This window comes from Dermacentor silvarum, chromosome 5 (assembly GCF_013339745.2).
Source record: "Dermacentor silvarum isolate Dsil-2018 chromosome 5, BIME_Dsil_1.4, whole genome shotgun sequence".
NCBI classification, from domain to species: Eukaryota; Metazoa; Arthropoda; class Arachnida; order Ixodida; family Ixodidae; genus Dermacentor; species Dermacentor silvarum.
In genome coordinates this window covers 573086-636852 of record NC_051158.1, presented here as the reverse complement: position 1 = coordinate 636852, position 63767 = coordinate 573086, and the positions used below count along the sequence as shown (strand labels likewise).

Below are 63767 nucleotides of genomic sequence, written 5' to 3'. Positions count from 1 at the left end.
GCATAGTAGCCAAACAAAAGCGCCCCAGGAAAAAAATCCAGCCAGCGGAATAAAACCAAACTGGACCTACATATACAGAGAGACCTACAGTATGTGCCACTAGAGTGCAATTAGCGGATTAGGTTTTACTGTGCTGCAAATGACGTTTTAAAAATCACCCGATGCATTTTAAATGGGTCTACAAAAGTGCCCCAGGAAAAAAATCCAGCCGGCGGAATTAAACTACACTCGACATATAGCTGGAGAACGTTGTCGGGATTGAGTGCCTAAAGTGCAAATCGCGAAAAACGAGCCATTGCTCAGCAATCAATTTTTAAAAAATGCTGCCCATAGAGTTACGCCGACCGCATCGCCCCAGGGTCGGCTTCACCGCAGTAGTCGATGTCCCAGATTGCTGGACTTGGTCGTCCCCGAACGCTCCATCATCAGAGTGCTAGGTGCGTGGCTGCAATCCAACCGTCGCGCCACACATACCCTCACACTCTTGCGCAACACAACGCTACAAGTGGCCCGCATGATTGCCCGTGTCACCACCCTCCGCCATGGAATGCGGGAAGAAGATACTCTCAAGCTCGTTCGAAGTCTGATAGTGAGTCGAATCGTCTACGGCCTCCCCTACCATCACCTAAATCAGCAAGAACGCGACCAAATTGACGCCATGATGCGTCGGGCCTATCGGGTGGCCTTAAAGCTCCCCCCTGGTGCCCCAACAAGCAAACTCCTTGCCATGGGGGTACATAACACCTTCACGGAGCTATGTGAAGCACAAATGGCCACTCAGCTCCAACGTTTAACGCTCACACCCACAGGCCGCACCCTCCTGCAGCTCCTCGGACACACTGGTACCCTTCGGGAGGCAGCCCGACTCCACCTAGTCCCAGATCATGTCCGCTCAACACTCACCGTTGCGCCTATCCCCCGCAACATGGACCCCCTACTGCACCAGGGTCGACGGGAAGCACGAGTTGAGGCCTTAACTCTCAGGTACCGTGAGAACAACACCACTTGCTACACCGACGCAGCACTGTATCACACCACCCGCACTCGAGCAGTAGCGGTCGTCCTCGACCACCAGCACAGGGAGCTAGCCAGTGCCTCCCTCCACTGCCAGAACATCACGGAGGCTGAAGAAGTTGCCATCGCACTTGCCATCGCTCAGGGCAATAAGCTAGGACGGTCGTTTCACGTTCACACGGACTCCCAGGCCGCCTGCCGCATTTACCTGAAAGGACGCATTTCTCAACCTGCGCTCAATATCCTCCTAAGGGCACATGACGCTGGCGAACAGCTGCACATTCGAACACCTCCGATCAGGCATAAGATCATATGGACACCTGGGCACGCGGGGCTGGAGGGAAACCAGGCGGCGGACAGGGTCGCTCGAGGGTATACAAGCCGAGCACCCGATCACCCTGCCCCTGAGGCACCCGTTCCAGTACCATGTGACTATTCGTCCATTCTAAATTATTATAAGGGTACCCGAAGAAAATACTCTCCCCCCCATCGCTCACTCACCAAAGAGGAGGCTACCAGCTGGAGACTTATCCAGGCAGGTACCTACCCCAACCTCCACCTCCTCAGCAAAATCCACCCCACGGCATACCCTTCACGCTGCCCGTGGTGTTCCGAAAAAGCCACTCTATTCCACATTACATGGGCGTGTCGTGCAATTACTGCCTTACCCCCATCCAACACCCGAGCGCGGAGCGGTGGGAGTCGCTGTTGGCCAGCGAGGCCTTGGACGATCAGCTTAGCCTGATTCGACAGGGCACGCAGGGCGGCGACGGCGAGCGGAGCCCTGAACTGAGGGCCCCCCCACCAGCGAGACCAAGAGCCTCCGATCTTCGAAGACTCACCGCGATACTTACCATCGCTCAATAAAAGTTTCTATCCATCCATCCATCCGCCCTATCTGCTGACGTAGCGCGAGTTGAAAGGGAAAAGAACTAAGGCCTTCATATTTTTCTAGATATTTTTCTAGAGGGTGTTGGTTATACTCTCTCAGCAGTCATGTGATGGCGTCGGCAAACGCGGTGCACATTCCGGCATGTGTAAACGGCTGCGTAAGACGCTGTGGCCTCTCCCCCTTACTAGAGAGTACTGCACGTTTCTAACGCGTTTGTGCTAGCGTCCCTTTAAGCGGGAGATGGTGAAATTATAATGAAGGGCGCTGGTTATAAAATAGGAATGACGTCACATATGGCGCGTGACATTGGTGGAAGTCATTCGTTCGATTTAGTGCGGCGAGACTGGGCGAATTACACGGAAGATTCACGGTTTACCGATGATTCCCTCCGGAGCTTCGCCTACTCATCATCATTCACCCCGTGGATATGCGGTGTTTTTTTTTTGGCGCCGCAGGTGAGCGCCGTGGGACTAAATACAGTCATAATGCGTTACAGAGGTTCTCGCTTTCACTCTACACCACAATGTATCAGTTTGTGTCACCAGCGCTTATAATCAGTGGAAAAAGCGTTGTCGACCATGCGTTTCGAGTAACGCGTTTGAATGGCTGAGCACTGTACGCGCTGTTGCCTACAGACCGCACATATACAGACTTTCCGCCTGAAAAACGCGATGCCGCGATGAACAACGATTGAATTTAATGGCCTAACCAGTTTCAGTCATGTTTCAGTAACTGTTGGTGCACCCAAAAACGCAACATGTTTGATCAGACTTGGTTTCAAGGCAGCGCCTGCTGCGCGCGGCCCGGCCGCCACATGCCATACATTCGCGGCGCAGCCGCATGAAGGCGCCACCGGTCCAAATTCATCCCGCGCCCGGTGCCTATACCAAATTACAGAATGAAACAAGAAACGCTACCTATATATTCAACGAATAAGCGCGTTCAAACGCCTCAGTGCTTTGTGAAAGTGAATAACTTTACAAAAGCGCTCGACTATTCGCTGATGTTAAAAATCATCATCGATGGTTTTTGCACAACTGTGTCAATGCTACATTGTGCATCTGCACTTCGAATACGAAGCGAAAGAAATGATCGGAAAGGCAATCTCAAAAGGTGTCTAATTACTCTGGAAAGCCGCGGTACTCACCGTTTCAAAGTTATCCAGGTTCATGTTATGGAAGGTGGGAATTAGGCACCTAGTACCCGCCTTTATTATTTTGCAGACAAATATTTCATCCTCGGTGCTGACAATAGATGCATTCATGCCCACGGAAATAGTAAAGGTAACCGCTCCGATGTAGTCCTTGTAGCGGACAAAGTCTTTCATGTCAGCCGGAACTATGCCATTTATTGTGACACCAACGGCGATGCTGCACGGAACAGAAATACATTCAATTAGGTGTTAGAGATCTACAGTCCGGAGTGTGAAAAAAAATTACTCCATCTCCCGCTAAAGGGAACCATGTATGGATGCGAAGCAGCGGGGAGATGGTTAGCTTGAGCGGGAGATGGTTTTGCGGTAGCGGCCCGAGCGCTCATCGCGGTGCTGCACAGGAGAGAGAATGAGGCGCGCGCGCTCCGTCATTTTCATACCGCGGAACTGCCGTGGCGCCCCCAGCCAACACCCTCTAGAAAAATATGAAGGCCTTAGTTCTTTTCCCTTTCCACTCGCGCTACGTCAGCAGATGGGGCGGACGCATGAGGCGGCGAGCGCGTTTTGCGGTTTTGCCCGTCGCCGCGACACGACGCATCCGCGCGTCCGGATCGCGCTGGTGCGCGTTGATCGCGCGTCTCTAGAAACTCATTCCCCGGCGCGTATGTACAGTCGTACATCTCTTCGCTGTTCAGTCGGACGTGTTTTCCTCGCTGTGAAAAGAATCCCGCCGCGATGCCGTGCAAATGCTGTGTACCTCGATGCCGCGGAAACTACACGGGGGACACGAAGGTGCACGTCTTCAAGTTCCCGAGAGATCAAGCTCTAAGGGACGCTTGGATTCGCGCTGTGCCACGGGAAAACCTCACGGTCACCGAACATTCCAGGGTAAGTTTTTTTATTTAGGTGTTAGTTAATTGAAAGAATATAAACGTACATGTGTAAGTGGCTCATGAGCCGCATGTTTGTGTGACCTGTAGCCATCGGTTTGCTGATTGGAGCGTATTTTTTTTTCTAGGTATGTGAACTTCATTTCATGGACGAGGACATTATTCGAGACGTGACGCATACAGATCAAGCAACTGGCCGCGTAATGACAGTGCCGCTATCTCATGTGCGCCTTCGCCCAGACGCTGTACCGTCGAAGTTCCCGAATCATTCGAGCTACTTGTCCAGAAAGACCGAGAGGGGGAAGATCCTGACTCCAAGCGCGCGGGAATAGAGAATGCAGCCCTTCAGAAAGCCATCGCTGAATCCAACGAGGCATTTATCAGAGCACGCGAGGAGGATAAAGTCAACAGTGTGAGCGAACTTGCCAACCACTTAAGGAGCCAAGGGATGAAGTTCTGGTATGTTATCGAAAGAAATGAAAAGCTTCTTCTCATTCACATTGTCAACGATGAAGCACCGTGGTTGAAATACTCTGTTTGCGTGAAAGGAGATTTGAGCGTGACACTACACGTTATGAAAACGGCCGTAAAAAAGCTCGGTGCAAATCTCTGCGTTCCCGAAATCGCTAACAGTAAAAGGGGTATGGTGGAACTCCTGGAAGGCATCCAGAAGTGGGACTGTGACCTGATGTCCAACTCAGTCGCCGAAATTTGCGAGGCTGTTTGTTTACTGCTTGATCAGCTTTGCACGTCCCAAGCAGAAGATGACGCCAACTGTATTCAATTTCTGAAAGAGCAAGTCACCTTGCACCTATCGAAAAAACAGCGCAGGCGCTACTCTGCTGATTTCATGATGTTTTGCTGTATTGTTTTCACTATATCGCCCCATGCATACGCGTTCATACGTAGCCATGGAAGCATCACCTTGCTGCATCCTATGACGATAAGATCAGTGTGCTCGTCTTATGGTATGAGTCCTCAACAAGAGCATCAGAGTGAAACATTCCTCAGCTACATGACAACAAGAATTTCTGACCTGAAAGATGACCAGCGCTTTGTCACAGTTATGGTTGATGAAATACATATAAAACCTTACTTTGACTACAAAGGAGGCAATATTACCGGCGCTGCAATTAATAGAAATGAAGCTGCTAACTGTGCGCTCGTTTTCATGGTGCGCAGCGTGACGTGTAAATTCAAAGAAGTTGCGCACATCGTGCCGGTGCACCGAGTAGAGGCGGAGTTCCTGCAAAAGACGCTTAAAGACGTGATTTGTGGGCTGGAAAAGATTGGGTACCGGGTTATGTGCGTCGTCAGCGACAACAACTCTGTGAACAGAAAAGCGATGTCACTTTTCGAATCACCTCCGTGTAACAGAATTGTGTACCAACATCCATCAGACCCTTCAAGGCCGCTGTTCTTCGTTATAGACCCAGTGCACATTCTAAAATGCATACGAAATAACTGGATCAATCAGAAGAATGACCAAATTTGTTTCTACTTCCCGGAGATCCAAGGAGACACACCAGAATCAGAGCGAATGCAAACAGCGTCATGTGCAACAATCAGGGACCTTCACAGCAAAGAGTGTGACCAGCTGTTGAAATATGGCTATGGGCTGTCAAGAAAAGCCCTCTACCCTTCGAGTCTTGAAAGGCAGGACGTAAAGCTTGCTTTACAAATCTTCAATGACTATTTACCAGAGGCGTTACGTGCTCTTGGAGCAAAGCACAACCTATTCTCTTTCGAGGCCACGGCTACATTCGTCGAGATCATACTCAAGTGGTGGAAAATTGTAAACGTCAAAACTCCATGGAAGGGAGAAAGGCTTAGAGATCACTTCCAACAACCAGTGCTTTCCATTGATAACGATCCAAAAATTGACTTCTTGCACATGTTTCTGAAGTGGCTGGATGAGTGGAAGAACAAAGGTTTTGACAACGGTACTCTGACAAAGGAGACTCACGCTGCTCTCGAACACACCACCTATGCGCTTGTTGAGCTCGCTAGGCACAGCTTCGAAGAGCTTGGAATGTCATATGTCCTTTTTGGGAAGATTCAGACAGACTGCCTTGAAGATCGGTTTGGAAAGTATAGGCAGCTGGCAGGTGCGCAATATCACATCTCCATCAGGCAGATATATGAAGTCGAAAACAAGCTGCGCCTGCAGAGCACCTTGCCTACAGTTTCCCCTGACCAGCACTGGGAATGTGTCCGAAAGCAAGTCGAGGCATTGCTTCCCAGCAGCAACGTTGTTGTTACCAGCCAGGCTCTTACGAAGATGCAGGACGTCGTCCCAGTCCTCGTCTACGTTGCAGGTTATGCAGTATACGGGACCCTTAAAAAGTTGAAGTGCGAGCAATGCAGGGACTCGTTGACCGTGGACAAGAAGATCACAGTCTCTGCCACAAACGAACATTATGGTCTTGTGAAGCAGCTGGACCGAGGAGGTTTAGTTTATCCATCAATGTTTGCACTTAACGCAGTTGCTCATAGCTACGTTGTAGTAGATGCAGCTCGCTACAGAGCCAGCACTGCTTATGATGCCTGAACAACGCCAGGTGGTAACGAAAATGACGCTACAATTGCTGGCTAGTGAAGAGCAGTCCGACTTCGATACGTGTGAGAATGGCCACACAGTTGAATTAGTGCTTAAACACATCCTGCGGTGCAGCACCAACATTCTGCTAAAGAACTTTTGTAGGAAGCTGAACGACAAACTTCTCGACGCTGCCGATAAATCAAAAAAAGGAAAGCCACAACTCTCGAGGCCAAATAACTGCATGCATTGCTTCTAATATAAAGCCAGCACAAAAAGAAACTGGGCTTCGTAAATAAATGTTTTGCTGCTACAGTTTTCTGGCGTTCTATTCTTTTTTAAATACATGCATGCTTGTTCTTGCAGAAAAAAAATGTTTCCGCGCAATGCACCTGCGAGACAACCTCTCTTGAGGCATATCCTATGGGAGTGCAGCTACTCCCCGGGATATAATTTATTCACGGATGAACAAGCATGGGAGACCGCGCTTCATAGCGAAGACCCGGCGGCACAGGCCAACATTGTCCGTCTGGCAGCTGAAGCGGCAAGCCGCTTCGTCTACTAACCCCTGCCCCTTGGGGTGACATCGGGCTCCCTGGACGCCTACGAGCGGTACCGGAGCTCCGGTGTCACCCCTTACGAACAATAAAAGTTTACTCACTCACTCACTCTTGAACAGCGTTCCATATCTTTTTTTATTGCGATCAATTATATGGACACTTCAACCGGATTTCTGCCGTCGGCGTCGCCGTCGCCGTCGCCGTGAGGTTCCGTATAGATAAAATCTTCGCCGCGCGCCGTATGCCCCAGCGGAAGCGTGCGGGGACGCGCGCTATCACGGAGAGCGAACGCACTCAATCTCCCACGCGCAAGCAAGGAAGCGGAAAGCCAGCGCCGGAGGGAGCAGGGGGGGGGGGGGGGCACTTCTCTGCCAACAACCGCGCTCGTCGCTAGTCCGCACAGTCTCTTATCTCTCTCACGCGCAAGCAAGGAAGCGGAAAGCCAGCGCCGGAGGAGCAGGAGCGGGGGGGGGGGGGGGGGGGGAACTTCTCTGCCAACAACCGCGCTCGTCGCTCGTCCGCACAGTCTCTTATCTCTCCCACGCGCAAGCAAGGAAGCGGTAAGCCAGCGCCGGAGGGAGCGGGGGGGGGGGGGGGGCACTTCTACGCTGCCAACAACCGCGATCGTCTCTCGCTCGCACCGTCTCTTATCTCCACACGGCTCTGACCTTTATGCACTCAGTTTCCGTTGAAGCGATAGACCGCACGTACGTTCGCCGCTGCGGCGTATCCGCTTGCTGCCAGAGTTTTGACGGTCGTTGTCTGCAGTCATTCAGTGTGATCTATTCATGTTTGTTTGTGCGCGCTCACACCACGCTTGTTCATTCAGTTAGTAATAGTCGGGCCACATTTTCCAACGCACGCTACACATGCAATGCTGCCCGGATCGGCAGTGCAGCGCTACAGATGTGTCCCTTCGCACGCGCTGCCCACGGGAAGCGCTTCTCATCAACACCACCATTTCACACGCGCCTTCTCGTGGTCATCGAGTCTCTCGTCATGTCGGTCTACTTACGCCGCAACACACCTGCTTACTTAATCAGCTCATGTTTACTACAATTCATATTGCTACCAAAGCCGCTCACCTTACTTTGTATGACATTGCTGTGTTGCTATCGCATTCATTGCTTCGCCCTTAGGGCGAAACTGTGACATTTTTTTTTCAATCCGCCCCATCGTGTGACGTCACGCGAAGAGAGCTAAGGCCTTCATATTTTTCTAGAGGGTGTTGCCCCAGCAGAGTATGCAGCTGTCGTACCACCTGTCGTGCGCGCCGCTCCAGATTCCTAGAGGAGAGAACGGGTGGAGCGTAGGAGAGGAGAGAGAGGGGGAGGGGACGCGCATGCGTTGTGGGGATGTGGGACGCGGGCGCCGCTCTGTACAGGATTCCTAGAGGAGAGAAAGGGGGGCAGCGTAGCAGAGGAGAGAGAGAGGGAGGGGACGCGCATGCGTTGTGGAGGTGTGGGACGCGGGCGCTGCTCCGTAGAGGATTCCTAGAGGAAAGGGGGGAGCGTAGGAGAGGAGAGAAAGAGGGAGGGGATGCGCATGCGCTGTGCGGGCGTGGCACGCGGGCGCCGCTCGGTAGATGATTCCTAGAGAGAAAGGGGGAGCGTAGGAGAGGAGAGAGAGAGGGAGGGGACGCGCATGCGCTGTGGGGGTGTGGCACGCGGGCGCCGCTGCGTAGAGGATTCCTGGTGGAGAGAAAGGGGGAGCGTAGGAGAGGAGAGAGAGAGGGCGAGGACGCGCAGGCGTTGTGGGGGTGTGGCAAGCGGGCGCCGCTCCGTAGAGGATTCCTAGAGGAGAGAAAGGGGGGAGCGTTGGAGAGGAGAGAGAGAGGGAGGGGACGCGCATGCGTTGTGGGGGTGTGGGAAGCGGGAGGCATTAAAAAAATTTTCGGTGGATAAGCGGACGCTCATGTGGTTTGCTTCCCGACAGAACACAAAAGGGTGTTTGGCAGACACCTAGAAAGTAAGAAAGCGGCATGAGGCATTTTCAGTGTGCACATACTAGTTTGCCCATAGTGAATACAGTTTCTGCAGATGCAAGCTGATCTTACAAATCATTGCCTGCATGGTCTGCTATCATTCATTCATATTCATTCATTCATCATTCATTCATTCAAATAACTTTATTGAGTGCCCTGCTATTTGGTGGGGTGGGCCTTGACCCCGCCAAGGGTTGTTGGCCCTTGGCGGCTTCCTCGGCTCGCTGTATGGCCCAGAGTTGGTGCTGCAGGTCCTAGCTGAGCAACGCAGACTCCCAGCGCGCGCGGAGGCTGTCGCTGTTTGAGGCTGCATCACTGTTATCGTGTGTTATACCCGCACATTCCCATAGGATATGCTCTAGGGTGGCTGTAGAGTCGCAATGTCTGCACTTGTCAGTCGTGTATAAGTCTGGGTGTATTATGTGCATGATAGCTGGACTCGGATAGGATCTGGTTTGTAACTGCCGCCATTCGACAGACTGTTTTTTGTTTAATTTTGGGTGAGGCGATGGGAATCTGCGCCTCTGCAGTCTATGGTGTTGTGTAATTTCATGAAATTTGGTCATTCGATCTTCTCACTCCCACTCGACCCAACCGAGGCTCGGTCCGTAAGCTCTCGAGCCATGCGGTGCACCACCTCATTGCTACCGTCTGGTAGTGTGTGAGCGGGTGTCCAGATGAGATGGACACTTCTGTCGTAGTTGTTACCTAATTTTAGCAGTCCTAGTGCCTCTGGGGAGATTCGACCATTGGCGAAGTTTCGTATTGCCATCTCGGAATCACTGATGATTATATCTGCTTGTGTTTGTGCTATGGCTAACGCGATAGCTATTTCCTCTGCGGTTTCGACCATTGGTCTGCTCATTGCAGAAAATCATTTCAAAGGCTTCATTTTAGCAGTATAATGAAAACCAGTGCATGAAAAATGCCGCATAAGAGAAGGGCACTGCGTACTACTGGACGCGACAGGTGTTTGCGGCGTTTTTTTAACGCCAAAACCATCTGGTAGAGCATCCGGCATGGTAGCGACGAGCCGAGAGCCGATTGATTGCGTCTCTTGGTTGCAGGTAGGATGAACTTCGCCATGTCGAGGTTTAAACTTGATTGTAGCTAGGCCTATACTCGTGTACGTCATCTGTGCTAGTACTGGAAAGGCTGCGGTAGCACTGAAAAGGTGCGCCGCGCCATCACACCTACCGCCGCACTATCGCTGCCGCCACAGCTGGTATGACGTCATGCTCCCCTGCGGCGTCGCGCTACCGCCGCGCACCTTTCCCACGCAATAATATGCAACTGCAATGCGAAGTGCAGACGCTACTGCAGTGCCCTTCTCAAGAGAAGTGGCACGATACGACGCTGATGATTTATTGGCATCCCCTTTGAAACGCGGCCGTGACATATATTCAACAGCGAAGCTGTTTAAGTCAGTCGTAATTTGTGGTTCGTATCAAGAAACTATCATCAGCAGCAATGAAGAAAGAAATAAAACAAAATAAACATTGGTACCAAGGCGGGATTCGAACCCGGGTACTCAGGGTCCCGATGGCGAGCGTCGTAACCACTAGGTGATACAGGTACTTTTTTTTCTTTATTTCCGGACATTCGGCAAACACAATAATACAAACTACTACATCAGCTGACAATATTCACTTTCCCGCCGCTGATGTTTAACTTGCGGTTGACATTACAAAACTTTCATTTTGACAAGAGCGCATCCATCAAGTTCATCGTCATAACCTAATTTCTTAAACACCTCACGAAGAAGTTTACTGACATTTTCAGTAAAGTAAGAGTTTACTGTTCTCGAATTAATGTCACAATTCCTTACAGCCATGCGGTTTCTCCAGAGGCTGTGAAGGCCGTAGGAGAAATAACGTGTCCTAAGGTATACTGTCTTGCCCTGTAGTTAAGTAAGGAATCCCATGGGTTGTTAACGGTAATTCTTTTTTAATAGTTCTTTGCATAATGTCCCAGAAGAAGACCGCACTCCAACAATCTAGGAACACATGTTTTATAGATTCTGGTTTCTTGCAAAGTAAACAGTTAGTACCCCATGGTAAATACTCCCCCTTTTTTTCTAGCCATGTTTTTACAGGCAGGGTATTAGTATGTAGTTTAAAAAAGAACGTTTTCACTTCCCCTGGAACCATCATTCGTTTCACACGTTTTAGTACATCTTTCCCTTGGCCTTCATGGTACAATAATCGATACAATGGTTCTGGGAACATAATGTCTATTAAATCAGCGCTTATCCGCTTACATGTTACAGTAGCCAAATATTCAGTAGAAACGTTGTGGTTTAAAAACCTAAATGCCAAGACCACTTCACGTAGAATTTACTCGTTGCGTAAGAGAAGTGCGTTTATTAGCTTACGCTGACGATGTCGTTGTTTTCTGCACTGATAAGGAGAGTGTTAGAACTTCTATGAAAATCCATCCCGTTCTGCTAAACGGTCGGCAAGGAGGCTCAATCGGCTGTAGTAAACCCGCTGGCCTTGTCAGTGGTGTCTTGCGCCGCTATCAGTCACGGCATGTCTTGACGTAGGGGGCGACGTCTGCGTTCAGGCGCGGCCAATAGTACTTCTCTTGTACTCTTGCGAGCGTACGGGAAAACCGAAGGTGCCAGCCTGTCTGATCGCCGAATAGTGGGTGCAAGGCTTCTGGCCGGAGTGGTGTTGGCACAACCACAAGGTAGTTTGCGCGGACTGGCGAGAAGTTTATTTTTTACGAGGACGTCGTTTGCACAAGCAAAACGAAGACATTCCATGCCGAAATGCCCTAAGGACAATGTTGGTCTTGTCTTCTAAGAGCTCCACAGAGCGTCGTAGCTCCACGTCCGCTCGTTGCTGTTCGGCGAAGTCATCTGCAGTTATTGTTCCTAAGAAGGCGTCATCGTACAGTTCGCCCTGCGGGGGCGGGTCAATAGGGGCGCGCGACAGGCAGTCGGCGTCAGAATGCTTGCTCCCGGACCTATACACCACGGTGATGTCGAATTCCTGGGGTCTGAGACTCCATCGTGCTAGGCGAGCAGAAGGATATTTTAACTTTGCCAGCCAACACAAGTCGTGGTGGTCGCTCACCACTTTGAAGTGCCTGCCGTATATGAAAGGCCGAAATGTCGCTGTAGGCCAAATGATCGCAAGGCACTCTTTCTCCGTCCTAGAATAATTCGCTTCCGCTTTTGATAGTGAGCGGCTAGCTTAAGCTATTACGCTTTTAACTGCATCATACCTTTGAATTAGCACAACACCAAGGTCTACGCTACTTGCGTCAGTATGCACTTTCGTCTCGGTGTCTTCGTCGAAGTGTGAAAGCACCGCCGGTGACTGCAGCTATCGTTTTAGCTCTCAAGTGCGTCATCTTGCCGTGTTACCCATTTAATGTCGACGTCAGCTTTTGTAAGATGAGTTAATGGTTCTGCAATGTTTGAAAAGTCTCTTACAAAGCGCTTGAAATAGGCACACAGGCCAAGGAATCTGGGCACAACCTTTTTGTCGACGGGTCCCGGGAACTTAGTGATGGCAGCTGTCTTCTGTGGGTTGGGACGGACTCCAGACTTGCTGCTGAAGTGACCTAGGAACAGGAGTTCCTCGTAATCGAAACGGCACTTTTCCGGATTCAAGGTGAGTCCAGATGACTAGATCGCCTCTAGTACTGTCAGAAGCCGCCACAGGCGATCTTCGAAATTGTTGGGAAAATCTACACCGTCATCCAAGTAGACGAGACAAGTATGCCATTTCAGTCATGCCAGTAGCACTGACAACTGGGCGAGTTGGTACGGATGCATGGTTTTAGAAGGGCGCAACAAGGAAGACGACAGACGAAAGAACACACGTACACGTAATAAACCTTAGTTGTGAGTCGGCGCTTGTGTACGTGTGTTCTTTCGTCTGTCGTCTTCCTTGTTGCGCCCTTCTAAAACCAGTCATGCCAGGACTGTGTCCATCAGCCGCTGGAACATTGCAGACGCACAGCAAAGTCCGAATGGCATCACCTTGAACTCTAATGTCACACAGCTGTGTGTCTGGCATGATAAATGCGGTCTTCTTTCGACCCACTTCGTCGACTTCAATTTGCCTATAACCAGTCTTGAGATTCATCTACGAAAAGTACTTAGCATTGCAGAGTCTGTCTAATGCGTCGTCTGTCCGTGGGAGGGGGTATACGTCCTTCATTATTTTGTTAGAGCTGCGATAATGGACGCCAGAAGCGCCGAGTTCAATCCTTCTTCACTTAGACCACAGGAGAGGCCTACGGGCTTTTCGACGGCTGGATGATGTCGTCACGCAGCATTTCGTCGACTTGCTGCCTTATGGCTTCTCGTTCTAGCGTCGATACTCGATAAGGGCTCTGGTGGAGTGGTCGAATGGATTCTTAGATTATTACGCGATGCTTCGCGACTGGCGTTCGCCGAATCCCCGATGACGTCGAAAAGCAGTCTTTGTGTCGTTGGAGAAGACTTTTGAGCTGTTGTTTCTTGGATTTACGTCGAAGACTGGTTCAGGAACTACGGTTGTCGAGGTAGATGCGGCAGAATTCAAGATGACAAACGCATCGCTGGTTTGCAGAATTTCCTCAAGGTATGCGATCGTCTTGCCCTTGTTAACGTGCTTGAACTCCTGGCTAAAGTTGATCAGCACCACTTTCGCCTTTCCTCCGTGCAGTCTAACGATCCCTCTTGCGACGCAAATTTCGTGGTCAAGCAGTAGACGTTGATCGCCCTCAATGGCGCCTTTTATGTCTGCGGGTGATTTGGTGCCGACAGAAATGACAATGCTGGAGCGAGGCGGGATGCTCACTTGACCTTAAAGTACATTAAAGACATGGTGACTATGAGAGCTCTTCGGCGGTATCGCGTGATCTTGGCACATCGTTATTGACTTCGACTTCAGGTAGACGATTGCGCCGTGTTGGTTCAGTAAGTCCATTCCGAGGATGACGTCTCGCGAACACTATTGGAGGATAACGAAGGTGGCAGCGTAGTTCCAATCAGGAACGGTGATTCTTGCCATGCAGATTCCAGTCGGCGTTATTAGATGTCCTCCAGCGGTCCGAATTTGAGGGCCTTCTCACGCAGTATTTACTTTCTTCAACTGGGCGTCGATGGGTCCACTCATGACGGAGCAGTCGGCTCCTGTGTCCACTAAGGCGGTGACAGCGTAGCAGTCGAGAAGCACGGCAAGGTCGGTGGTTCTTTGTCTTGCATTGCAGTTAGGTCGTGGTGTCGGATCACGGCTGCGTCGTGTTGACCTGCGGCTGAAACGTCGTGTCGTCAGGTTTTCTTTTATCGGCGTATTCCTTGCTTCCAGGCTTCGTCGGGATGACGGCGTCTCGTTGACATGTCATCGAGGTAGTGTTTTCCGCGTCTTTGTCGGCGGCGGAGTATCTTCGTCAGTTCGACGAACAGCATCCGCACCTCCATCGGCTGCAGCTTTCAGTTTTCCGGATATGGGCTTGCAGACCAGCAACAGTCTTGGCCAGTGTATGATCGGCGTTGCGGGGGCAGGTAGCGGTCTGGTGAGAGCAAATGGGATGGTTGTCGAGGGCTCCACTGAGTGGCAGTGATATCACGAGGTTGTCACCGTATGTTTTCAGAATGTAAAGAAAACATTACAATTTGCATATAGTACAGTAATATTTGCCATTATCTGCAGTGCAGCATACAATTATAGAAGCGAAGATGATGATGATGACAAGAAAACGGCAGCACGGCTTTCACGTTTTGAGGCAACAACAATAACATCAATGACCCCCATTGTCTTTATTATGTGCTTGTCCTTTAATTTTCAAAACGCAGTGTATCTTTCAGACGTAACGCAATACAGGACACCCTCTGTTAGAAGACTGGTGTCTGGGACTCCGCGAAGCACATGGAGCTGTCAACCTGGTGACATGGCTTTTGCACTAATTAGCATCTGACACCTATAGGTTCTAGACTGCGGCCGATACGTTAGCGATCTGCCAGTTGTGAGCCAAAGGGGCTTTTGTTTGGAAATGTTCATAACAAACAACAAACTGACTCACAAGCAAATGTGTTCTAAAACTCGTCTACGTAGAAAAAAATTGAATGTTCCAGTAGCCGCGAGTGTGGCCCGCGAGAGCGACTTGGACACTTATTGACTTTTTTTCGCAGCCATCTGATTAGCGATCTTTCGTAGCAGTGAGCAAGGTGTTCATTTCTTTTTTCTATTTCCAGCGTAACTATTGCATGTACTTCAGGAAAATATTTTGTATTGCCTATGCAATAAATATCAAATATTTTATTGGAGCTTCATTTAAAATTTCCGAAATTTCCTGAAAGAACTGTAAGAAAACAAGGTTTTTCGCAGACTCGTATTTTCCGCAAATTTTGCAGCCCTACTGGGGATACAACAGCGGGCAGAGTGGAGTGGAACATTTGTAGCACTTGGTTGGAAGACAAACTTTGCGTTGCAAAAGCTAGCGCGGCCAAGTAATGAGAGAAATGAGAGACACCCACTCTTACCAAGAAATGAGAGACACCCACTCTGTCGCGTTAATTTTTTCGATAACATGCAATTCTCAAGACGGTGGAGCTCTTCTGAAACTTGAGGTCTCGGTGCAAGAGGACGTCAGTGTATTTTCGATGCCACAGGTTAAATTGAAGACCGTACATTGAGACGATGAACGAAAGCCTTGACCAGGCCCACCTATAAGATGAAAAGCGTTGCTAACTTTAAGGGATGTGACTGAAGAAAGATTGATGGCGGCAAAGCTGAGATTGGCGTGAACAATATGCAAGTTCAGTGGTACCTATAGTTCCCGAAGTCATGAAGCAATGGAGAGTGGAGGCTTTGGTGTGAATGTCTACCGCCTTAATAGAGTCGACACGAAGCAGACATTTAAGTTCCTTGCTGGACGACGTAGAAAAGTAGAAGTGTGATGCATTTTTTCAAAAGAGCTTCCGACAAGAAGCATCTGAGCAGTGATATGCGGTAAGGATAGTAGTTTTATCGGCTGTATAAACTTGGACACATTCGCTTACTAACTGAATTAACAAGCATGGTGTCAGCGCGCACAAGCAAACATGAAAACATCCTACTCGACGACCGCAGACAACTGCTGTCAAAACGCTGGCGTGAGCAAGCGCAGCAGCAGCAGCGAGCGAATCTTCGGGCGGTCTATCGCTTCAACGGAAACTGAGCGGCGAACGCACAACCAATACAATGGTATAAGCCGTCTGCAGATCGCTTTCAAGATACAGTGCGGGTGACCGCCGCAGCCCGGCAAAGTACAAGTACGCAGTTGCGGGCAGAGTAGAAGCCGCCTCCCCCTCCCTCCCACGCTGTCTTCCCGCTTTCCTCCTTTCGTGTGCGAGATTGAGTTGCCAGTTCCCCTTGCGCCATTGGCGCCGCAGCGCAACGTCACCCTCCTTCCCTCCCACCATCCCATCCCCCACGGCCTTTCACGCGACGGTCGCGTTTGCGCTCCACCGTGCGTTCGCTCTCCGTGAAAGCCCGCGTCCCTCGCGCGTTTTCACTCCCACATACAGCATACGGCATGCGGCGACGATTTTATCGCCCTTGGACTTTATACGGAACCTCACAGCGACGACGACGACGCGGCGACGACGACGCAGACTGCAGGAATCCGCTTGAATTGTCCATATAATTGCTGTCGCAATAAAAGGACGTGCGCAGGACAACGCCTGCGGAGTTTTGCTATGCACGCTGGATTCGGATTGTGTACTGGCACGCGGGCTATTGTGCTGGATGCTGTGCTACCTAGGAATTAACTTAACCATTTTTAACCAATCTATTTATGTGCGTGCATCATTTCCTAAGAGGCCATGTATGTGTCTATGTAAATTTCTCGACAGTCAGTGCGAAGGGCCCGCTGCAAATATATATCATGTACCACCTTCGTCACCAATCATGCCGTCGCAGAGACATCGCACAATGCATTCATATTATGTACTATGCATTATTGTAACCGAGACGTGCTAATTAAAAGCTACATAAAAAATCACGCACGCGCTCTCTTTATAAAGTGCGAGGTTGGACACCAAGCGCCAAACTTTATTGGTGTCCTTGCGTAAGCGAGATTTTACTTTTTCTAACTCAATGAAATCATGACAAAATGATTCATTGTCTGTTTTATATTTATCTATACCTATGAATACGAAACTCTCTCGAATATCGGAGATGACAAACCAGGGACACCAGTAAAACAGTTTTATCCAGGATAATGAAAATCGAGTTGCAAGAAAAGCATACCCTTGGATGGCCTTCTCTCTTCTGCAAAGAAGAATTTATGCTTAATGAAATATAAACTTTCACTTTTGTTTAATACTTTTTGGTCCGCCCCGACTTCGTCTTTGTTTACAGTAGACGATGACGATAATGATGATAGACTCAACGCATGTTATGTAACAAAATTACGGGTCTTTCATCACAATTGGTTGTCATGCCACGCGATGAGGAAAAGGGCGCAAGAAAAGCAGTCGAACTCATCATGAAAACCGAACTACATTCATGAAAAATTGGCTGTGGTTTAACGCAGTTATGCATAGGTGTGCGTAGTGAGAAGTACGGTTAATCTTGTTGTTTAGCTTGGTTCTCTCTATGGTTACATCTTTATCATTTAGCTTCGTACGTCTGAGTGTTTAGGTTTGGTTGTTACCTCTCGTTAAGTTATGGTTACATTAAACACTAGATATTTTCAAAGTGTAACGCATTTATTTTGAAACTTCTTGTTGTTTTTCAATTGCCATGAAGACGGCCCGATGGTCGGTGAGGCGGGAGGATAGGGGGTTGTTGTCCAGCGACTTGAACACGTTTAGGATGCTATCCTCATCTGAATCCACTCGCCTGGCCGCTTCGTACTTACGACGATTCTCGAGGTGTGCGGCTCGTTCTTCCTGCGTCTCCTCGGCTCACTGGCTCCTCTTGGTTTCGTTCCGACGACGAAGCCCGGCTTCTTTCAGTGTCTCCGACCCACTTTTCATATCTGCCGACAAATTCCACCGAGCCGTCCCTTTTATATATACGATGTAACGCCGGCTCCTCCTCTGTTGTTGCAACGCGATTTCACCGGCTCCTCCTCGGACGTCATGCCAGGTGGCGCGTCGAGTGGCGCTGCCAGCTGTGGCGGTTGCTAGGCAACGGCTGAGCTCGCGGAGCGGCCACCGGCCACAACGAAACGGATAGAATACGGCCAATGTAGCTCTCGCTACAAAAACGACGAAAATAAAACTGCAACCACATTTTACGTGACGGTACATGACATGACACGCATACTAGGCTAGAAGTACTGAATCCCGGCCCACATGGAGCGAACTTTCACGGCAAACTTCTCGCGGCCCGCACCAGCGCGGCGGATCCAAGATTCCGAGACTCCTTATGATGCTGGGTGGGACATAGTTGTAATAGAAGGGCACTCACTGAACAGTTAAAATTGTTGAAAGAGCAAGAGGGCTTCTCGGATCTACCGAACTACGTGGGCGGCCTCCTGAGAGCTTCCGACAATACCTGCAGCGCCAAGTTTTCAGTTATTCTCATAAGTTCAGGCTGGTACGGCCACTTTGGATTCGTGCCTGCCCAGCCGCATGCCCTAAGCGAGTGAGAGAGAGCGAGAGAGGAAGGGCAGGGAGGTTAACCAGCAGCGAGTTTCTGGTTTGCTACCCTGCATTGGAGAGACGGATATAGGGGTTGGAAATAGGGCAGTGATAGAGTGATAAAATAATAACAAAAAAACAGGAACATGTAACAGAAAAAACGTTCCAATCACATGCGTTCATCCAGGCCGGTCGATCTCAAGAAGCGCAATAGCTCTGCAGGGCCTCCTTATGCGATGGTAAGTAGCGTCGATGTTTCAAAATTCTTTGTTCTGACAGAGACTGGTCGTCCAACTGGTTCAGCACTACGAAAAGCGACTCTCTCTGCATACTGTACTCTGCGCACTGGCAAACAATATGCCGAATTGTTTCCACGTGACCGCAATCGCCACATGCTGTGGTGACAGCCATTCCTATGTGGAACGCGTAGTTATTGATAAACGCGACGCCCAATCATAGCCTACACAAAAAGGTCGCGTAACCGCAGAGAAGTTTTGATGCAAGTCGGACGCTTAAGGTTGCATACAGAGCGCCTAAACGGGCGTGTGACGTGCATAAAATGTGGTTCATTCCAATCTCATGTAGTGCATTGGCCTGCAAGTAGGCGGAGCATCCTTGCAGCATCTGTCCCAGACAGCGGGATCCATAGGTGGTTGTCCTCGGCATGAGCTGAACAAGCAGCTTGATCAGCACGTTCATCGCTGATGATACCACAGTGACTGGGTAGCCACTGAAAAATAATTTCACGTATTTACTCAGTCAGATGGTGATGGCCTCTGTTATTTCAATTGCCAATTGTTCATGCGGATCGTGCTCACGTTCACGGACCATTTTTTCTGTTATTTGGCAGTGCCACTCGAAGCGCTTCGAGTTTTGCTGCAGCCGACGTTGTCAAGTGAGACGTTTTGAACTTGATAGTGGTGGTTTTTGCTGGAATGACAGCTGCGGTAGAGCTGTTGGGCAGGACGGAGCCATATGTGTATATGTGGAGGCAGTTCCAATACTTCTCATATAATAGGAGTTAGGTAAGTTGTTTAAGAGCAGGCGATGACATATCTACATTTTTCCGGACGCCAAGTATTGTCAGGTTGACCATTATCTCAATGAAGCACCACGGAGGAGTCGAAGGTCTCGCGGCAGGCGTGAAGCAAGATCGTATAGCCTCACGATGTTCGGATACCGTTCGGCAGAACGAGGCACATGGTGTTTCCGCAGGCAGAGATAATACATTGTGGTAAGGAGTCCGGCCAAGGTGTCTTATGTGCACTCTTAATGCTTAAGCAGCAATGTTGGTCTTGATGAGGTGTTTTCTTCTGATTACAGTAGCTACCTCTGTTGACGCATGCTTCGAGGAATACCTAGACAAATCCGGAGCTCCTGGGCCTGAACACTTTTTTGTAAGTGCAAGTGCTTTATTATTTTTCTCGTAAGCATGATTATACAGATATCTGGACCGATATCCAGCGAAGGCTAGTTTTCGGTCCAGTGCCAAAATATAACAGACAGGTCAGGTGCAGAATTTAACAGCAAAGAATTCCGGAACATGTCATGACGTATAACAGACAAGAAACAATAAGAAATATTCCTAATTAATTGATGCAAGTAAGTTGGAGATTTCGGTTGTCAGGAAAAAAGAATTTGCTACACCGCTTGAAATTACGTGCGGTTTTAATGTCTAGGGGTAAAATATTCAAGATTTTTGTGCCACTGAATTCAATTACCCTTTCACCGTATGCATTGTAACACTTTCATAAGTTAAGGTTACCTTTCAAAGCATGTCTAGTACTGCGAGTTGGAAAAGAAAAGACGTTTCGAGGAACATGAAAGTTAGTGCACAAAATATTATTAGCTGAAATTGAGATCTTATGATTACATAGTGCCTTAATCGATAACACATGTGTTTGGAAAATATCATTAAATGTATCACTGCTGTAGGTTGAAGTGCCAATTATTTTCAGAGCCCTTTTATGTAGTTAATATAAAGGTTGTAAGTACGTCATGTAAGTCATGCCTCATGATTCCAAACAGTAACTAATATGGCTATGGCAAAACGCATAGTAAAGGGATTTGAGCACTTCACGAGGGAAATATTGTTTTGCTTTCATTAAGGAGTAACAACCGTAGCGAAGGGGATGGTTTACCATCTTGTAGCCAAATTCAACATAGCTAGTCCCCCCAATATAGCTTTACCCCAACATAGCAAATCCCACCAAAGGGTGATCTTCATTGTACTTCCCTCTTCACAGGGTGGAAAGGCTCAGACTTCTTGGTGCTGAATGCAGGTAACCAGGTCGACGACATTATCAATCGATGAGCGGCCACGTCGGAAGCCTACCACGACATTCGGGTAGACGTTGTGGTATTCGAAGTACCACTCCAGGCATCCGAGGATCATTCTCTCCATCACCTTGCCCACACAGCAAGCCAATGCAATCGGGCGATGCGATGAAAGCTCCAACGGAGACAGGCTTCAGCAATAGAACTACACGCCAAGTAATCCCGCTTGTGGGGAGTGTGCCAGCTCGCCAGTATTCCGTATACATTTCAAGAAGAACTCTCCTCGCCCACTCACCCAGATGACACAGAGCTCTGTAAGAATTCTGTCCCCTCCTGATGATGATGTACGTCTGCACAGAGCTAGCGCCGCCTTAAGTTCATGGATGGAAAATGGAAGATCCATGTGGGGGTCACGTGTTGTCAGGAAGCTGATAGAATGTGATAAGCTGTTGGAATCTGCGAGTTTTCCGGATAATCTGGCGCAGAACGCATTTGCGAAATCAATATCTGGTCGCTGTTGGTAGAGGGCCAGATCCTTGAATAGAAACCGCTGTACGGCTGGTTGCCTCAGTCCTCGCATCGTCCTCCATAAGTGCGATAGGGACTAAAGAGGTTCTAGCAACTCAAATAAAGCAGTCCAGTGTTATGATTCCAACTTATCTAACCAGCTCTGGATCTTATTTTAGAGGTGTCTAGCAGTCCGTAGATCGTCTATTGACTTCGTGCGTTGGTATCTACGTTCAAAGTCTCTAAATGCGTTTCAAAGTCCATAAACCATCCAGTACGGCTGAAGAGACTTCTTGAGGCGAAAGCCGTGTCCTGACACTTGCTGTACGGGGAGCTGCGTAAAAATGTAGGACTGCCGTTATTTAAAACAACGAGTTCGCTGTCAGAGGCGAATGATAGTAGGTCTCTGCTTACGTCATGGCGGTCGTCGTAGTCGCGGGCTCGCAGTAGAGCCTCGCCGCGGCCGCATCAATACTCACCACTCAACCCGAAGAAGGAGAGGAAACGGCCATCACCTTGGCCTATGCCTCTACCAATGCACACTACATCATCAGCGATTCAAAAACGGCCATTCACAACTACACAAGAGTACTCATAGCACCCCAAGCACAGAAAATACTCTCCGGCACTCCCGCCTCAAGGCAGCGCCACGTACAGATCATCTGGGCCCCTGGTCATTCGGGTCTAGATGGAAACGAAGCCGCCCATGATGCCGCCTGAGCTCTCGCACACCAGGCGCATCATCCGTCTCCTGAATCTTCCGATCCTGACGAGCCCTCTGTTCTGCATCGCGGTCACGCGCGCGACCGAATGGTCACATTCAGAGAAATCCTCCTTCACTGCTGCAGAGAGCGGTTATGCTACCCCCCAGCACACAAAACACTGAATAAATCGCAATCGACCACTTGGCGAATACTTCAGACGCGAACTTTCCCAAACCCCGTGCTATACCACCGCATTTACCCCGATGCATACTCCCCACTCTGCAAAGCCTGCGAGGCCCGCGCTGACCTCGATCACATCATCTGGACATGCCCGAAAGCTACACCCACCAACACCCACCGCACTAACACTGCACGCATCATAACTACGCCCGAGCAGTAGGAGACTTTGCTGCTCAACTTTGACCCAGAAAAGCAGCTCTGGGCCGTCCGAATGGCAGAAGACGCCTCCAGAAAGCAAGGGCTAGCCGCCGTCTGAGGAAGGGGAGGCCTCAAAAGACAAGCACTGTCCTTGTTTTTGATAACACTGTACCAAACGAGATCAAGGATGAGGCTCAACACGCGCGGGGGTGTCTCCCAACCCCCGCCGCCTCCAGACCACATCATGGCCACAATAACGTTTTATCACTCTCTCTCTGGCTTTCGAGTTGATTTTCATACTTACCCAGAGTGTATGATGAGCGTTGAAGTCCCCGATGATAATCCGTAGATCAGGAGATGTTGACAGGATGTCTCGTAATCTTTTCGAATCAAATCTACTTGACGGTGATAGGTAGGCACCCACAACAATGACGGGAAGTCTTCTTCACTCTTAAGCATACGTATTGGTTATTGTCACAGACCCCGTGAACAAGGCGCAGACGCCGTACCAAATTCCAAAGCCGATTTATCAGCTTCCGAAAATAATCCCACGATAGCAAGGACAATTAAGAATGGGCCCTCTGGTGCGCCAGCGAACGCCGGTTGCTGTCCAAAGACCGAGTCAGAGCCCAGAGTTGTCAAAACACAACAAAATATATTCTTCCCACAAGGCAGTTACACACACACTTGCACACTTAGGCTAGACACAACACAATACAATTCAGATGGGTATTAACAAACACAAGAAAATAATTCACGACAAGCACTAAGAGTACAACACGTAAAGTAGAAAATGAATACGGACACTAAGTGTCCAATGGTATTCACTGTGCTGGTCCTGGAGTCACACGATTTCGACGTAGCTCGGGGCAAATCTCGAAGAAGGAACTTCTTCCGGAAATGCAGACGCTCGGTGAACTCGTCGACTAGCTTGCCGGGGAATCCCCTTCTTCCGCAGACGCTCGGTCTTCACGTTACATCACTTCACCGGTGCGGACTGAACTCCCCTGAACGATCCTCGCACGGTGGTTATATAGTTTCCACAGGTGTTCTCGAACATTCCTATCGGAGTCGTGATCCGGCAGCATGGTTAAAGCCTGGGAAGCTTCTATTCTTTTCTCGTACCTTCGACCGCTGCCGTCGAAGTGTTGTCGAGGGGGGGGGGGGGGGGGGGTGATGACTCCTCTCGTTGGCGCACGCTCACGCTGTAGTTATCTCTTTCGACTCGCCGGGTGAGAAGGTGTCTCGGCGCATGCGTGTGCTCTCTCTCTCTCTCTCTCTCCGGTTAACGTCGCTTCGTCGATGCTCTTCTAGACGTCTAGGCGCCCGTGGTTCCCGTTGCTGTTTGAGGCGTATGCGCTCTCCCCCTCTCTTGAAGTTGCCGCAGGGCCGGCGTGTTCTTTCGCTGGCTTGCGTGACACGCGGCGCGCGCTTGGATTACGCGCTTTTTTGTGACAGTTTCTTCATGAAGTGACCCAGGCTGAAGAATGTTAGTGAGGTGACGGCGAATAAGCACCATAACCTTCCTGTTTTCACCAACAGTTGGCGAGATAAATTATACATACCTGATAGCCTGATTGAGTTCGATAAGTTCGGCTCGCAGATGATGATGATGATGGGAAACTTGACGCAGACGAACCGTCAGAAATCGGCGATGCGCGATCGGAGTTCCCAGGAAAATTGTGTCTTTTCGGACCTCCCCGAAAAGATGTTGCTGAGCCATGGTTTACTCAAAGGCTACCAGCACCGGACTTACTGTGTCTATTTTTTCGAGTACTTGCAGTGCACTCCAGGGTGACGTTGTCTGCATGTTAAGCAACACGCGAATGGCATTCATTAAGGATCGCAGTAGAGATACCACCTGCTGATCTGTATGCCGACCTCATCCGACAGAGCAGCTTGCTGTACTGGATGCAACACATGCTGCTGCTCCTCTATAGGTCGTGTACTTGGAAGCAGGGACCATTCATTTGTAGAGAGACGTTTGGTAGTTTTCCGCCACCCTGCATCAGCGTTTGAGGCGATGGGAACTGCAGGTGAGGTTGTTACTTGAAGAGGCAACGCATTTTTTGAAGCTGTCGCAGTCCTACATGCGGACCATCGACGGTGACGTCGTCTACGTCACACTGCTTCAGCGGCCTCCTTGTGTGTTGAATTGTCCCTGACCATTTGTTTAAGCACAGAAAACACTTTTCTAATCTTCGGGAAGTCTTTGAAAGAAGCTTTGTGAGCGCCTTGACAGTAGTCCCACCGCAGTTTTGTTCTAAGTGGGGGTTGGCGCATCGGGGACACTTGGCAGAATTTGCGCAATTGTCCTGGGCCGATGATCACATGGCCGATCGTCTGGCAGTTATAACATTGCAGCGGTTTTGGAATAAACGGTTAAACAGGGTGACCGAAGTGGCCAACCTTCACGTAGGAGAGATGGCAGTCAACCGTGAATGTTGATTTCACACAACGTCGTCTTAACACGACGGCCGGCATGCGCAAGAACATTGTTCTCACTTGCTGGTTTTTTGAGCACTGGAAGGTCTGCATCGGGGATTTCAATGTCAATGTCATAAATTACTCTTGTAATGGTGGTACCATCCGCTGGGACAATGGATGAGACCCTTATGTTGCCCAGCTGCGTTATACACTACAGAGGGCTCAACGCACACGTGGTCATCACGTCGATGGCTAAGATGTTTTTGCGCGTGTTGAGCCTCATCCTTGATCTCGTTTGGTACAGTGTTCTCAAAAACAAGGACAGTGCTTGTCTTTTGAGGACGCGCAGATTGTCACAGCCGAGTTCTGTGGCACAAACAGGACGGTATGAGGCTGCATGCCCTAAGGTACATAGAAAACCTTCCTTCAGTTGTGCCGCTCATAGTAAACGTATCGGATATGATTGCGCTAGCCAAAAGCTCTAAAACACAATGCTGGCCAATCGAGTGCGTCATTCATAACTGGTGATCTTGCAGCATTTGTAGTAGGGGCATGTGCAGGTCTCTCGAAGCCAACTTTTGTCAATTATTTGCTGCTCATACAAGGCACATTCAAAAGCTTGCTAAAATTCTTTTGTAGAGATGCAGTTTAATGCCAGTAAATGAAAGCTCATAAATAACCGCGTATTGCATTTAAAGCTGTCCTTTATTATTTTGATTCACTATGTTAACTTGTCTCCAAATGCCAGCAGCCCGGCACTGAAACTTGAAGTACTGCATTGTTTTACATTGAATTCAATTTCAGCTGCAGTGAGTTGGCTGCCGGATGGAACTAAGGCTACTGTTCAGGCCCATATCAAGTCATGGGTGCGGCATGCGCCCAAGTGCCTCACATCAAAACTTGAAAAAGCTGCATAAGGTCTGTATAGAATTTTTAAAATCTGAAATGCCTTTAGAGCACTGTATGAAAATTTTCGCTCTTACAGAAGAGAACAAAATTCGAACACGATGCTGTAAAGACATATCGGAGATACAATTCCTGTACATATTTTATGTGCACCTCACGCAAGTGTTGTTACTTGAGTGTTTGTCAAGTAAGTTTTTGTCGCATCGGTATTGACATGATACTTTCAACTATTCTTTTTCTGCTTTAAGGGAAGGAACGAGGCATCTAAACTCTATAAAATATTCGGACAGGCCTCAGAGTGCTCTAAATTTATTATGATAACTTCTTTTTGCCAGTTTCGGTGTGTTCGCTGGAAGAAACTGCGTTGTGACGTCATGATACCATACGTGGTCACGTCAACGCAGGACATTGGAAAAGTTTGACTCGCTCCGTCACCTCGTATTCTGCTACTAGTTTTGAGATCTGATGAAGCAGAATAGTGGCTGGGAGAGCTAGCCGGCGCGAGTATTAATATCACAATGTCCTGCTTTGCCGCAACCACGTTCTGTGTCATGACGTCAAGACATCGTAAAAACGAAACCGAAATTAGCGGTAAAAAAGCTATTATATTGAATCATTTGGGGCGCTGTGAGGCTTGGCAGTGTTTTTTTTGTGGGTTTACAAATACCACGCCTTCCTTTAAATAAAGAAAAGAAGACCTAAAAATACCATGTCATTACCTCTCTAATTGTTCTATTACATGGACCTTACGCTGCTTAGCACTTTGTATCTCGTAGTTTACATCCACAGTGAGCTATTGACGATCTACCGCTCACTTTTTATACCTAACGGGATATAATCATCACCATCGTCAGCTTACATTTATGTCTACTGCAAGACGAAGGCCTCTCCCTGCGATCTCCAGTTACTTCTCTCTTGCGCAAGCTGATTCCAATTTCCACCTGCAAATTTCCTGACTTCATCACCCCACCTAGTTTTCTGCCGTCCTCGACTGCACTTCCCTTCTCTTGTATCCATTCTGTAACTCTAATGGTCCACCGGTTACTCCATCCTACGCATTACATGGCCTGCCCAGCTCCATTTTTTCCTCTTTACACCAATTAGAACATCGGTTATCCCCGTTTGCTCGCTGATCCACACCACACTCTTCCTGTCTCTTAACTTTAGGCCTAACATCCTTGCTCCATCGCTCTTTGTGCGGCCCTTAACTTGTTGTCGAGCTTTTTTGTTAACCTGCATGTTTCTGCCTCATATGTTAGCCCCGGTTGGATACAAGGATTGGACACTTTTCTTTTCAATCACAGTGGTAAGCTCCATGTCAGTATTTGACAATGCCTGTCGTATGCACTCCAGCGCAATTTTATTGTTCTGTAAATTTCGCTCATATGATCAGGGTCCCCTGCCTATTTTGCAAGGGATAGTTAAAACAACCTTGTACATGTAGAGCAGTCATCATTCCCACGAAATATAGCAGACGTTGGCGTACATGGTGCATTTTGCGGTAGTTCATAATAGATTAGTTGCCTATGATCCACTTATATCTTATAAATTATTTTTGGGCCCCTTCTCCTACTCCCCCTTCCCTTGCAGCTATAGAACTAAAGCCAGTCATTTCTCAAAACATGTTCATAAGCACGAACCCTGAGACAAACATCATTTTGCCAAAACGTTCCATAAAACGTTTGATCGCCAATACATTGAGCGTCAACCTTACCCCAAATAAAACGCATATATACGGAGTTTCTTTGCTGGAATGTTAGGAACAACTAGGGGGAGTGTGTATATGAAAAAGATATACACATTAGCGAGCAAAGGCAAGAGATCCCTCTCCAAATGTTTCCCGTTCTGACCGCCATTTCGCATCAGCTAGCGAAGATGTTTCTACTTCAGCACCTGCTTGTGCTGGTGTTGAGGGTTTCTGAAGGATCCCGGGAGACGACGTGGTTGTAAAGAAGGGCGCGCGCCGCCTCATGGGCTCTCTCATTTCCCTCGGTGCCCTGGTGATCAGGGATTCAATGAAGTGTTGCAGTGACCCTGCGGGCCTCCGCGCGCCTGAAGGCCAGCTTGACTAGGAGTACTTCTGATGAGGCTGTGTGGCGAGACTTGTAAGGATGCAGCGCATATTGGGGTCAGTGTATATATCGATGTGTTTTACCTGGGTGCTGCTTGAGACCCGGTCTACTGCCCAGCCTATCGCCCGAAGTTCCAGTTCCGTTGGGTCGTCGGCATCAGCAGTTATGAACGTAGAATGTGTCGCACAAGAACCGACTGCGCGTATAGGCGACTGCTCCCTGACTTGTGCGTGGGTGCTGCATCAGTGTACACTTGTTCTTGGCTTGGTGCTGCGTCTGCCAGTGTCTGCGCGGGACGCGCAGCAAATGCTGCCCGACGGTGTGCATGTTGTGCGCCCATGTTTCGGAGCGTTGGCGTAGTGTCGACGACAGCAATGTCATCCCAAGGTGGAATTTCCGATGGCAGTTGGGGTAAAGTTGATATGTCCTTTCCCACGTAGGCCAGTAGCGTCCTGCCTTGTCCGGCGTGCTTCAGGCGCTCCTCCTGGCCTGCCTTCTATGCTTCGATGGTTGCGCGGAGGGTGGACAACTTCGCATATCGATGCAGCTCCTCGACACGTGTGTGCTTCGGGAGCCCTGTGATGATGCATAGAGCTGCTCTGTGGAGTACCTTTAGCTGTGTCTAGTGCCGAGCAAGCAGGTCATAACAGCGTGCTCTGTATATCGCTCGGGATGACAGCAAAGCACTCACAAGTTTTCGGCATACGTTGATGCGAGCACCACCCATGCGGAAGCAGATCTGTTGTATGAGGTGCATAGTCTTGTGCCACGTCCGGCGAAGGTCAGTGAGCCACGCATCCGCTGTGCCTGTGTGGTCAATAGGTATCCCGAGAACGCGCACTGGTTTTTCCGATCGCTGCAGTGTTTCTCCTCCGAGAGTGAGCGTGAGGGCAGCTTCATCCTGCGCTGAGCCTCAGATCACCATGGACGTGGTCTTCTCTGGAGATGAGGCTCGATTAAGAACCGCTCCGTTATTATTAAAGGATGTCATCATATGTGAGTTTTTGAAACTCAATGATACAGGCCTGGTCTAGCGAACAGAGAATGCCCCGCGACCAAAGTGACCTACTTCGGTGATCACTTGGTAGTACTGTGGTGTGGCTTTCCGAAGTTCTTCCTGACTGGAATTACATTCTTTCAAGTGAATTGGTTTTCCATTAATTGGTACTAGGGCCACAGGCACGTTGCCCAGTCCACTGCGTAAGCACAGGCGACTTCGCTAATCATTAGTTACGAGAGAAGCTGACAAGGCAGTGTTTTCATAGCCGGTAGAGAAAACAGACATCCTTATGGTGTGCCTAAGTCAATGATAGTCCGATATCCAGCCCTACCCCGTGAGAGCGTACACCAAGACACCAGGAAAAGAGCGTCTTCAGTCAAACGGTGCCGATCGGTCGACGTGAGCGTCTTCAGGGAAAGACAGAACAGGGAAGTCCCTTACATCGTCGTTAGGTACGATAGACCTACGCTCATGCTCACCTTCTTCAACCTTCAGTTCAGCGTTATAACAATTTGTCATGTGCAAACGAAAGCATCATCTGTTAGAGTTCATTACACACTTAGCTCCTTTCTTCCAAGCTTAATACGCGCTTGACATATGCGGACACACCTATGAGAGTGATAGGCAATCATAAGTACGTACTTCCACCAAGTTCAACTGCGAGGCCCGAGACGGCAGAGCTTGACGTATAGGCGAAGTTTCATGCCTTAGATTCTACAGTAAAGAATTGGACGGTCCTGCTCAAGAAAAAATTAGGCAACAGACCTGCGTGCCCTTTCTTTTGACTACGCTCACGTGTGGCAGTGATCGCAGGAACGATATCTTGCATACTGACGTTATGACGCGTACACCTTCCGGGTGGTCAGATCTCCAAAGCAGTGCGGTAAACGCTTGTCTAATTGCATGTATTCACTTTTTATTCTCCTTCAATCTGCATTCCTATGACTGGTTTGCCTGTAGCCGCAGCGTCACGCATGTGTATAGTTGTTTCAAACAGAGGCGTGCGGTATATGCGTGCCATACAAAGACCACCGCAAATCTGATGATAAGCCCTTGTGGCGGCACTGCATACATTTATTGTTCTTGCCTGCTTTCTACTCGTATTGGTAGCACAAGCTTGCCAAAATGTCTTGTTACAGCTCGATACAAGCAGTTAATAGTACCGATCAGTTTTGAGCAGCCCTATTTTTCTCCGTGCTAATAGTAGCAATAGTGTTTTGTTGGTTCTTTTACAGAACAGTATAGAGTAGAGAAATATTTCATTTTTACTTACCCTTTGTAGAGTGCATTCATGTATCTGAATGTCCCCGTTAGGACTGCTGAGTCTCCGGCCCACAAGTAGTCATTTTTTGCACGCATTTGTAACTAAAAAAAGAAAATATTCTTAGCGGGGACGTTTTAAGGGGCGCTAGAAAGCATGATTGCATGGGCTCATCTACCTTGGTGGTCTGGCAACGCAAAAACCTGATTCAGACTTACGGGACAAAAATATTGCCAACTACCATCTATTATCTTTTATTTATGATGCTATTGGTGATGACTGGCTGCATGTTTTATTGTGATCGACGTTATATGGACACTCGAGACGCATTTTTGCCGTCGTCGTTGGCGCCACCGTGGTTTCACGGTTAGGACGCCACAGAAGAGGCACGCAAGCGGTATATTAGAAGGTCTCCAGAGACGTGAGTAACCGGTAGTTCGTTTGGCTTGAGAAACGACCAAGCCAAGCGGATGCACCAACAGCGATCTGCTCAATCAGCTTGGCGGTAGACCTTCTGACTGCTTCTGACTTGCTTACCGCTTCTAGCATTACCCTTCTACCCACAAGGACCAGCCTTCCTACTGATAAGCTGTGGGTGCGTCCACTATCCATACCACTCCGTGCTGCATAGATACGCCTTCCTATTGCTTTCTGTATTTCGCCGTGTCAATTTTATTGTGACTTGCATTCTATGACGATGTCAGCCGTGTTGAGCCTGCCTTACTATCTATCTATCTATCTATCTATCTATCTATCTATCTATCTATCTATCTATCTATCTATCTATCTATCTATCTATCTATCTATCTATGTGTCTCTCTGTCTGTCTGTCCATCCGTCCGTCCGTCCGTTTGTCTGTCTGTTACCGACTCAGTAGCCGAAGTTGTCTACCTGAGATGGCCACAAGGTATGTGCTCGTGACAGTGATGTCACGGCCGTTTCATCGTTGGCATTCCCGCCTCTTGATCTTTCTCGTGAATCTGTCTTCGTCACGTCTTCTACCCCGATCCTGTTGCCCAAATTTTCTAATAGCTTCGGCCACTAGTTATGTACTCGTAGTTCTGATGCCATTATGGTCATTGCATCGTCGTCATTAAGTGTTTAGTCATCCTGCTCTCGTGATACCATCGTCGTGATGCAGCCGTGATAGATTAGTTGTCACACCACCATCGAGATGCCGTCATGGTCCTTCAATCGTAGTCAATAAAGCTTTCTGATCTGACTTTCGTCATGCCATCGTCATCATACAGTCGTCGTGCATTCGTTGTCACACGCCATCGTGATACCATCATGGTCGTTCTGTTGTCATCATTCTAACTTAATCATCTCACTGTCGCCATGTCATCGTCGTCGCGCTGTCTTTCTACTATAGTCACCACTTCAGTGGTGAAGGTGGTGGGTGGTAGATGGCACATCTAGTCGCCGTCATGCCGTCGTTGTCATATTATCTTCTTCGTTTTATTGCTGTCGTTATTCATACTGTCGTTATTATTCATACTGTCGTTCTTTATAGTGATTACGCCGCAGCTGGCATGCCATTGCCGTCAGACAGTCACTGTTATGCATTCGTTTTCATACATCGCCATCATGCCATCGTTCTCGTGCCATTTCTGTGACACCATCGCAATCACACTGGCTTAATGATACGCGTACAGTCGTTGTAGCACTAAATCCGCTCCATCCACGCGCCACCGCCGCTTTTGCTAAGTAGCGCCAACCTTTCATGTGCGCCGTTGTTCCCTGATTCGTCACTCAAACCAGTTCCGCTTCCGCAGTTTCCCCTTCCGGGGTTTCCGTTTCCGGTTTTTCTACTTCCGGGATTTCCGGTTCCTGAATTTTCGCTTGTTGCACGCTCGCACCTCTACACAGCAGTGACGTCGCTTCCGTTAAAAACGGAAGCTGGGACTACGGAAGTTCCGCTTGACGCCGGAAACTGAGGGGGTGAGCGAGGGAGGAGCGTGGAGGAGGAGGGTAGGTTGGCGCTACTTAACCTGGTCGACAAAACGCGTATGGAGGTTCTTTAGGTAGCACCACTGTCAAAATGCACTCGTCGTTATTCCTTTGCCCTCATATGGTTGGCATGCGTTCGTCATCATGCATTCGTTATCATACCGGCATGGGGATGCCATTGAGATCGTCCCATTCTCTTTATTCTATCTTCGACATCCGACTGGAATTGAAGACGACGAGGTGATTCTTTAGTTGAACGCTTGCACTGTTGTCTTCGTTTTCGCTTTGTTTCGTTGCAATCTCTGGGAGATGCCACTCCCTCATTGCGACAATGGACGCAGATACTTGCGAGGACCTTCCTGGCGCGCAGACGTCAGGTCGGCTTACGTCCAGGAAGCGCGGGAGCCAGTCAAGTGACACAGACAGCGAGGCCACCGAGTTGTACTCGGACAGCTACGATTCCTCGGACGATGACTTCAAGGTTGTCATGAGCCGAAAGGCAAAAAGAAGACTGCTGCGGGCGTCATCGCCGGCAAGTGTCTCTACCGTGAAGGATATACCACAGCGCTGGTCGCACACTGTGCTCTTCTTGCCCGTGGATCCCAAGACTAATATGCGGCTCCTGAACAGACAGGTTCTTTCAGCGTTACTCGAGGGTATTGCGTCGAATCAGATTAAGGATGTGACAATAAACTCACGGAAGAATGTCATGGCTGTAGATGTTTTACATCGTAGCGCACTACAAAGCCTTCGGAATGTCACGGAAATTGACAAAGTAAAAGTGCGATCACAGATTACTACTGGCGGTAACGGCACTGTTGCCGTCATTTATGACATTGACATTTCCATTTCGAGCGACGACTTGCCAATATTATTAAAGCCAGCAACTGAAGGCACGCTCATCGCACATCTTACCAGACTCGGAAACACATGCTGCATGAAGCTTGTGTTTGAGGGAGATTGCCTTCCTTCTCATATAAAAGTTGGTCATGTCCGCCATATAGTTCGACCATACATACCAAAGCCTCTGCATAGTCACAAGTACTTCAATATTGGACACAAAAAAGCATTTGTGTGAACAATGCCGTGTGCCCGCGGTGCACTCAATCCCATTTGGAAGACGCCTAGGTGCCGCGCGACCGTCCTGAAGTGCCTTAATTGCAGCGGTTCCCACGAAGCCTCATCGAAGGACTGCCCGCGAGTGCGGAAGGAATTCGCGGTCCTAAAGCGCATGGTTCGGGATCATTACACACACCGCGAGGCTGCCGCTACACTTAGACGACGACGGTATCGCCACCGAAAAGCACAACCTAAAACCGCTCAAAGCAGCACGACGTCTTCCGCCAAAGCGGCTGCTCCATCAACGCGGAGCGCCAACATGAAAGATGCCGTGCAACCGAAGAAAGTGGCAAGAGTCGATCATCCTGAAGCGTGGCCCGCACTTCCAAGTGCACAACCTGCCACGGAGACACCTCGAATGCCACCTCCATCAACACCCTCCCCAACCGCTGCTCCAAGGACGACTGATGAGCGCCAGATTATAATAATGTTGTGGTCGCTGATGGATGCTGTGCGTGTTCTACTCAGCAACATGAAAACCCCATCGGCGCAGAGCGCGCTGCAAGTGCAGGACGCCCTGGGTCCAGTGCTTGCGGCCCTAGGGTAAAGCAATGGCCCGCCAGAAGTCATCGTTTTGAGAGGAGGTCCAGAATGCATCTGTCTTTCAATGGAACGCCAGAGGACTTAATTCGCACATGTCCGACTTTCGACAGTTTGTATTCGTGAATCAGTTTCCCATTATTGTGATTTGTGAGCCAAACCTGTCATATCACATCAGACTGTCCGGGTATGAGTGAATTATGTCCTCCGCCCAGGGGCAATGCAGAAAGAGTATTGTTTTGATACGCCGTGACTTGACATATATTCATCATCCTGTGCCACCTGACAAAGAAAACCAGTACGTGTGTTTGACTGTGAAGAAGAGCAAGGTCACCTTCCAATTCTGGGAGCCTAATTATGGCCATCAAGTCGTCTAAACTGCGAGCGCTTACGAGACATTTTGACAACGAATACACAGTCATGGGTTTTCACTAGGGATTTCGATGCCCACCATTACCTCTGGGGGAGCTCCAAGATTTACTCGAGGGGCAGAAGATTGGTGTCGACTGCTCCTGAACGAGAACTTTGCTTGTTAAATGACGGAAGCTCTACCTATCTGCGGAGAACGGCGTATAGTAGCTGTCTCGACCTCAGCTTTGTTTCGTGCTCCCTTAACGGAAGAGTTAAACCGTTCTCGGACTTGGAAACGCGGGGAAGTGAGCACATCCCTACTTGTCTCACGCTTGAGGGGCTGACTAGCTCCAAGTTCTCCGTTGCCGTCCAATCCATCGACTGGCCGAAATTTAAATCAATCCTGGAAGACTGCTGTCGAGGCGAGATAGCATCCAGCCTAGGGGACGCAATAAAAGGTGCCTTACGGGTTGCCACACATTAGACCTTGAAAAGCTCCAAACGCACCGAATTCGACATCGAGCTAGAGAAACTTCGCGCACTTCACCACCGTGTGGAACGAAGATATAGGCTCACAAAGTCCACTCATGAGTTGAGATTGGAAATACGCACGCAAAAGAAAATACAGCGTCGGATGAATAAGCTGGCTTCACAACGATGGACGTCTTTCTGCGAGTCTCTGGATCCCCGAAAGCCTTTGTCTCTTATATGGAGAACTGTTCGGGGCCTCCGTGCAACCCCTGGACAGCGCCACCCATTTAATACCCTCGTCCTTTACCTACGATGCAGCGAGATTGACGTCGCAGAATCCTTCTGTAGGAGGATTGCCGGTGTAGCATGTTCCACTGGAACGCCGACTCCTGACCACTCACCATCCTCACGTGATCCCCGTATGGAGTGCCCTTTTTCTCTGGACGAACTTGAAGCTGCGCTTGTTTTATGCAGGCGTTCCTCAGCCCCAGCACCAGATGGCATTATATACCGCGCTCTGTGTAACCTTGGTGAACAAGCTCGAATGGCACTCTTGCTCCTGTACAACGACGCGTAGCATACAGGCACCGTTCCCCAGGAATGGAAGTCAAGTCGCCTGATTCCACTACTCAAAGTTAGCAAGTCGCCTTTGGACATTTCATCATACCGTCCGATCGCGCTTGCAAGTTGTGTAGGAAAAGTAATGGAACGGATGGTTCTAACGCGACTGGAGTGGTACCTAGAGCCCTATGAAATTTACCCAGACACGTTGACAGGATTCAAGCGCGGTCATTCGTCTATAGACAACGTTGTGGACTTGGTAACGTATGTCGAATTCCAGAAGGCCTGTAAACGCTTGTCTGCTGCCTTGTTTCTAGACGTTAACGGAGCTTTCGAAAACGTCACCCATGAAGCCATCCTTAAAGCGCTAGAAGTAGTAGGACTTGGTGGCAAGACATACCTCTGGATTTGCAGCTACCTACAGATGCGATCACTCTACGTGCTCACCGGTGATGGCCCGACACCCCACTGCAATGCAACTCACTGCTCATAGCAGCATAGTAACTCACATCTGAAAAAGTATGTGGCAGAGTCCAAAACATTTCGTCAGTCTTCTGCACATTGCCAACTCATCTTGAATTTGAGTTGCCATGCATCCAAGGAACCCTCCACATTCCAAGGGCTAAAACTTTTTTGCAGGTTATGTAGTCTGTTAATATGCACATCCCACAGCGCATCAAAGTCACGACAAGCTTTTAAAATAAAAAAATGTGGTTGATCCCTCTTATATAGGAATCGGTATAGAACACGAAAGTGAAACGTGTCTTCACAGAAGTAGTGTAATGTTTATTGCACATTGATATATAATGTCTATTGGTGTTTTGTGGCTAAAGCGCCCTTAGGCGTTGATGCACCCATGCTGACGCCTGGGGGCACGTCTCCTCCATCACGACTACCAACGTCGATGACCATGAGCAACCGTCGTGCATATGGAAGCTGCACTACGCTGCACACGCTAGCACAACGCGAAAGACGAAGCACGTAACTGACACACTAATACAACGCGCAAGACAAAGCACGTAACTGAATCGTCACCGAGTCAAATCAGCGCGTACAGCGCGTCGTAATTGCAGCCTCCGCGATCAACTTCAGAAACATTTTCAGAGCTAATTGCGGAGGCCACGCTCCGCTGTGCTGAGTACGGTGAACGCCACCTAAGTGGCGTTGGTAGTGCTTCTTGATGCCAGCGTCCCTTCGAATGCTGGCATCGAGGCGTCGTAGTGCTGAGACCACCGAAGCGTTCACTGTCGGTGCGCGTTAGTGTCATAATGCAGTACTTCTCTTTTCTGCTCGTAGGCGGCGGCACCGCCCCGAGCAAGAGCGCGAGTACACGGAGGAGTGTTAGATATATAAGGCGCGTCTGTGTAGCCCTCTGCAAATGCGTTTGTGGCGCAATGGGTTAAACGCTCGGCGATCTATCGTCGCGGACCGAGAGGTCGTGGGTTCGATTTCCAAATTTTGCATGTTTGTGGAACTTTTTCTTCTGGTTTCTTTCTTTGTATTATGTTCTAAGACGTATTTCCGTGACGGAAATACGTCAGTGAAGTCTTGGTGGACCCCGGCATAAAACACTTTTCGTGTTAAAATAAAGCACAAACACACTTGGTCCCATGGTGCTGGTGGTGGTGGTCATAGCTGCTCTTCTAGAGCTCCAGGCAGATGTGCTTGGCTTGAAAAGAAGGCAGTGTGGTGCTGATGGGATCACGACTTCATTGCCATAGCGACGGCACAACTATATTGGTAGTGGTGACGTCAGTATCGAAGCAACACAAGAAACGAAAGTCGCTTTCTTCAACTTGACTCTCACGCCAGAAAATTATGGCATTATGGAACTCTTGGCATGAAAGTGATGCCCGAGTTAATTGCTTGGGACAACGATGCAACCAATGGTGTTCTGTACATGCACACTAGAAGAGGCACATTTATCACTGCCCGTAAGAAATGAAACCAGAGTGATTCAAAGATGGCATGACTGGCAAACTCATCACTGAAACTTGATGACTTCACCGCTAGGACTGACGAGTTACTCAAAATGAGTAAAACAGCCAAACATCAGAGGCCTCTGCATAAGCAATACAGCTACCTCATAATAAAGGAAATCCTTGCCTGAAGGAGACAAAAAAGGAAAAGTAACATGCCTGCTCTCAGAAGAAAAGGTGCTATTGCCAATACAATTCAGTAGTCACAAGAAAAAAGATTATGGAATCCCATCTGCAGAGACATGGTGATAAAACTGTAGTAAAGAAGGTCTCAGAACTAAGACTATAAACAAGAAGGCGAAACACCCTGGCTCAAATTCTAGGAAGATGAAATATCGGTCTTGAAGTGAACAGACACCTTGACAGGCACTCCTTGAGGTGAATACCGCTTTATTAGTTTCCTAGCACAAGTCGAACGATGAAGAGCAAGCTCAGCAGAGTCGTCTCGGCTTGGGGTCTCGGTAGGTTAAGCTTACGCTTACGTTCCAGCTTTTGCCTTTTGCGTCGCTTGTAGTAGCAGAGCCACAGGGCTGTCTCTAAGATGAGCTTGGTCTATGTGCAGCGCAAGTATTCCTGCCGACATTTCTAGTGTAACCATGCGAGACCCGCTTGTTTGTTTGCCTGATTTTACCAGGCAGGCATATCTCTACCTCTCCGAAGTCTCATCAGAGGCCGTGAGTAGAAGTCTATTGAAGGTGCCAACGTTCTCCTTCTTTGATCCTGCTTATTTCTACTCGATCTCTTATCGGTACATTCCCGACATCAAACACCAACGTAGCATCCTGGCAGTATCATTACGGGTGGGGGTCGGTCTTCCCGGAATGAGCCAACCAATGGCTAATGATTTGTAGCTTCGCCGCGTCGCCGCTCCTTGCCGCCCATGCGTCGTCGACCAGGCCCTGAAAATGAGGGAAACTAGCCCCCGCAGTTCAATTGGCAAGAAATGCGCTGTCGAAATGCTCAAGTCCTCGAACTTTGCCGTCGAATATTGTCGAAGTTTTTGTTGAAGGCACCCATGCGTATGCTCTTGTCGATACCAGTGCTGCCGTTTCTGTTATAGATGCCAAACATTGCCGCAAGCTTCGAAAAGTGACTACGCCTCTTGAGATGATACCCTTACGTACAGCGATTGGAGAACCTGTTCGGCCTATAGCCGCCTGCACTGCTCGCCTTATCATCGCTAAAGAACTCTATATTGTTGAGTTTATCGTCCTTTCATCCTGCTCGCATGACATCATACTTGGCTGGGACTTTCTATCGTGTAATCATGCCGTTATTGATTGTGCCAGATCTGAACTTGAGCTCTTCCCGTTGTGTGACCCGCCCTACAACGACACTCATCAAGCCGCCCACAAACTTGTCATAACAGAGGACACAGAAATTCCGCCGACATCAGCTGTTTTGCTCCCCGTGTTCTGCAATAGCATATGTGACGAAGCTGCATTCTTTGAACCATCACGCCTCCTTCTAAGTCGGAAGCCGCTTCTTCTGCCTTATTCGACCCTGCCTATTTCGAATGGAACAAGCGCTCTCTGCCTCACAAATCCTCTTCCGTATTCCATCCAACTGCTTAAAGGTGAATCTCTTGGATGCGTGCAACTGTGGTGGTTCGCGGGCACAGGGACTCAGATACAGGAAGCAAAGTCATAGACAGGACAAACATTTATCAAAGACAGATGGCGACAATTACATTTACGATCAGCTAACAAGACACTGTGGCTATTTGTATAACGGTCCATGCAGTCCACGACTCACGCGAGCTATAACAGTGCGTGTCCTTCGGTCACTTCGTAAAATTGTCACTCACAATACTGGTGACGATGGCGGGGGCGTCGGCGCTTGCAGACGCAGCGTTGTTTGTACGAATAACTCGTACAGGCGGCCAGCGCACGGGAAGATGAACTGCTCGCGCGACAGCACGGCAGGCCCACGCGGTCAGCAACGCGGTACCGTGGCCACGACCCCAGCAGACGGTTGTGCCGGACCCTTTCACGTGGCTCGCCCGAACATCGCACTCGCGACCAAGGCCATCTGGAACCGCTGGGCTCGAACGCTCGTTCACCGCAGGAACAGCACCGACCCGCTCAGTCTGCTCTGCATCTCAGCTCTGGCCGGAACACATGTTCACCGTGGGACACGCCAGTCTCGTCCCGGCTGGTCTGGTAGCACCTGCTCGGTCCGTTTTGTGCCTCAGGTTGAACCCGTACACGCCCTGGCTAGCCTGGCAGCGCTAGCTCAGCCGTTTTCGTTCCGAAGGGCCCCGAGCTCCCATGCTGATGATGATGATGATGATGACCTTTTCTTTGGCGCATACCCACTCACGGGGATCGGCCAAGAGTCGGGCAGATTTTATATACGTGCTAAGTGAATAAATTTAGCAAATGTTTAATTTTGGTAAATATAAGAAAGCGAATAAATTCTAATACAATTCAGTGGACAATAAATATATAAAAAAGTAGGCATACTAGTACAAGAGGGAATAAGGTAATGATAAATGGATTAATATGATTAACAATGGAACCGGTTTGATTCAACAATGAATTTCTCTATGGCGATGCATACATTCCTGTGTGAGTGTCCAAGCACAGAAGCTCCGAAAGACAGCAGTTCCGGAGAGTTCAATGGCAGGCCGAGCTGTCGCATTGCAATTTGCAATGTTCTTTTTCTTAGGGAGGAGAAACGCCGGCAGTCCAGTAAGTAATGGTCGATCGTTTCGAATTCGTTACAGAAATGGCACAAAGGGGAGATCGCCAGACCAGATCGGTGCATGTAGAAATTTAGGCGGGGGACTCGACATCGCAGTCTTGTTAATGTCACCTCTGTTTGTCTGGATTTGCAAAAGTTCCTGCTCCAAGGGAATTGTAAGTGGTGCAGTTCGGAGGATGATGTTAGTTCTGATTTTGATGCCATAAGGGTGTATCTTCTAAACCTGGCAGACGTTATGAAACCTGTCGTTGGAAGAAGGGAACACACAGGGCCTGTAATAGAAGCCTTTGCCAGGCTATCTGCCGCTTCATTCATAAATATGCCTTTGTGACCAGGTACCCATACTAATCGCAAATTCTGCAAATGACTTGGAACCAATGAGTGCAAATTTTTTACTATATGCGACTCGCCAGGAGCAGTAAGTGAGGTGCACAAGGATAGAGAGTCTGTTAATACTACCGCGGTTGTTGTGGGAGGCTGTAGCTTACGCAAAGCTAAGACAACAGCTAGGAATTCCGCTAGGAATATTGGAGTATAGTCGGGGAGTCGAACAGAAAAAGACCAGTCTAATGCAGATGAAAAAATTCCAACCCCGGCTTTTTCCTCACTCTGCGAAGCATCTGTGGCTATAATTACGTTTGTTTGGAGCTTGTCCAAGTGATCTTGGAGTAAGCCGTTAAGAATATGCCAGGGAAGTTGCTTCGCATGGTTCGGGTATATGTTATCATAAGTAATAACCAATGAATTTTGGATGCTGCTTACCGTGATTATATCATTTAATCGTACATTTAACGGACTTAATAACGATTCTGTTTTATTCACCAGTGGCGTGTGAAACCGAGGCCATGGGACTCCAAAAAATAAAGCGGGTTGACCAATAAATATCGACTGGGATCTTCTTATTGGTGATTCATAGAGCCTTATGAATGTTTGAACAGTGAGTATTTTAAATCTCATTTCTAGGGAAGGAAATCGTGATTCCTTGTAGAGCACGGCGTTTGCTACAAACTTTGGCAGCCCCAGACATAAACGAAGTGCTTCCCTTTCCAGCAAAAGTAGTGGACGTAGTTTGTAAGCAGGGGAGCCAGAGAATAACACACAGCCGAACTCTAGAATTGGCCGGATATACATGCGGTAAATCATTAAAAGTGTGTCCCTGCGCATGCCCCATCGATTATTGCTAATCCTTTTCAATATCCCCATTGCACGGGAAGCTTTTGAGGTTATATTTTCAATATGTAGACGCCAGTTAAGGTTTCCATCATAAACAATTCCTAGGTATCTGACTTTTTCCACTTGTGGAATAGTGGAATGGCGGTACGAAAGGGATATCGTAAATGGGTCTTGTACCGGAAAGACAAGAACAGCGCTCTTATTTACATTAAGAGACAAGTGAATACTATCCAGCCAAGCTTCCAACTCGCATAAGTATTCCTGTAAGTACTCGTACAGTGTCTGAATATCATTTGCCGAAGCAAAAAACGCTATATCATCAGCGTAAACGTACGTGCATATATTCTGATGACAAGGAATGGAGCTTAGCAATATATTAAACAAAAGCGGAGATAACACTGAGCCTTGTGGAACCCCGCGTGTTTGTCTGAATTTTCCTGATGCAATTCCACTTTGCGCACAGTAAAACTCCCTGCCCTGCAAGAACTCAGCAGTCCACGTTATGAAGTAATCAGGTAATCTAATTTCCTGCATCCTTTCTGTTAAAATAGGGTATTCCACACTATCGTATGCTTTTGAAATGTCTAATGTAACTAGAGCTGCACATTGGTTGTGGTAGCGAGCCAATTGAATTCTGCTTTCTAGGTCGACGTGTGCGCACCAGATTGACATCCCTGGCCTAAATCCAATTTGACAGGGGCTCAATAATTCTCTTGTTGTCACAAATTCAATCATGCGGGTGTATAATAACCTTTCTATTAATTTTACAAAATTTGATGTTAGAGAGATCGGCCGAATATTGTCTAGTACATACCCTTTGTTTTGGTCTTTGAGCAGTGGAATCACCTTCGCGATTCTCCACACAGGAGGGATCCAAGCATATTGTATTGAGTGATTTACAGTATCTAACAGAACGTTAGGAGCGATGTCAAATAGAAGTTTAAGCATCTTAGTAGTGAGTCCATCAGGACCTGGGGCTGCAGCTGGTAAACATGAAACAGCCTCCGACAATTCCGACAAAGAAATCTCTTCGAAATCTTCAAATGTGCCCAGTCTTTGAGGAGAGGAGGGAAAACAGGTCGAGAATCGGACCTCCAAACCTCTCGCAATTACCTCTAGAGATTCGACTTTATCACTCGTGGTTAAAACTATTGACTCCAAGTTCAAGGGACGCGGAATAAATTTTTGTGATCTTAAAAACCGAAACAGTGCACGCTTATTATTTGACTTTGAAAGAAATTCAAAATGACGAACATTGTAATCATCTTTTGCCTGAGATACCGTTCTTTTAAACGTTCCAGCCATAAATTTATAGTTATTCCAGTTTCTCGGAGACTGGTTCTGCATGAGTTGTTTCCACGCAGCTTTCCGTCGCTTGTAAGCCCGCGAGCAGTCGTCATTCCACCAACGCGTAGAAGTACTGTTCTTGCTAGCTTTTAACTGGAATTCTGATCTTTTGCGCGAAGTCTCTAAGATTGAGCAAATATCCTCAGCGTTCAATGCATGATTTTCAATTGTTGATTTGAAAGTGGTTTGCAAACATTTTTTAAATCTATTGTAATCCACAAATGAGTGGATTCGAGCCTCCACGGCGGACTGCGAACCTATGACTTCAAACTTAATTGGAACGTGATCACTATTTGTCCCAACATTCACTGTTTCCCATGCTGATATGGAAAGACCTGGACCCGAAAATGTAAGATCCAGCACAGATCTAAACTGTCCGCGAAGAAATGTAACTGATCCCGAATTTTGACATAGAAAATTATTACTTGTTGCCCAGTCCCACAGACGCTTACCACACTGGTCTGATCTGACTCCCCAGGATATATGATGTGAGTTGAAGTCTCCAGCCAATACAATTTCTTTACCGCATTTTGCCAGAACTAAGTCTAGTGGGCGTGTATCCTGAACACCCGAAGGAAAATATACATTAGCCAACGAGAAGGGCCTACTGCCAGGGAGAGTAATTTCTACCGCTAAAATTTCACATTCTGGAGACATCAGCTGGAATGATATATTTGCCCTGTGGCAAAACTTGCTTGATACCATAATTAATAAGCCCCCTCCTTTAGACGGACGATCTAGGCGAAACGATCTAAAATCACGTAAACAAAATAATTTTTCAGGAGATAACCAAGTTTCTTGCAGTATAATTATATCTGGACAAAGTTGATAAGACAGAACGTTTAAATCGGTAGAAGCAGCGAATATTGATCTGCAGTTCCACTGTAGTACCCTCATCTACCTTCCGGTGATGAGAGCACCGCAGAGGCAACTGCCTCCTCCAAAATATTAGATTTTGAGTTGACTTCAGAGAGGATTTTCTTAGATTTACTAATTGAGCGTAAAGTGGTATTCTCCAGTGGAGAAAACCTCCTTTTCTGAGCCCTCACATCAATTTCCATGTTTGAGGTATCCTGTGAATCAGAATTGACTGAGCTAGTAGTGTCTTTGCTTGAGGAACCTGGAATAGGCCTAACTTGTTTTATGAGAGATGTTGCAATAACCTCATCTTCCTGAGCGTGAGGTGTAGTAGCATTCATTTCAGAGTGCATTGGTTGAGCAGTAGCAGTCGGTAATAATTGCACTAGTTGTGAGGATACAAGGCCATTAAAACATTCCGTGACGCTTTCTACAATACGCTCCATGATTTTAGCCATAGACTTTTCAATCGCTTGTGCGATTACCTCTGACAGGGTTCCATCAACGACAGCCTGGTGTCGTGCTGTCACACTCGCATATCCATGAGCTCTTTCCTTTACGGCCACAATGGCATCTCGGCGTGAGCAACGCCTTTTGTCCATAACTTCCAGGATTTGAATTTCTTGATTTCTAGCAGGGCAGTTAGAATAATCAGCCTTGTGGGCTCCATCGCAAAGGCAGCACGTGTCCGATTGAGCCGAGCAGTCACTAGCGGAATGGCTCTCCCCGCATGTACAGCAGCGAAGGCTAGATTTACAACCGCCTATGCTATGTCCGAAGCGCCAACAATTGCGGCATTGTAATGGGCGCGAGGCAAGCGGATCCACTCTGAAGATCAGAGGCCAGACCTTTATCTCAGTGGGGCAAGATGTACCCGCAAACGTGGCAATTACTGATTCTGTGGGTACACGTGCATTGTCCACTAGTCTGTTGCACCGGTAAACAGAAATTGCCCCAGCCGCGGAGAGCTTTTCCAGGGTCTCTGCCGGACTTAAATTCGAGTCCACACCACGAACTATTCCCTTGGTACAGGCAAGATGCGGAGGGATGAAGGCACTTACTTGCAATGATCCAAATGATGAGCACTTAAGTAGGTCATACACGCACGCCTGGTCTGGCGATCGGCAAACAATCCCACCCCTGCCAAACTGTCGTACATCGGTGATGTGCAAGTAGTGATGCGTGGCCGCCTGAAGCTGAGCCTGCACTGCACGTTCGAGCTCCCATGCACGTTCGTCACGAGCTCGCGCATTCTCTTCTTCGTCGTGGCTTCAGTTGGCTTCTTCCAAGTTGGAATACTACTTTCTTACTACAGCAACCCATTGAGGAACCTTTGTAAGGTGGGTTTGATGCTGCCTAGAATGGGCGAAATTTCAACTAAAGAACATTTTCAACGGAAGTTATTTTGAGAATATATTGCAACACCGAACGCTTCCTTTTACCAAGTTACTTCTCCCAATTTTCACGGTGGAATGTGCACGCTTACGACAAAATCACGACGACTTTTATACATGCTCTATAGAGGCACGGCGGAGGTGAGGACCAAGATGGCACCGGCGGAGAGCATGTCCCCACCATGGCAGCCGGACTTGGTATCGAGGTACCCAAAATGAGACGTAGTATGAAATATCAGCAATGGAATCGCCATCGGCGATTTCGACGAACCGAATTTCCTGTTCATATTTCACCCATTCTAGGCAGACTCAAACCCACTTTACAAGGGTTCCTCAACGGCAGCAGCACGACGCTTTACCACAGTAGCACAGATTTGCCCTCATCTTTAGGCTGCACTATCTCCGGGATCAGCCTGCGGTAAGAGGCTAGAAACATACCTGATTTAAAGAAAGTTGTACAAGACACATACAAGAAATTTCAAGAAAGTTGTAATTTGGTAAAAGGAAGTGTTAAGTGTTGTATTACATCGCCAAGAAAGCTTTAAACATTTAGGCAATAAACAAAGGATGATTATTCAGGAGATCCTATATAATGACACCTGAACGGCGAAGTATATTTTATCGGCATACATTGTGCCAATCTTGAAGACGTTTGTTGCACGTAAAAGTAAAATTCTATCGACCGTGCAGAACATGTATCCACGCACACAAACTCAAACGCACGCCCACAGGTGTTCACACATACACGCCTACACTGACATTCACACAAATGCGCACACACAAGCAAACGCGCGCGAGCACACAAACGCGAACATGGTTGCACAAACATACGCACATAACGCAGAAACACAAACACTTGCACGAACATGCAGGCAGACAGACAGCCATCTACGCACGCACGCACACACACAAAGCTAGCGAAAAACATGCTGAGGAAGATATCCGATGAACACCACCACGCTAGAAAGAACCAATATGGTGCCAGTGCTTTCGAAAGGCGACGAAGAGCGGGTCACGTGCCGATTTTTCCAGCCCGGGCCCGGCCCGGGCCCGTTTTTACGTTGGGCTGCCCGGCGGGTCTCACCATAAAAAAATTTTATGGTGAGACCCGGGCCCTGTCCGGGCCCGGGCCTCACTGAAAATTATCTACGTTACCAGCGCGGCCCGACCCGCCAGCCTCTTACCTTAGGCCTGAGTCCGGCCCAAGCCCGGCTCGAAACCAGCCCGAACCCGGCCTGAGACCAAAAAAGGTCACCATGTGGCATTAAAAAAAATAAAGTAAAGAAGAGAATGAAAGGAAATTATTCTTAAGGCATAAATACATGTCATATGCAATTATGAACATCATTTCACCGGTCTGAATGCTAATACCAGCGCGCAAAGTAGTACGAATGACCCTGCCGAGCAGTATCGCCAGCAGTTTCCAACGGCGCGAACTTAATGTGGCCCAATCCACTTCGATCGCAGCTCCGCCGCAGTATTGTTCCACGTCGGGCGCCTCACTGCAAAGCATGCGCCGCCCCAGCCGCTAGTCCCACTCAGCCGTATTCTATACACTCCAGCCGAAGCGCAGATGTTTGTATGGGTGTTCTGTGGCGCGGCCACGACCGGTCGCGAGCGCAGCGCATGGATGGTGTAAATGGAGATAGAAAGCTTCTCGTTCCTCCATGGTGCAGCGTAATGCGCTGCTGCTAAACGGCCGGTTGAGAACATGCGTGCAATCATGGATGGACGCAGTGCCATATTTCAGCCGCGTGACGAATTATCTTATCTTACCAGTCATCGTTTTACCGATTCGCCTATGAAGAATCAGCAAGTCGCGAACGCGCTTGCACCGCGCTGAAAGCATTAATTACATTGGTTTAGGTAAGGAATACAATGGCATCCTTTGGTTTGAGGCGACTTCGGTTTTTCTGGACTTTTGCATTATGTTTGAACAGCGCAAAATACGACGGAAAGAGAAAAGGCAAGTACACATGAGTAGCACTGCTAGCTTCCAGCTGCATCACGGCGACAGGTTTTTCAGAGTCGAGACACGCGAGGATAACTCGCTGCACGTTACATGCCCCGGGCGGCCCGGTTAAAAAAAGCACATGCCATACCCGAGCTCGGCCCGAGCCCATGAAAAAACTGCCCTACCTGGCCAGGCTCATGGGCAGGGCCGGGCCCGGGCTTTCGGGTAAGCCCGAGCCCGTGCAGTAGTCTAGTGGGTCAACGTGTGCCTCCCCCCTGCCCGACGGTGCTGCTATGGAGGTACGCTGCTCCCACTGTACAGGCTGTGCCCTCTGTCGGTGCTGCCGTAAAGTCCGGGCTCAGTGCGGTTTCCATTCCGGCGGGAATCGAAGAAATTAAAAGGACCTTTTTTGTCAGTACAGAGCGCCACAATCCCAGTGGCAATCCCCAAGTCACCGAAGTTGGCGTGAAATACGTTTACTGAAGAGCGGCACAGACCTACTGGCTCAAACCCTGTGACCGCAGTTGGCATCGATCGGCTTTATTGAAGAGCAGCTCAAACTGAGTGGCACACACACAGTGCTCCGTCAGCATGAAAAAGGTCAATTGAAGAGCGGTCACATGTCACAACCCATGTTGGCGTCAACGATGTTCGTTGAAGAGTGGCACATAGGTACACAGTGTGACATATCCAGTGAGGCAAGCTGGTAAGACGGTTGGTTTCGAACTCTGTTAGCACAGCAGCCCGACGCGCTCTACCTATTCAACCATGAAATGCCGAGAAATCCAGGTTTGTGGGAAAACGGTTAGAGAAATCGATAACACAGTTAGCCTCCAAAACGTGCGTGCAGTATCCAAAGAATGCTAATCGCATTAATAAATTCTGGTGTATTACGTGCCAAAACGACGGCACCATTTTGAGGTTCGCCTTAGTGATGTACTCCGGATTAAATTTGACCACTTGGGGTTCATCAACGTGCGCTTAGTGAATGGTACACGAGCGGTTCTGTATCTCGTCCCTATCGGAAGGTGGCCGCCGCGGCTGAAATAGCTGCCGTTTACACTTCAACTATATGCTTGTCAAAACAAATAAATATTACGGCTTTCACGCCGATGTAAACTTACGAAGGGTACGTCGTACATCGCCTGCATCTCGAATAGTACAAACGAGTTAATGATATTGTTGTACACCCAATGCACCTCCCTTGCTGATGTGCGGTTTCCAAGGCCAAAAATTTCCAATAATCTGAAAATCGGGTTCAGGTACATATACTTGAGAGGCATTTCTCCTAAAGGAACGCCATTGAACTCAAACTGTAATAAACACATGAAGATCAAATGAGTGACTTTTAGAAAAATTAACCTACGGCATTCAGTGCAACAGAACGACAAAAAGAACCTTGTACATGTAAAGACGTCATAATTCCCACAAAATATAGCAAACGTTGGCGTACATGGTGCATTGTGCGGTAGTTCCCAAGTAATAGATTAGCTGCCTATGATCCAATTATATCTTACAAATTATTTTTGGGCCCCTTCCCCTACTCCCCATCCCCCTCCCTTGCAGCTGTAGAACTAAAGCCAGTCATTTTTCAACACATGTTCATATGCACAAGCCCTGAAACAAGCATCATTTTGCCAGAACGTTCCATAAAATGTTTGATCTCCAAGGCATTGAGCGTCAACGTTTCCACAAATATAACGCATCTATACGAAGTTTCTTTGGTGGAATCTTAGGAACAACTCGGGGGAGTGCGTATATGAAAAATATATACACATTAGTGAGCAAAGGCAAGAGATCCCCGCACCAAAAGTTTCCGGTTCTGAGCGCTATTTTGCATCAGCTAGCGAAGATGTTTCTATTTGCGGGAGTGTTGAACCTTTTTGGCCTTGAATTTGCCGTTGGAGCAGAGCGGGAAATAAATCGACCAGCTCGGTTTTGGATGGCTTCTAACATTCAGATTAAGTACTCATGATGAGGAGAACATATCGGGGATGCGAACTTGAGCTGCGGATGGACGAAAGTAAGGAAGGCTAATTTCCGGATGTAAGACAGGAAATTTTGTACGTCGCGACGAATTAACCGTAGTGTTTTCGAAGCAGTAGGACATGTGGTTGTTATATGAGAGGCCCAGGAAAGGTTAGGTGCGAGATTAACGCTTAGATTTTTGTACAGTGAAGCTTCAGATGATAGATGTGCATTTATATAACAAAGTTGTAGTTTCGCCCGAAAGGCGAAGCATCGATTCCAATAGCAAATTAGTAGAGACCTATACGAAGCAAGGATAGTAGCTTAATGGGCTGTGTAAAGTCGTGAACATTCGCTTACTAACTAAACAGACAATCACGGTGTCACGCGCGCACAAGTAAACCTGAACACATCTCGCTCGATGACCGCGGTGTGAAAACGCCTAAGTGAGAAAGCGCGCCAGCAGCAGCGGGCAAATTGACCTTCGAGCTGTCTCTCGTGTCGCTTCAACGCGAACATCGAAAGCACAGCGCATACGAGGCTACCGGCACTCGGCGCATGCACTTCGTTCCCATCGCAGATCACGTTGGCAATGAGGCCGGCGCGGACGCCCGCTTCTCCCACATCACAGATCGCTTTCAAGATACGGTGCCCGCGCGGCCGTTCTGTGAGCAGCAGTCGATGGAGCGGAATGCATCCCCCCCCCTCCCACTCCGTCACCTCGCTCCGGTGCCTCACGTGCGAAAATCCACGCGTTTCCGGCCTGCCTTCCTCCCTTGCCTGCGCTACATTAAGCCGCGATTGCCGGCTGTGATGATTATGGACGTTCGTCACTTGTTTGTGTGTCTTCAGACGAGAAAAACGCACAAGAAACGCTAGTAGGCAAAAAAAATGTTTTTCTTTCAAACACACGATGGGCAAGGAAAGGAAATGAAAAGAAAACAAAACAATGTCACAGCGGATTTTCACGCGCACACCGATGTACGTGACGCTCAGTCCTACACCAGCGTTCGGCGCGTCAAGAGTTCCGAAAAAACATCTCACGGTTTCGGTCGTGACGATCGACTCGCTTGTCGTTGCCGCGGTACGGTCGCCGAGGCGAGCCGAGGCAAAGGTGGCACGGTTGCTGCTGCTGGAACCGCCGCCGGCACACGGCTGCGCTACCGTGTGCGGCGCCTGGCTAAGTTGAGGACACCACTGCGTTGTCCGTCCGCAACTCACGAGGACCGCAACCCAGGGTCGGCCCACGCGGACAGCACCTCGGTAGGCCTCGACCAAGAACAGCCCTCAGCAACTGCGCCCTGGCAGGAGCCGCTCAGCAGGCCTCGTCCTTGGTCCCGGAACAGGCCTCCGCATCTGGCCCGGGTAGGCACGCCTTGGTCACTCGGACGCAGCAGGAACCACGGCCCGAGCTCTTCTTCCCGAGCGTCGCACCCGATCTGCTGCCACCGTGGCTTCGCCGCTCGAGCTCCTCCGCACGTTCGCCACGTAGCACTTCTTTTTCGTCGTTTTTTTGTTCTTTTTTCTTCCAGCTCCCGTGCCACCTGCCCTCAGCTCGTCTTCTTCACTTCGGTAGGCACTTCTACTGAGTCTACATGTCTCGGAGTACACGTAAAAAAATATATAAAAAAATATTGTGTCCTTTCCCCACAATATCCCCCCGCTCAAGAAAGTTGTTAAAAAAACAACTTTTAGAAAAAAAAATACACAAGTGAGTTCATTTATAAATGATGAACCGAAAAGGATGAGACGTCCAGAAGTCAAACGCGGCTGAGGTAGTCGGCACCTATGTTTTCGGCGCCCTTAATGTATTCAACCACGAAGTCGTATTCCGTTAGCAAGAGACTCCAGCGGAGCACTCGGCTATTCATATGTTTGGCAGAGTTTATGTAAGCGAGAGGCTGGTGGTCCGTTTGCAGCACGAAACGTTTGCCGAAGAGGTACACATGAAACTTTTGAATAGCCCACACAAGTGCCAGGGCTTCTCTCTCGATGGTTGAGTAGCGGGTTTCTCGTGCGAGGAGTTTACGGCTGGCATAGGCTACTGGATGTAGCACCCCGTCGTGACGCTGCAGTAAGACGGCGCCAACACTGGTCAAAGATGCGTCCGTGCGCAATATGAAGGGCTCTTGTAACTCCGGTGATCGTAAAACCGGACTAGACGATAGCAGGCGTCGCAACGTTTCAAAAGCTTGTTGATGGCATTCTTCCCAGATGACCTTATTCGGACCTCGCTTCTTGGTGAGTTCTGTTAGAGGTGCTGCCACAGCAGAATAGTTTGGGATGAAATCTCTGTAATAACCCATTAAGCCAAGAAAGGAGCGAACTTCTTTCTTCGTCTGCGGTCGCTTTGCAGCCTGAATCTTCTCTAATGTCTCAATCTGTGGCCGGAGAAGATTGTTCCCGACGATATGTCCTAAGAACTTTACCGAAGCAAAGGCAACCTCACTTTTTGAGGGCTTTATGGTCAAATGAGCTGCACGAACACGTTTCAGGAACTTGGTGAGAGTGGTAATGTGCTCGTCCCAGGTTTGTGTGGCTATTAGCACATCGTCAAAATAGTGATATATGTTCGGTATTCCTTCTACCACTCGTCTCATGAGTCGAGTGAACACCGCAGGTGCGGTCTTGATGCCGAAAGGCATAAATCTGAATTGGTACAGCCCAGAAGAAGCTTGAAACGCAGTGAGGGGCTTCGATGCTTCGTGCATAGGCACCTGCCAATACCCTTTTGTGAAATCGAACTTCGAAAAGTATTGGCTTTGACCCAGTTTGGCAAACATCATGTCCACCCGAGGTATGGGTTCGTTGTCCGTAACCACAACTCGATTCAGCTGTCTGAAGTCAATGCAAAGCCGCATGCTCCCGTCTTTTTTCTTCACCACGACGATAGGTGCCTGATAAGGAGAGTCGGAGGGCTCAATTATACCTTGCTTTAGCATGTCCTGGACTTCCTGTTCTACAGCTTCTTGGATGGCAAATGGTATAGGGTACGGACGTACATTTACCGGCGTTTCTGTTGTGAGGCGCAACTTGCACTCGACAATGTTTGTCTTGCCCGGCACATCTGAAAACACATCTTGAAACTCTTTCAGGAGATCATCAATCTGGACTGTCTGCTCGTTACTCAAGTCAGTTGCTAATAACACATTCTTGTATGTTTCCCGTTGGCGTAGTGCAACAAAAGGCATTTCTTGCTCTTCTGTGTTGTCCGTCTGCACAGTAACTGCGGCGTGTTGCAGGACGTCAGCCGTGGACTCCCTTTCCTCGTATTTCTTTAGGAGGTTGATATGAAGTAGGCTCATTCGACCTCCGAGGTCTACCAAATAGTCATATTCATTACGTTTTTCGACGACTGTGAAAGGCCCCTTCCATGTCAGAATCAGCTTGTTCCTATCTGATGGTAGGAGCAGCAATACCTTGTCACCTGGCTGTAGCCGTCGAACTCTCGTTTTTTTTTCGTAATACTTCTTTTGTATGACTTTGGCCTTCTGTAGTTCTTCATGGGCTACCTTGCAGGTGTTTTGCAGGCGCTCCTGGAGCTCTACAACGTATCCATAAGTTGTCTTCGTTTCCGCATCAACGTTATTGCCTGTCCACAGTTCTTTCAGAATGGACATCGGTCCCCGGACGAATCGACCGTAAAGTAGGTCGAATGGCGAGAATCCAAGGCTTGCTTGGGGAACTTCACGGTATGCGAAAAGCAAGGGAGCCAGGTATCTATCCCATTGTTTAGGGCATTCTTGGCACATGCGGCGGACCATTTGTTTGAGAGTTCTATTGAACCTTTCCACCAGTCCGGTTGCCATGGGATGATAGGGAGTCTTAGGAAGTTGACGAAATGACAGTAGTCGCCCGAGTTCTTGCATAAGGTTGGATGTGAACGACTTTCCACGGTCGCTCACTATTTCTCGTGGGACTCCAACCCGGGAAAACATTTCTAACAGTGCTTCTGCTATCCGCTCGGTCTCAATGCTCGGCAGTGCTACCGCGTCCGGATAACGCGTAGCAAAGTCCACCATCGTTAGCACGTATCTGTTTCCCTTAGCTGAAGTTGGGGACAGGGGGCCAATAATGTCGACGGCGACCCGTTGAAATGGTGTGTCGATGATGGGCATATTCCCCAAAGGGATTCGACCAACGAGGTGTTTTGGTACTGTCCTTTGACATATGTCACACGACTTTACAAAACGTGTGACATCCGCCTGTACACCAGGCCAATAAAATTCTTCAAGGACACGGTCTGTAGTCCTTCTTTGCCCCTGATGACCAGACAGAAGACCTTCATGGGCCATTTTCATCACTGTGTTCCGGAGATCCTTGGGGACCACAAGTTGCTCCAAGTCTCGCCGTTCTACAGTGTGGTATCGCCGGAAGAGAACATCACGTATCAGCACAAACTCTATGACTGCTGATTTCTTGGATGTGGTTTTCTTCCCCAACGCTGCGAAACAAGTTTCTAGCGTGGGATCGGTGCTCTGTAATTTCCGCAGCTCTTTCGGGCTGATGTCCAATGGGTTAATCCATGGAACTGACAGTTCTCTTTGTTGCTTGTCTTCCTTTCCTACAGCTGCTGACACATTCTCTTTCCGTCCTCTATTCGGGGAAATTATGCGTTCACTTGTGTCCTGATGGGTAACCTGATCCGTGCGGACCAGTGCGGACCGAGGTCGCTCTTCCGGCTTCGGGATATGGGGTGTATCTGAAAGTACTCCGGTAACGTTGCCTAGCACAACTTCATATAAAGGGTTCTCCATGCAAACAGCAAGAACTTGTCCCTTGAAAAACGGAGAATCAATACACACTTCTGCTTCTGGTAAACTCTTCGTAGACTGATCCAATAAGCGGATAGTGCGGATGCTACCAGTTAGCTTGGAGTCGGGAACCAACGACCGTTTCACCACAACTGTATTGCATCCGGTATCCCGTAATATGGTGACTAATTTTCCTTCCAGGTAGCCCTTTGCTGTCGGCATTTGCTTCGATCCGCCATCACAAGTCGCATTGCTTTGTGTACAGTCACAAATGCCATGACTCTGGGTTACCCTTTTCTTATCATGTCCCGGTTCCACTAACTCTTCATGCTGCGCTTTCTCGGATCCTAAGAGAGAGCATGATGCTTCCCCTCGTTTTCCAGAGTCAGAGGGGCAACTATCAGATCTGTGTCCTGTCTTCTTGCACGTCCAGCACTGTGGCGACTTCGGTGCTCGGCATTTTGTCCAGCAATCCGCAGCTCTGTGGCCCTGCCTGTTGCACAGAAAGCAAAGCAGTTTTCCTTTGCTTTCGTTTGTAGTGCCCACTTTACCAGTGACCATAGACTTCCCTTTTTCTTCTTTACGCTTAGCGAGATTCACGATTCCCTGGGCTTCCAAGTACTGGTCTGCCGTCGTTGCCAGCATGTCCAGATTACGACATCCTCTTTTCTTCAGAAAGATAGCCAACTTCTCGTCGCACCGTCTTATAAACTGTTCCGACACCATCTTGTCTCGTAGAGCTTCATAAGTCTTCGACGTCTTCGCTAGCTCTTGCCAATGGTCGAAGTATCCCAAGAGGCGCCCTGCGAACTGTCGTCCTGTCTCAGCATTTTCGGGCCGGGTATCCCGAAACTTCACGCGGTATCCCTCTTCTGTGTAACGGAACCGCTGTAACAGCGTCTGTTTCAGCTTTGCGTAGTCCGTAGAGTCTTCAGCAGACATGCGTCCTACCACCGTTAATGCTTCTCCCGTGAGACACAAACTTAGCGACAAGGCCCACTTGTCTGTTGGCCAGCCTTGGCTTGTGGCCACCCTCTCAAATCTCTGTATGTAGGCATCCAATTCATCTCTACCCTCATTATACGGCGGAATCATCTTGTGCGGGCTGCGAAAACTCGGACCACCACCTGTGCCGTCGCCTACCGAACTCGTATTCGGACGCTGCGCCTCTGCAGCTCGACGTCGCTCCTCAAGAAGGGCTCGTTCAGCCTCCATACGAGCTAGCTCCCGCTCATGATCTGCCTGTGCTGCTATGCGCGCCTCTTCTTGTTCTTTCGCTCTTTGGTCCCTCATTTCCTTCTGCTCAGTGCTTACCCATGCCACTAACGCCTCTCCACTTAGCCCCATCTCCTTCCCTAGCTCCACTAGCGTTCTCTTCTCGTCCATTCTCGTCTACTGCACACAAACAACGTGAGGCTCTAAGATAGAATGAGAGCTTCGTCCTGTCGCGGACGCCAGAAATTGTGATGATTATGGACGTTCGTCACTTGTTTGTGTGTCTTGAGACGAGAAAAACGCACAAGAAACGCTAGTAGGCAAAAAAATGTTTTTCTTTCAAACACACGATGGGCAAGGAAAGGAAATGAAAAGAAAACAAAACAATGTCACAGCGGATTTTCACGCGCACACCGATGTACGTGACGCTCAGTCCTACACCACCGTTCGGCGCGTCAAGAGTTCCGAAAAAACCATCTCACGGTTTCGGTCGTGACGATCGACTCGCTTGTCGTTGCCGTGGTACGGTCGCCGAGGCGAGCCGAGGCAAAGGTGGCACGGTTGCTGCTGCTGGAACCGCCGCCGGCACACGGTTGCGCTACCGTGTGCGGCGCCTGGCTAAGTTGAGGACACCACTGCGTTGTCCGTCCGCAACTCACGAGGACCGCAACCCAGGGTTGGCCCACGCGGACAGCACCTCGGTAGGCCTCGACCAAGAACAGCCCTCAGCAACTGCGCCCTGGCAGGAGCCGCTCAGCAGGCCTCGTCCTTGGTCCCGGAACAGGCCTCCGCATCTGGCCCGGGTAGGCACGCCTTGGTCACTCGGACGCAGCAGGAACCACGGCCCGAGCTCTTCTTCCCGAGCGTCGCACCCGATCTGCTGCCACCGTGGCTTCGCCGCTCGAGCTCCTCCGCACGTTCGCCACGTAGCACTTCTTTTTCGTCGTTTTTTGTTCTTTTTTCTTCCAGCTCCCGTGCCACCTGCCCTCAGCTCGTCTTCTTCACTTCGGTAGGCACTTCTACTGAGTCCACATGTCTCGGAGTACACGTAAAAAAATATATAAAAAAATATTGGGTCCTTTCCCCGCACCGGCTCATTACCGGCTCACCTTCGCATGCATTCACTCGCACGAGCAGCGTACAGCGCGCGGCGACGATTTCTTCGCCCTTGTAAATTTTACGGAACCTCACGGTGACGGCGATGATGACGGCAGAAATACGCTTGGAGTGTCTATATAATTGCTATCGCAATAAAAAGAAAAACCTCAGTTAGAATGTTTGCGTGTGAAAGTCATTGCACTTGCACTTAGATGAGTTGAGTGTCATTTGCCGGGCGTTGAACCAGTCGCTAATGCGTTGAAGGTCACCTTGAAGAATAAGGTGGCCCTCAAAGCTGGTAATTGGTGGGTGTATTATACAATCATCGGCAAAAACTCGTGTGCAGGAACAGATGTTATTGGGCAGGTTGTTGATGTATATTAGAAAAAAAAACTATAATCCTAATTTACTGCCCTGCGGTACACCGAAAGGTACGTAAGTAAGTGGTGATGTAAAATTGGTAACAACTGTAAATTGCTGACGATTAGTTAATAAGTTACGAATTCAAGCTAGCGTTAAACAGTCTAATTTGAGAGCAGATAATTTGGAAATTAAGTGGCCGTGAGCGACATTGGCAGTGAACAACGAAACGTAGGACTTCATTTTGCTGCACAATATCATCCTGAAGACAACGGGTTGGCCGAAAGAGCGATAAGAGATATCAAGCTGTTTATCACAATCTATCCGGAATTCCAAGGTAGTTGCAAGTGTGCTCTTGAAGCGGCTGGTAATCGCCATAACAACTCTCATACAACCGCTTTGGGATGCAGCCCATATTTTGCTTACCATGGGAAATCGAAGTGGCTTCCAGCTGATCACCTCCTTAGTCTTACAAACGCGCTAACCATCCAAGAACGCAAGAAATCGATAGATGAGAACGAGAAACATAAGGTCGCCATGAAGCGTAACTACGATCGTGCTCATTCCACAAAGGTACCTGACATCAAAGTAGGAGATTTTATTCTGGTTCAAAAAGGTTTGCAAGGCTGAAAAGCTCCTTTCACGGGTCCTTATATCGTGCTGAAGACAGCCAGGGAACAAGGAGTCTTGAAAACAATTTGGTAAAGTGGACGACAAAACGCGACTGACATGGCATCAATCGGCAACGTGGTGCCTTATCAACCCAGGACGGCTGACGATCAAAAGGGGGGGGGGGGGGGGGGGGGGCTGTGTACCGATCATAAAAGGAGGAAGGCGGACTTCGTGAACGAGAAAAAAAGAAACGGGCAGATAAGAGGACGAAGTATAATTCTCTATGACTGTGGCAGTATAATCGGAACATTATCAGAGTTAATGTTATTTACACCTGAAGAAGAAGAACGTAAATTTTATTTTCAAATCAATCAGATTTGAGTGCGGCGTCTTTTTAGTGGGTCTGGGCACCCGCCGCGGACGCGGTTCTGAGACCTTGTCTCGAAGCGGCTTCCTCGGCTCGCTGGACGGCCCAGAGTTGTGCTGTCAGGTTCTAGCTGAGCAGTGCGGTCTTCCAGCGCGAGCGGAGGCTGCCGGTGGAAGAGACGGGGGGCTCGGCATTGCCCGAATTGTTTGGTAAATCCTGACACTCCCATAACATGTGATTAAGCGTGGAAACCTCGCCACACGACGTGCATCTGTTTGTAGTGTACATGTCTGGATACATGGCGTGCATGAGTCTGGGGATTCTGTAAGAATCCGTTTGTAATTGTCTGTAGTGTACTGTTTGCGTCCTGTCTAACCTAGCGTAAGGGAATGGGTATACGCGTCTCTGTAACTGGTAGTGTGTCGTGATGTCGTGGAACCTGGTCATACGATCTTCCCACGCCCAGACGTTTGCAGTACCTAAGGTACTCCTAAGGTACTGCAAACTCCAAACTCCTTGGAGTTTGCAGTACCTTAGAGCCTTGCAGTCATACTTGCGCAAGGCTCTGCAAGCCTTGCATACTTGAGCAAGGCTTGCATAGCCTTGCATACTTGAGCAAGGCTGTATGCAAGCTCTGCATACTTGAGCAAGGCTCTGCAAGCCTTGCAGTTTGACTGCAAGGCTTGCAGAGCCTTGCAGTCAAACTCCTTGGAGTTTGCAGTCATTTATCTCCTTAGAGCCTTGCAGGCTCTAGGGAGATAAATGGTATCATCCCGACAGATGCTACCCTATTTAAAATCCCTGCATTGCACATCAGGAATTGTATGCAGGGTATGCTGGGAACTAAGCTGGGCATACTGGAATCTGTGTGGGAAATAATGGGTTTCAACGTGGGTATGCTGGGTGGATCGTGGGAGCAGTAGAAGGTGCTGGGTAGATGCTGGGAAACATACTGAGTGGCATGTCACAATGGTGGGTGTACTGGGTGGATGATTGAATGCATACTGGGTGACCTGTACAAATGGGGGGTCTGCGTGTGGGGTGAAAGGTGGGTGTACTCGGTGGGTGGTCGGATACATAATTGGAGGACAATGGGTGAATATACAGGGTGTTTCAGCGAATGCTTTCAAAAATGTTTAAAATTTGCCTGTGGCAGATAGCCGAGTTCTAGTTCATGAGCTGGTCTACTCGAAGAGGTGGACATTACTTGCAAAAAGAATTGAAATGCATAATCCACTAAGAAAAATTTACTAATTCAGTTTTTAACTAATTACCTTATGTCCCATATTGCAATTTACAAATTCTAGCTGTGCAGCGGCTCAAGGACCGGCTAGCATGCGAGATCACGGGCTCGCTGTCGGCGATACGCTGAACTAGCACAGCACCGATGCCTTCGCCACTGGCATCGGTGTGAATCTCAGTTGGTGATGAAGGATCGAGGGGGCAAAGAATTGGCTGGGACTTCACCAGGAACTTCAGCTAGCGAAACGATGAGTTGCAATCTGCAGTCCACTCAAACGGGACGTCTTTTTGGAGAAGCGTGTAAGGGGATGAGCCATGTCAGGAAGCCTTCGAATGAATCAGCGAAAGTAGGAGCACAAGCCCAAGAAACTTCTTAACTATTGACAGAGTCAGGTATCCTAAATGCTTCCACGGCCACAGTTTTTTGTGGATCTAGTCGGATGCCTTATATAGCGACAAGATGTCCTAGTACAATAGTTTGTAGTTCCCCAAAACCGCATTTCTTAATTGAGCTCAATGCACGCTCTCAGAGCAGTTCAATACCAAGCCCAAACGTTTGTTGTGCTCACTAAACGTTTGCCCGAAGATCACAAGGTCGTCTAAGTAGCACATTCAAACTTCTCATTTCAAGCAGCGTATTATCGTGTCCATGAACCTTTCGAACGCTGCGGGCGCGTTACACAAACCGAAAGGCATCACGTTAAACTAAAATAGTCCGTTGGGCCTTACATGTTCTGTCTTTTCTCTGTCGTCCTTGTGCATAGGCATTTGCCAGTAACCTCACCGAAATCAACAGAGGAAAAGTAAGATGCCGCAAAGAGGCAGTCGATGGCGTCAATTCGTGGGAGCGTATATACATATTTCTTAGTAAAGCGTTTAGGCGATGATTATTAACGCAGAACCGCCACGTACCGTCATTCTTCTTCACCACTATCACGGGGGTTGCTCAAGGACTACACGATTCTCGAATGACGCCTTTGCATAGAATTTCTTGGACTTGATCGCTGATTAAATCGTGTTCTGCCGGGTACACACGACATGGCTTTTGTCGGATTGGCAGGGCGGCGCCTGTGTTGATGCGGTGACGAGTTCTGGACGCAAGAATCGATGGCGGGCCGTTGTGCTGCGCAAAGTCGAATACCGAGTAGTGTTTCGTAAGCAGGGCCACCGACACTCAATGTTCATGATCACTGAGTGATTTATCTATCGGTCATGGAAGGTTTCTTCGTGCTCCTGAGGCTCAAGACACTGGTTACTCCTCCATCGGGTCGCTCTGTAAGTACTGCCACCGCTATGGGCGACTCTCCCTGAAACGTGGCAAGCTTTAGGCCTTGAGGTAGCACTACCGCTTCAGTGGAACAGTTTAGTGCCCACAGCCCTGCTCATCCATTGGTTAGTGAGACCACACAGTGCGGAACCAAAACGTTTTTAGGAGCAAAGCTCCTTAGACTCTTACGATGTCCATTGTCGCCGTCGTCGTCGTAGCTCCACGTCGCGCACGCAGCGCGCATACCGACGCTCCGACACCCCTCTACGAGCAAGCACACGACGTCATGCGCAGAACCGTTCGCAGAGCAAGCGCAGCGCGCATACCGACCGCGCGCAGCTGTAGCGCCAACGCCGCGCCGCTAACGCTACACTTGGCACTGTAGCATGGAGGAGCGTGAACGTAAGCGCAAACGTCGTGACTCTGATCCTACACTTCGAGAACGAGACACGGCAACCCATCGGCAACGCCGCGAAGCTAACCCCAAGCTACGAGCACGAGAAGCAGCAGCACGCCGGCAACGGCAGCATAACCCCGAAGCGAAGGCTCGAGCAGCAGCCGTAATCGTCCAAGGAGCTTCGCTCCATCATCAGCATTCACTAAAAGCAGTTACGAGTCCGAGATGAACAGGCGACGGAAACACGCATCGCGGATAAGGCGGGCACAACTGTATCATCAGACACGCAAAACACACTCTCCGGGCAAGCTGCGCCTTCAAAGAGCACGGGCGAAACGCTGGTACCGACACTGAGTTCTGCCGTCCGGCAGTCAACATTGGCACCACACAAATACAAAAAGTAAATCCCCAGATCACGTCATGCGAGGAGCGAGGAAGAACAGTAAACTCGGCATTAAAAACGCTTCCACCCAAAGACACATCCGCATTGCACACACCAACCGGGTATAATTATTCACCACTGACTCCACGGAAACTTGTGCACTGGTCCCAACGAAACATAACCTTGCGTCCCAGAAGGCCTTTAAACCCCGTACTAATGACCGAGACAGTTGCGCCCGTGTCGACTAAAGCCATTGTAAAGACCCCTTCAATCAGTACATGAACCTTATTCTTAAGCATGAAAATAGTTGGAGGCAGTTCAGTCGGCAGCGCACATTTTCCAGCGACCTCACCTTCATTGGCCGCGCTGGCTAGTTTCCGGGGCGACACGAAACGGCGCCGAAGCGATGGTGGCGTGAATTGTGGCTGAGGGTATGGTGATCGGGAGGCTTGGAAGGGTGGTGGTGGCGTCACAGTACGGTCGGAGGCAGGGGAGCGGTAGCGGTTCTGGGTTATTTCTTCTCCAAAGTAGGTCTCCTGGGCGGTGCGTCGGTCCTCTCGGAAGTGGCTCTCTGAAGTGGAGTCTCCTGGCCACTGAGTGCGCAGTGTACGACCGCTAGACCGCATAGTTGGCGCTGACGGTACGTCGAACTTCAGGGTGCGGATTGAAGTATTCTGCCAAAGATATCGGTTGAGGGTAACGGGGCTCTTCCCCTTGAAAGTCGTAGGTAGCGGTAAGTCTTCGTGGACGAAAGTTGCATGGGCGTTGGTCAAAACGTTGAGGGGCGAATGATTGCGTGGTGGCTCGGCCGTATAGTAACGCGGTTCGTCTCTGGAGCCGTTAAGATCCGTGACGTTCTCCGAGTACTTCCAAGTAGCCGAAGGGGGTTCCCAAAGAGTGCCTCGGAAAACGGAGGAACTGCAACGTGGCGCCGCATAACGTGCCTCTCGTCATGCCGCTGGAGCTCCTCGCGGACTACCTGGTGGATGGAGGATGAAAGGCGTGGGTGCGGATGATTCGTGTGAACACTTGCAACTGTTGTTACGTTGGCCATCTGTCCAAACTTCGGTGTAATGCGGCGAGTCTTCAGCGCCTCGAACGTGCGGCTGTGCCGTATCATTTCTGATACGGTGTTCAAGTTCTCTTTACCAATGAGGAGGTTGTACGCGTCTTCCGCTATTCCTTTTGAGACGTGCCCCACTTTTCTTCCTCTGTCATATGAGGGTTGACGGTCCGGCACAGCTTCAAAATTTCTTCTATATAGGTAGTGCAAGTCTCGCCGGGGACCTGAGCTCTCTGGGCTAATGTGAATTCCGCACGTTTCTTCTTTGCGTCCGAGTCACCGAAACACTTTTTTATCTCCTCAACAAAACGTGTCCACGAAGTTAGCTTGTCCGTGGGGTTGTCGTACCATACCAACGCCGTGTCGGCCAAGAAGAAAACAGCGTTCCTAAGCTGGCTGGCAGCGTTCCAGTTATTGTATTGGCTTAGCCTTTCCCAATGAATTAGCCACTCATCCTTACCTTCCTCTGCCTTTTCCGAGAATGTGCGTGGCTCTCGGTAGAGCTGAATAGGGACTGGGCTCACCAAGGCACTGCTGGTGAGGGCATTTTGCTCTGTGGTCATGATTGACTGCGACGGAGAAAGTCCGGCGAGGGCTTCTGCGTAGTTCTTGTGCTTATGGCTCCGTCGTAAGTCGTGGGAAGTACACAGCACAGCTCCACCAATTGTTTCACACGAGGTCTTTAATGCAGAACCAGATTAACCTGGTTGATGACAATGAGGAGCGCGTTTCCAGAGTGGTGCCGAGGCAGCTTGACTAACGTCGTTCTCCTCTTTCACCTTTGCTTCCACCTGGTTATCTGCTCGGCATCTGTGGTTGATCTCCGTCGCTCGCGATAATACATATATATGCGTTTGGCAGCTTTTGCTCTAGTAATCAGGGTGGCTATAATACCAAGGTAAGATTCAGTGTTTAAATTAAGCTATTGATTTCTGGAAAGCACACACTGCATTTTCTCGAATGCAGTATCACTGTATTCGAGAAAATCACCTAATTGTTGCGACTCGATGACTCTAGCATTTCTAATTAAACGAATTACTAATGCATCTGGGAATTTCCTCCTAAAAAACACGGCAGGCAGTGAGAAACTGTATGACTTCTGAACTGGTGGACGATATGTAAGTGCCCTGTGGCCGATAACGACAATGTCTAATAGTTGACTAGGAGGTAGCACGATTTACTCGCGACGTCGACAAGCGACGCGAAAGAGATCGCGGATGCTCCGGCCAGTTGCATTGCTGGTGAAACCACGTATGTATGAGCGACAGCTGCAAGCGACGTGACGGAAAGGCAGCTCGATACGCTTGATTGATCATTTGCATTCGTCGGTTAATAAACCTCACTGTTACGGCGAACTCGCACTTTGCACTGCAATTTGCCCGTAAGTGCAATCGCTACAGCTGACAGTTTTGCCATGAACTGTGCACACATTTCTAAAAGGCTGCGGTTTCTGGGATAGAGCGGATCGCCGCCAAAGAACCGCGCCTCTTATACACCGCGTGCATACAACCCACGGAAACAGCAATCGTGTTACTTCGTATATCGTGTCGAGTTGCAGTGGCGGTGGGCTTTCAGAACTACGGCTACTCGATCGAGAAGCACAATGTTGGGCAAATGACACCGAACTGCAGTGACCAAGAAGACGCGCTCCAGCACAACATACAGGGTCCTGAATATTTCGCATGCACCAGAGCATGTGGGCTAAAGTACAGAATTCTCTGTGTGGAGTCTACTCTGGAAGCCTCTCGATGGGTACGAACCCGTCTGAAGCATCCTGAGTGTACGGGACTATGCTCTACTAAATTCGGGATGGGGAGCTATAAAATGTCGCCGTTCCCCTCTGTAATGTGCCTTAATTTCATGGAACGTAAGTAGAAGGTCACTATGCGCAATAGTCTCCGAGCCCGCAGAGGTTCCACCCCCGTCGTGGAGCGTAAGTCCTCGCGCACGGCGGTGAGTAATCTCATTGGGGTTCAGGCGACCCGGCAACACGTCGTCTCCCTTGTGGGCTGGGAAGCAAGTAATGTGGTGGACAGAGTCTGTATCTGATTATCTTTTAGAAGCACTGCCGCTTCTTTTGCTACGAGGCCCGAGGCGAAGGCCCTGACCGCCACGCGGGAATCAGTGTAAATATATCGATCGTTTGGGATCAAGCATCGCGATTGCGATGGCAACCTTCTCAGCCACATCGACCATTAGTCCTTACCAAAGCCGCGGAGAGAAATTCACCCCTGTCGTTAGCCGCAGAGACTGTGAATTTATCTGCGCCACTATACTGGGCGGCATCTACAAAGGATTCAATGCCTGAAGTTTTTTTAATAACGCCTTAACTTGCGCTACTCGCCTTCCCTTTTTGTGCTGCGGATGTACGTTTCTAGAAAATGGATCAAGGACATAGGTACCTCTGACCTTAACGTTATGTTGTATCAACTCCTCCCGGCTGAAGCTAGGTCGAACACCCGCTCTCTCCAGAAAACGCCAGCCTGCCCGAGAGCCTGAAA

At 49.0% G+C, this 63767-nt stretch overlaps 1 protein-coding gene across 1 annotated transcript; it reads left to right on the top strand.

Moving 5' to 3' along the window:
- Positions 1 to 3519: 3519 nt before the first annotated feature.
- Positions 3520 to 43777, top strand: LOC119452699 (uncharacterized). Its single transcript, XM_049667122.1, is given in 5 exon segments — positions 3520 to 3947; positions 4078 to 4246; positions 4249 to 6399; positions 32430 to 32620; positions 43688 to 43777. Coding segments are annotated over 5 exon segments (2754 nt in total). The 5' UTR covers positions 3520 to 3794.
- The last annotated feature ends 19990 nt before the right edge of the window (positions 43778 to 63767 follow it).